Consider the following 53,533-nt stretch of genomic DNA (forward strand, 5'->3'; position numbering starts at 1 on the left):
CGATGCGAAGGGCTGGCTTTCGAGAACAGGAGGAGCTGCTCTGTGGACAGGCCATCGTGCAGGGGGAAACCCCCAGTGGGTGGCAAAGTCAGTTTAGTGGCTCCGGACTAACCGGCAGAGAGCCAAGCACAGCACCCATGTGAGCCTCAAGGAAGGCGGGCAAGCGTCGGACATGTCACCGTTGTACAAATATATGGATTCGGTGAAACCAGCAGGGCTGGATAGCAAAACCAGATAGAGAATAGAGACATTACAGGAAAATAAAACTACAAAGCAATATTGGACATGAACAGATAGGCAGACATTCTTAACAAAAGCTTAGCAAATTGAATCCAACAAGATTTCTTAAAAAGAATAACTCATCGTAACCAAGTGGTGTTTATTCCAGGGATGCAAGTTTTGTTTACATTTGAAAATCAACCAATGTAAATTACTATATTCATAGAGCAAAGTGAAAACCCATATGATTACCTCAAAAATGCAAAAAAAAAAAAAAAAAAAAGTGGCTGGCAAATCTAACATCCGTTCCTAATAAAAATTCAGCAAACCAAGCATGGAGGGCAAGTTCCTCAACGTGATAAAGGGCGTACATGAAATTACCACCACACTTCACATCATACTTAAATGGCAAAAGACGGAATGTTTTCCCTCTCGATGAGGAAAAAGGAAAGATACCCACTGTCGCCACTTCTGTTCAGCATTGTGCTGGAGGGTCTACTCGGCGTGACAGGGCAAGAGAAAGAAGAGCATGCAGGTGGGAAGACGAGAAGTGGAACTGTCTACTTTCTCCCTAGACAGCACGATGCCCTGGGGAGAAACTCCTACAGAACCTACACAAAAGCCAGTGAGTTCAGCAAGGTCGGAGAACATAACAACATCCTAATACCAGTCACGTTCCTATACCCTAGCGGTGGACATGCAGACCCTGCAGTTAAAGTACAGTAGCACCTACGATCACTCAAGCGCACACCGAGGTGTGAGTGTAACAGAATGCGTATAGGACATGCATGTTGAATAGCATACAGGGTGCTTTCACTGCCCTAAAAATCCCCTGTGCTCTGCCTACCCATCCCCCTGCCCCTTTGCCCCCTGGCAGCTGCCGATCCTCTTACTGTCTCCATAGTTCTGCCTTCTCCAGAGTGTCATAGGGGTGGCATCATGCGGCCTTTTCTGATTGGCTTCTTTCACTTAGTTAAATGCATTTCAGGTTCCTCTGTGTCTTTTCATGGTTTGATAGCTGATTTCAGTTAGTGCTGAATCATATTCCATTGTCTGCGTGGGACACCGTTTATTTATCCGTCACCTGCTGAAGGACATCTTGGTTGCTTCCAAGTTTCGGCAACTATGAATACAGCTGCTGTAAACATCCGTGTGCAGGCTTTTGTGTGGCCGTGAGTTTTCAGCTCCTTTGGGTAGGTACCAAGGAGTGTGCTCCTGGAGCGTATGGTAAGCGGATGCTTAGTTTTGTAAGAAGTAATCAAACCATCTTCCAAAGTGGCTGCACCATTCTGAATTCCCACTGGCGTGAACGAGAGCTCCTGTCATTCCACATCCTCAGCCCCATCTGGTGTTGTCAGCGTTGTATGCTTTGGGCAGTCTACGAGATGTGCTTGACGGCCTTTTGAAGACTCAGTTACTGTGCCAGCTAGGTGGCAACCCCGCGCAGGTCAGGGCGGGGGCGATGTCTCCCGGGACACGGTCTGGGCCCCGCAACCAGTGGTGCTCTCGCTCCAGGATTGCTGGATCTGGAATCAAGGGGTGCGAATGGGGTGGCCCCTCTCCCTATTACCTCTCCTGATGCCCCGCAGAATCTGTGCTTCCTGTTCTGTGACTCTCGGTTCTAGAGGGCTCAGTCCCAAGGGGAAGAGAGCTTCCTTGCGGGGACGCAGTGAGGCTTCCTGGGGCCGTCGGTGGAGGCTGTGGCCTGGCCACTTGGGACTCTTCAGGACCAAAGCAGGGGTGGCAGGGCCCGACTGTCCGGGGTGAGGAGCCGGAGAACCAGGTCCTCTTCGTCCTCTAAGCCGGTGGACAGCCACAGCGATGCCCTCGGGCCCGACGGCTGAGGCTCAGACCCTGCACAAGCAAAGGTTTGGGTCACCCACCAGGCCACAAACCCCCAGCAGCTGCTCGGGGGCCCAGGGAGCGTGGACGGGGTCATGGAGGAGGGTCGTTGTCGGTACCAGCGCCGCGGCTGCCACCAGGAGTGAGGGCTGTGACAGCCGCGCCTCGTCCTGCTTCTGATGCAAACGTGCCTGCGTGTTTACCCACCGCCCGCTTTTGTTTTCTCCTCCTTGCTCGTCCCTTGCTCGCAGGATGTGACGGGAATGGCCGGCCTTATTCCCATGGTCTGCAGGACCGGGCAGCCTGCCCAGAAGTGACGGGAGGTCCGGTCCCCTCTCCTGGGGGAGGGGACAGTGGCGATGGGGGCGTCGTGTTGGGTGGGAGGTGAGTTTGTGCCGGTCTTCCTTTGGGAATTTGGCTCAAAGGGCGGCTGTAAGCAAGGCATGGAGGCGCGCGGGGGGCCGAGATGATGGGCGGGGGGCGGCTAGCCGGGCCCCTTTTCTTAGAAGGCCCTCTGCTGCGTGTTCGCGGTTGAGGGGGTCAGCAGAGACAGTTCTGCACGAGATCTGGAGACCAGAAGGGAAGCAACAGCCGCACCGATATTTCAACTCGGAGGGTCGATCTGGGGTCACGCGTGTGGCAGTCGCCTTGTTGGGGGTAGTGTCCCCACTGGCCACGCCGCCTCCCGGGATCCGCTCAGCCTCCCTCGGGCCAGGTGTGCCTCTAACCTGTATGACAAAGAGTGCCAGCTTCTCACGCCGGCTGTCCGCACCGTCCAGGCTGGAGGTAGAGAGAAACACGTGAGAGGGGCTAGTCCATCCTCGTGGGGCCCGGCCTGGCCTCACCTCGCCCTCCACACCCTCCCCTCTGCCCGTCCTTCCCGTCCAGCTCTGGCCGCAGCAGCTCCCACAGCCGGGGCTAAGCCTGCAGACCAAGCCCTGATGCGTCCCCCCATCCCTGTCTTCCTCTTCTCTCCCTCCCGCTCCTCTTCTCTCTGTCTCTCTCTGACCCAGATAACGAAGAGATGGTGAAACCCATGGCACCGGCGTCTGTAAACCATTTGCTGCGCATCTTGTTATTGCTGTGATTTGTGAGTTTTGTTCGCTCCTTAAGGAGTAAAAGAATCGGAGAAAACTTTGTTAGAGATGTGATTTCAATCAGTGGCTTAGGAGAATTCGATTAAATACCTTTGTGACCGATTTCTAAATATTTGGAAAAATTGTTCAGTATTTAATTTGGTGTTTAAGTGTTTGATATTGTGTTTAAATATCTCTAAAACTATTGTTTAATAGATTTATAGGACTGAGAAATAGGACATTGAACAAAATATGAGTTTCCTTCTGCTTGCTCGAAAGTTCCTCAGCTATTAAAGTATTGGTTAATCACACACACACACGCACATGCACACGCACGCACAGAAGGAAAGACAAACCAAAGGAAAGTTTAAGGCAACTGCTTTTGAACTTCCAAGGAAATTAACGTGAGTTTGAGCTCGCGGGGTCAAGAGATGAACACTCCAGTGACGAGGGGCAGGGCAGCAGGAGTCAGAGGCCAGCAGAGGCAGGGAAGGGCCGAGTCTTCAGTTAAAACTGCAAAATCACAACACAGTAAAAGCAGCAAGTGGTGGACCCAGTGCTGGAGAGAATCGGGTCCGAATGCTCAGCAGGGTGGAGGGATTCCAGGACTGGCCTAGAAAAAGACACGATGCAGCAGGACGCCAGAGCCAGGGATGCACAGGGCCGTCCCGACGGGGGTGATGGCGTGGCTGAGAAAAGCAGCAGCAGAGGGACCTGAGGCTGCTGCCCGGGGCTCCTCTCCCTTCCTCTGCCCTCCTCCTCCCTCCCCATTCCTCGTTTTCTAAACAAAAGGAAAGCGTTCCTTTACTACTTGATTACACGGGTGGGGATCTTTTCTGAAAACCGAGAGCGCGCCACCACAGATGAAAGGATGCACATTGTCCAGGGAGAGAAGCGTGACCGCGGCCGGTTCGCCTTCCAGACTTGATCTGCTTTCTTTTCGTTCCTGACACGTGTGTGCGTGTGTGCCAGTGTGTGCGTATGTGTGTGCGTATCCGTGTGCATGTGTGTGCGCGGGAGCTGGGGCTTATCCCTGGGAGCTGCCAGCCCAGCACTTGGTCTCCCTGTGCGTCTGGGTGTTGCTCACGGTCAAAGTCACAAGTGCAAACAGCTGTGCCTGCAGCGCTGCCATCGGACAGCATGCCCCCGTCCCCCAGATGCCTCCCTCGTGCTGCCCCTTAGAGGCTCCCCACCCCACCCTGTCTGCAACCTGCCCCCTCCAGCATGTCCCTCAGGGGGTCCTGCGGCCAGTGGCCTTGGTCTGGGGCCTCTCTCACTGGATGCACTTCCCTCCTCCCCGTGGCTGGGCCACGATCCACCCCCGTGTTGACTGAAGGGCACCTGGGTGGTTTCCTGGTGTAGGCAACTGTGAATAAATCACTCTAAGTACTTGGGTTCTCATCCCCTTGGGGTGACATTGCCCTCACTGATGATGCGTGCTTTGGGGTGAATGTCTAGCGGGGGGTGGCCGGCTTGTGTGGAATTTAATGACAAGTTACTGATTGGAAACCCGCAGTTCTTCTCCAGGGAGGTGACACCTTCCCTCCCCGCCACCCCGCATCCTCGCCAGCACTTGCTACAGTCAGTTTTCTGACCCTTTACGTAAAGGGACAGGCTGGGGTGGTGTCCACAGTGGCTGAATTCCTCTTCTTTTTCTCTGGCAGACCCTGATACCCTGATTTGCTGCCTTGCAGCCAGAGGTGGCCGTGTGCCAACCTGGCCAATGAGGTCAAACCAGACATTTAAAAGGGGAACAGAGGCTCTGTCGCTCCTGCTGGCTTCCTCCTGTAACAGTGAGGTGATGACGTGATGGCTGCAGGGGCAGCCTTCTTGCAAACATGAGGACAAGCATCATGAGCTGAGGTTGGCAGAGCACGGGGGACCCTCAGTGACATTGCAAGCTGCTCCAGCCACCAGGGCTGCCTGCCCCACCCTCGTGTGAAGCTCGAAGATGGAAAAAGTCTCTGTGCTTCCTTGGTGACCCTCCACCTGAACACCAGCAACATGGGTACAGGAAAAGTGGGCCAGAAACACCATTAAGAACAGTTGTCTCCAGATGGCGGCATTTGGGAGATCTTGATCTTCTTGGTACACCTCTTTCATATCCCACATTCTGGGAACACACAGGACCCCACAAATCTCCAGGGAGCCCACATTCTCTGGAAAGTAGAAGTTAGAGACTTTTGAACAACGTGAAAAATGTAAATGATGCTTTTTTTAATATAAATATATTTATATATTTTTATTTTTGGCCGCGTTGGGTCTTCGTTGCTGCGTGCGGGCTTTCTCTAGTTGCGGCGAGCAGGGGCTACTCTTCGTTGCGGTGCGCAGGCTTCTCATTGCAGTGGCTTCTCTTGTTGCGGAGCACGGGCTCTAGGGCTCTAGAGCGCAGGCTCAGTAGTTGTGGCTCGCGGGTTTCGTTGCTCCACGGCACGTGGGATCTTCCTGGACCGGGGCTCAAACCCGTATTCCCTGAATTGGCAGGTGGATTCTTTTTTTTTTTTTTTGCGGTTCGTGGGACTCTCACTGCTGTGGCCTCTCCCGTTGTGGGGCACAGGTTCTGGATGCGCAGGCTTAGTGGCCATGGCTCACGGGCCCAGCCACTCTGTGGCATGTGGGATCCTCCCGGACCGGGGCACGAACCTGTGTCCCCTGCATCGGCAGGCGGACTCTCAACCACTACGCCACCAGGGAAACCCTGCAGGCGGATTCTTAACCACTGAACCACCAGGGAAGTCCTAAATGATGCTTTTGATGAATACTTGATGCCTTTGGGAATTGCCCAGATTATAAGAAGTGAAGAAAAGATACAAGAATGTATAGAATCCCAATTTTGTAAAAGAAAAACAGAGGGAAAAAAAGATTAAGGGAAAAGATACAGGTGGCTGCCCGTGGTGACCGCTGGGTGGAAAGTGTGGGTGGTGTTGGAGGGCCTCCCCTTTCCTAAATATCTGGTGGGAAGCAGGCGTCAGAGCCATCCCAAGACAGGAGCTCCCATCCCCACCCTGAGGGGCCTCCCCAACCCTTGCTCAGGCCCCTTCAAGGGCACAGCCAGTTGGTCCCCGTCGCCGTGCCCTCACCCTGCTGTCTCCCTGGCCCTGGACCTGCTGGTGCGGGGGTGGGGAGGGTCCGGCCCCTGGGGTGTGATCCTCCCTTGGAGGCTGGTTTCAGCCTCCACGACGGTTGCCTCTGCGGAGCTGGATGGGATACGGGGCCCTGCCAGGCACCGCGGCCCTCGAGGCCTCCAGCGGGAGGGAGTCCTCATGCCAGGTTTCCGGAGAGCCAAGCGCTGCACGGCGCACCTGATTGCGTGTGAGTGACTTTGGCTAAACGGGGTCCCGGGTTGGAGCCGTCAGGGCTGGTCCTGGAGGAGAGCAGGGGTAGCCGGCAGCGTGAGGACAGAGCTGCGGGCGCTGCGGGAGGATATTCTGTGGAGCAGATAAAGCAGGGCTGGGGGAGGATGCAGACGTCCCAGCTGTACTCAAGGGACGGAGGATTTTAAAACTTGGGCATATTTTCCCCGACGTTTTGGGAAAACTGCTTGGACAGCAGCCTGCAGGCCGGAGGGACTCACGCATTTTGGAGCCGGGCACAGTGCCCAGCCCTGCTCGGCGTCTATCCTGCAGGATTCGGGATTTCCTCTTTGGCAGGACCTCGCCGTAGGGCGGTCTTCCCCGAGGTCAGGCTAGCGCGGTGGGTTCTCCGTAGACGAGTGGCCACCCTCCTGGCCTCGCCTGGCCCGACGCCTTTCTGAGACGGCAGTGATGGCGGCGTCCCCTCGCGGGACCCCCGCTTTGCGGCACTCGCCCCTGGTTTGTCGTGCGCTCAGACGGGAAACCAGACAATAAGTTACTGACTCTCCAGCCCACAGGGGTAGAGCCTGTCCTGCCCGAGGGATGTTTTCTGGCTGTCTGGGCTCACGGCGGGCGATGGGTGCACAAACTTGCTGAGAAGCTAAATGCTGGCACAAGGGCCACCAGGTTGGGGCCAGTCACTGGTGGCCCTTAAGTTCAAGGGCAAGGCCCACACCTCTGTCTTCTCCTCCCAGCAGCAGCCACTTCCCTGACCCGAAGGCACCGCATCTGCTGGTCCAGCCCCTGCCACTTATTCCACCCGGCAAGGCGCCTGGGCCACGAGCTCCGCCTCACCACACGCTCGTGACCAGCCTGGTGCTCCTTTTAAGGCCCGAGTCGGCGGCCGGGACTTTTGGGTGCCTGCGGACCCTGCCGGTACCTTTGTCGACCGCCTGACCCACCCCCACCTGGCCCCACGTCTCTGTCATCCCCTGACCGTGCGCTTCTCTGTCCTTCCCTTGGTGGCCTCGGGCTTCCTGCTCGACATCGGGTCCTGTGCTGGAACCATCCCGGGAACGGGGTGCATCCGGCAGGGGTCTTCAGGCCAAAGGGCACCGCTGCCCACACCACGCCGACTGCCAAGAAGCGGGAGCTGAGGCATCCCTCTCCAGACCCGACTTTCCAACGCGATGCCACACGAGACAGAAAATCTTCTGTAGATGTTTATTCTACTTCAAGTAACAAAGCTATGAAGTTCCATGTTTTAATGTACAGTGATATAATACTTTGCAATATAAAATACAATTTACAGAAATTTCTATCAAGTAAACCTAAAGAAACACACTCGATTTTTTACACTGGTTGTATTTAAATTAGAAAAATTTTGTTTTACACGTAAAAAAACCTTCACATCTCGTTAGATGTTGGAACTCGTCTCCACTTTAACTTAACCTACTGACAGGGTCTCTAACACCAATCACTCCAAATTGCTAAGTTCTCGATGTTCTCATAACTTAAACGTTTGTGCTAGAAAGTGAAAAATCTGTAGTGATGTACAATGGAACAGACTCCAAAGAACAAATGAAATTCTCTAATTTTATATTTGCAAAAGTAAGTTTATGAAAATATAAAAAAATTATCAAAGTTTCTTTGTACAGTCAAATAAATTAGCAAGTTTTTTCTCTCTTTCGCACTTCAGAAGTACTTGGAAAATATACATGACGAGAAGCAGTATACTGTGTCTCACAGTGAAAAGCTTTCTAGTTTGCAGTTCTTAAGCTAGTATCACTATTTTCATCTCAGGCTTTACACAAATATTGTTCCATTTCAATGACAAACGTTGAGATTTGTCACCTGACAAGTACCACAGTGCGGAGCAGCTCGTGCACGTTTCCCGGGACAGAGAACGAACCGAACCGCTCAGATGGTAAAGTTCAACAAACAAAACGTTCCTGATTATCCAAATCAAAGAAACCTACTCCCTCCACCCGCCCTGCCTTTTAAAGTACACTTAACTGCTTTCTTTTCTCACTTTCTTTAGGCTGGTAAAATTTAAACCTTTTAAAATAAATTGTTATTTAAAATTCCACAATTTCTATTCAGATGTTGCTTTTAATCATGTTTGGGGGTGGGGGGAACATGTAAGGCGATACCTAAACACTGAGCAAAACCAAGAAATGTGTTTTTGTTTCCTGGTTGAAATTTGTAATTCAAATTTCTTCATGACAAGAGAAAGATGCACCTGTAAGTCTGGTGTTTCTCAACATTCCAGAGACGAGCTGACACAGCCATGCACAGAAACACGCGGCCACCTGCCCCGAACCCTGTGAAGTCAGCTTCTGGAAACAGGTATCACAGATGAGATGTCAGGAAAGGTATGGCTCTGAGGTCCACTAAACTCCCTTAAAATTTACAATAGTCAAGTTATGAGAAAAGATAACTTTATAATCTGAAAAAGCAATATGCTTTTGTAGGTACTTTCCCATTTCAGTACATTAAATGGAAATGTTAAAGAGTTCTTAGTTTTTTGTTTTTATTTAAAAAGCGTCAGAATTGTAAAGGTGTGAAATTTTGTAAGAAACCATCACACACAAAACTACAGTAATTTCTCAAGTCCAGAAGGTTCTGTCCTGTGCGTCAGCTCCCAGCTCTTTCCAAGACCACCTGCTTAGCAAGTGAGCGCGGCTTCACGGGAGGCCCTAGGTCTGGGCGGCGGGGGCGGTGGCCCGCGGGGCCTCAGCCTTGGGGTCCCGGGGTCGCTCCGGGCTCCGACTGCGGTCCCTGCGGCGCTCCCGCTCGCGGGCCTTGTCGCGGTCGCGGTCCCTGCTGCGGGACCTCTCCCGGTCACGTCTGCGGTCGCGGTCGCGGTTGCGGCTCCGCTCTCGGGCCCGGTCCCACTCGCGCCCCTTGTCCCTGCCCGCATTGCGCTCGCGGCCCCGGTCCCACTCGCGGCCAGTGTCCTTGTCGCGGTGTCGGTCCCACTCGCGGCCTCGGTCCCAGTCCCGCTCGCGGCTCCAGGTCCGGCCGCGTTCCCGCTCCCAGGGCTTCCCACGCTCCCGCTCGCGCCGCCGGTCCTCGAGGGCCCGGCCCGGGCGGCTGTCAGGCGGCGGGGCCTCGGGCTCCTCTGGGGCCTTGTCCCGGGGCCGCCCCTCGAAGCCTGGTCCTCTGTACTCGTGGCCCCTGCCCTCGCGGAATTCGGCCTCGGGGCCTGGGGCTGGCGCGGCGGGTGGCGCGGGCGGGTGGCTGGGCAGCTCCAGCAACGGCCGGGGCGCCGGCTTGGGTCCGGGGGTGGCCGGGCCCTGGAAGTGGAAGCGTGGAGGCGCCGACTCGCTCTTCTCGGGGAAGGGAGTGCCCCCCCGGGGTCCCCCAAAGGGCAAAGGCGCCGGTGCCCTCTGGCCGGTGAACCTGGGCGGCGAGTGGACCCTCTGCTCTTCGAACTGCTGAGGCTGCATCCCCCTGGGTCCCGGCACAAATCCAGGACCTTGGCCCCTGGGGCCTTCAAACTGCCCAGGGTGCGGCCCCCTTGGGCCCACAAAGTGGCCGGTGGGGGGGCCTCTCTGACCTCCGAACTGAGAGGGAGGAGGGCCACCTCGGGGTCCTTTAAACTGCGACAGCAGAGGCCTCCTCTGGCCCCCGAACTGGAAAGGCGCGGCACCCCTGTTTCCCAGGAACGGGGCCTGCTCGGGCCCCTCGCACTGGCCAGGGGGGCCCGAGGCCTCACCGTACGGGGCCTCCGGGAACTCCCTCTTCTCCCCGGGGGGGTCCTTGCGGTCTTCAAATGGAGGCGGCCCTGCTCCCCTGGGCCCGCCCAGGTGGGAGGGGGACGGGCCCCTCCCGTCCCCGTAGGGAGGTGGCCCGTGTGGCCCTGAGAACAAGGAAGGGATCGGCCCCTTTTGGGGCCCGAATCTGGCTGGTGGAGGCCCCCCTCTCGGCCCGTCGCTATTAGAATTCTCTTCTGAGAACGGAGGGACTGGCCCCCGTGGGCCTGTGAAATTGGGGCCGTGAAGGCCCGACATCCCGAAAGCGCGCGGTGCAGGCTCCCGCTGGCCTTGGAACTGGGGCAGCGGCCCCCCTTTCTGTGCTGCGGTGGGGAACGTGCCGGCCCCCTCACCTGGCCTGGGCTGTGGCTCTCTGTCTCCTTCGGTTTCAGCTGCCAGGGAGGCACTTTTTTCGGGAAACTGAGCATTTCTCTGATCCTCGTACTGGCAAGAGCCCAGAGGTTTTTCCTGAGAGGTGTACACTGGACCCGAGAAAGGATCCCTTCCTCCGGGAGGGTGGAAGGTCTGGCCCTCGTGCTGCGAAGGGAAGAGGGCCTGGAAGGAGGCGCCCGGCGGCGTGGGCAGCAGCACCTTCCGGGCAGGCCTGGCCGTGCCGTCCCCGCCGGCCGCGCCCTCAGGCCCCGGGCTTTCCGTGGGCTCGCGCAGGGGGCCGTCCTGCTTGGCCGGCAGTGGGGCCTCTTCGCCCGGAGCCCACGGTGGAGGGACTGACTCTGGCTCCTCCGGGGCTGGCAGTGGCCCCAGGCCGGCAGCGGCCCCTCCGGGCGCTTCTCTGGCCGGCGGGGGCCTCGGGGCGGCCTCGCTCTCGTTGCCCTCCGTGGCCAGCCGCCGGGCCTGCCGCGGGTCCCGGCTCAGCCGCGCCTCGGCGCTCGGGCCCGGGGCCTGGCTGCCAGCGGGGGGCGCGGCCGGCTTGGCCGCGGCCTGCGGCTCCTGCGGCAGGAGCGCGGGCTTGGGCGGCGGCGACATGAGCGCGTCCGACACGGAGAAGTGGGCCATGGAGGCCCCGACGGCCGCCCTCTGCTGCCTGAGCGCCTCCTCCTGCTCCTCCACCTGCCTCTGCTGCTCCTCGATCTGCTTGGTGAGCTCCTCTATCATCTGCTGCTGCTCGGCCAGGGAGGGCGCCGGCAGGCCAGGCCCGCCGTGCGCGTCCGCGCACATTCTGGTGGGTAGGTCGTCGACGGTCACTTTGGCTTCTTCTAGGATCGTCTCGTCCTCCGGGTCATAGGCCACCTCCTCCCGCTCAGCTGCCTCCGCGGCCTTGTCCGCGTCCTGGCGTCTCCCGCGGTCTCCGAGCTGAGTGTCCAAGGCTCTCTCAGGACCGTACTCTTCCTCGGGGTCATACGGCCTGTCGTCTTCCTCCTCCTCCAGAGGTCTGTCTTTTGAGAACTGACCAAACTGCTGGACAATTGGGTCCAGCAGAGGCGCCGCCGGCAGCCCGCCGCCAGCTTTGGCTCTCGAGTCCTGGTGGGGGGCTGGGGCCGACTCGGCAGGCTCTTTGGTGGGGGGGTCAAATGCCTTCTTCTTCCCAAAGAGAGTCTGCAGGATATGTTCTAGGGGCGAAGCTGTTTTTGAAGAAGAGGAAGTGACAGAGGAAGCGGCCACCGCAACCGTCACTGACGCGGGTGATGCTGTGACAGTGTTCGTGGCTCCCGGCTTGAGCGACGACAGTATCTGTAACATGGAAGACGAGGCCGGCGCACCTGGTGCTTCTGGAGGAGGGGGTGGCGGTGGGGGAGACCCCGGGGGTGTGGTGCTGACAGCCGCGTCCCCCGGGCACAGCGGGTACTTGGGGGGCTTCTTCTCAGGGAGCAGGGCTGCTGGCACCCTGGGGTGGACGGGATCCATTTCTTCTTGTGTCTGAATACGGGGCCGCTTCTCCTCTGTCTTGTCTAATTCGCCAGCATTCGAAGGCCGCTTTATTTTTTGGCAGATTACTAACCCCAGGATTATGTTTGGACGCGGTGACTCAAGACCTAAAAAGCAAAACAGTTGTGCAAGTTTTAGAATCGAATTGTCGCTTTTGTCCTTCAGGGGTCAACTCTGGGCGTGAAGGGCGGCGGCGGGGGGGGGGGTGGGGGGGTGGGGGGTGGGGGTGGCTTCCAGAAGGAGGAGGAGGAGATTCTGTGGCAAAACAGAACCAAGTGTTTGCAGACCGGCTGCAAAAGACGCAGACTGCTCCGCGCACCTGCCCAGCCTGACGGGCCCACAAACCACAACACCAAGGGCCCCATGCACACGTGCATTCGCCCAGTGCTAAAATTATTACAGATTTTCAATGATACACAACGCTAGGGTAGAGGCGCGCTGGGGGAGGTGGGGAAGGCCAGCACGCACACACTCCAGGCCGTTCACCTACTGGGAGTGAAGCCTGTATGTACCAGGATGTTTTCTAAACAAACTCTTAGCTGTGTTCCTTTATCTGCCTCTTCCTACAAATCAGGAAGGCAGCACCCCCTTTCGACTTTAACTTATGAGCTGCAATATGTAAATTAAGCTATTCATACTAAAATTAAAGGTTCAATTAAGGACCAGTTCTACAACTCAATTATAATGATCAACAAAATTACACTGATCGATATAGCACACGCCATTCGATAAGTTCATGAGTCACTGGTGTCAAAATTACAATTGATGGGAAAAGTGATGCTGACCAAAATGCCTAAAACAAATGTTCTTGAAGGTTTAGAAAGACATTCAGTGACCAGTAACTTCTCAAAAGCTACCGAACGCTCAGGTCTCTGTCAACACAGGACGTGCGGCTTAAAGTCCAAAGGTGTTCAGGACAGGGGCAACAAAGGACAGACCACGTGGAGAACACGCTGGGAATTTCAGAACATTGCACAGTTCTTAAAAAATAATTATTTCTTAACAAATTCTTGGTCCACACATTCTGGACTGTGGTGTACTGGACCAGGGATGCTACTGTTTCTGTACGGCCCCTCCACCCTCACAGTAATAACAAACCCGGAATACCAACAGGGGAACAGAGAAGCCCAAGTCACAGATCAGTAAGTTAGGGAGAAACGATAAACACGGGACCAAAATTTTGCTTCAACAGCATACTTAAAATTAATCAAATCGTATAAACTCAATTTACACATAAATCACTATTGTGTAGAAGACATTCATGCTATATATTTTTTGTTGACTCACTAAAAAAGAAAATCAGCACTGTTTTTCCTATTCTTTCTGTGATTTTAAGTTGATCACAGATCAAACAGCTGTCTCTGGACACCCACTGTGTAGTTCTGAGCGCCTGTCACCCTTCCTAAATTCCAACAGAGACGGGGTGACATGCCGAGCACGAGGGTGGCGGATGTCCCGTCCCGCCCCCGAGGAGGAGGAAGACCTGGCATGCCAGAGGGAGCTGGGCTGGCCCAGCATCCGCATGGATCGGCGAGGTACTGCTGGCCCCCTCCCCACTGTGCTCAGCGCCTCGTTTCACAGGCTGACATTCAAGGGCTGAGGTGCCCATGAAGACACCCACTCATGATAAGAGGAATGGCTTCCAGAATGTCCTCTGCCTGCCCTTCTAATGACAGTGGTGACTCAGGGGAAGGAGGAGCTGGGCAAAGGAGGGCGTGGAGACAGGAAGGCCAGGCCCACTGCACTGAGCATGGCATCCAGATGGTTCTGCTCAGATGTGGAAGATATTCTATCAAGTTCGCTTTCTAATCAAAATGAATTATTTTAACTTAAAATAGTAAATCTCTCACTCACTGTAACAGCCACTTACTGAATAATTTACAGCTCACTAATATCCAGTCTGGGGCACAGTCAATAGCTCAACTGGCTCTCGTGGCCCTTTCTGGACCGACTGTCACCGACACTGCCCCAGAGCTGGCAGAACAGGTCCCCAGCCGAGCCACAAGCTGGAGCGCTGGCCAGCCCCGTGAGCAGAAGCAGCAGAGGAATGTGCTCGGCCCACGCGGGCGGGGGCGGGGAGGGCTGGGGAGCCCTGGCCGGGGGCGTCCTCTCAGCAGCCCAGGGCCCACGACTGTCCTCATTGTCCTCAGTGCAGATGGGCTATGCTACCTCTGAAGAGCTAAACCTCTAAGGTGCCAACACCAGGGCTTGCAGCATGAATCGCGTTTCAGGTCAAAGACGCTGTGTGTGGAGGCTAAGTCACTGCGTTACATCCAGGGAGATGGGGTCCTGTCCTCGGGAGGTGTGCCAGCCCTACAACTTGCAACAGCTTTATATGCTTCCTAACAAAAATGATATACCCCAGACTTGGCAAAATTCTCTAGACTCTACCCTTTGTGGTCACAGCCATCACAGGTGAGGTTAGGATTAAATTACTTAACATTTACATTTGTTTCAAAAACAGTAAACTCCCTGCAGACCAGCATCTAACTAAGCAGCTAGTATTTTTAAATGCTTTCAGCCCTCCAACTACTTCATCTACACACACCCATAAGCGATCTAATAAAGCTCCAGAGTTGGAGGAGTGTTAGTTTTGCATTTCCCCACTAATCTTCCCCAGGATTTTACATTTAAATTGGGCTGTGTTTGAAGCAGTCAAATCTTATCTGCTTCACCTGTGCATGTTATGGCTGCATGGAGACTTGAAATGTAACTAGCACCGTGGAGATAACTTACTCGTGGAAGAATATGATTCACTGTGCTACCGGGGCCTCGGCAGTGACCGTTAGGGAGGTGAGGGCACGTCTGGTTCCACCCCGCTCCACACCCTCATGACAGGCGCCTGGCAAGGGCACGCTGGACACAGTCAAAGGGCTACTACCACTGGGACGGTGGCAGGGACAGCTTTCCCCCGAAGGCCCCATTTTCTGCCTGGGGCCCCTGTGGGTGCGCCCACTGTTGAGTGTGACCCCTGGAGAGGAAAGGGCGCCCCGAGAAGGCGCAGCAGCAGTGAGCACGCTGGCCGCGTGCAGAGACAGGGCTCCCGTCGGGGGCCCGGGGCGCCCCCCCGGCTCTGCACAGGGCCTCTGTCCCACGGTTACAAGCGGGGTGCTTACTTACCGACCTCCCTTTGAGGGTAGTGGTGAGGCTTATGACTCATCAGGTAGATGAGAACTAGGTGGGAGGCCACTGAACTATCATTTCCAGACAAGGGGTACTGGTCAGACTGAGCACCGGGGTGTCGGCACCCCTGCCCGACCCCCTCCAAATTGCAGGAGCAAACGTGTCCACGATGTCCCGTGTGGATGAAACAAGCCTTCTTAGCTGCATCTAGGTCCCCGAGTCTTCACGGTGAAAGGGTCAGCCCCAGACCACCCGTACAAAGAGAGAAGTTGACAAACCCAGGGACGAGGGACAGCTGAAAAGGTGTGTGTGGATTTCCTGAGCCAAGACCCAAACCACGATCTGTGTCCAGGTGTGTCAGCAACAGGGCCGCGGGGGAAGCAGCCCCCATGCACCTTGGACGTGGCACAGCGGGGGACGAGGTTTAGTTTTAATTAATAAACCAGCTCAAAGCTGCCCAACTATCAAATGAGGCTTTTACCCCTAAATCTACCTGGCATGCTCCACTATTCAGTATTTACAGTGAACACCTTCTTATGGTCTGAGTCCGACAAGACAAAACGTCCACACCTGCGGGAACAGAAACTGCTGGAGTTAGCAGCAACCGTCCTCAAAGAGGACTTGGGCAGAGACCCAGCAAATACAGGGAGAAGCAGCTGCCCGCCCGCCACACTCAGCTCCCATGCAGACTTCGCCCGCTCCCACTCTTGGGTCCCTAAGACCTGTGCAAAGCCAGGGCTCCACGTCCCAGTGAGGAGAGCGTCATCCATCCGTCCGCCCGCCCGTGTCCAGGCGCCCCCAGCGCAGCACCGCCACCCGCACAGCCGGAAGCACACTGGCGTCGGCTGAGGCAAAGCAAGGTGGAGACAGTCCTCCGTCACAGTGCATCTGGATGGGCACCAAGAGCTACCAAACGGTTCAAATTCAGACAAACAATGACCAGTTTCCATGAAATATTTTTATTGATTTCAAAGGAGAGAGAAGCACTTTCCATTCAGCACGATTTTGCCTTTGATACAACATCTGTACACAGCTACGCAGGCAGACACGCAGAAACTGAAGACGTGCTTTTACCTGACAATATTGCAAGTCACGGAAACGGTCTGCTAATTTAGGAAGCAGTTAAGAGTGAGGACAGAAGGCAGACACCACGGATGGAGCCAGCCTAAGAGAACGGCCCTCTCCCTGCAATGCCTCGGAGGGCAGGTCCCTGTCCTCTGCTCAGGGTGGTCCACACCTTAGATGCCCGAGGGCCCTCGACAGGCGCCCTCCACCCCCTCGGGAGGGCCAGGCGCCCTGGCCTAGGCCCAGCGTCCCATCTGACTGGTCTTCCTTCCGTGAATAAAGCCCCTAGACGCGCGGACCAGCTGAGACCCGAGTCCCCCATGGGTGGAGCCCCGTCAGTGTGCGTGGGACTGAGCTGAGCCATGTCCACAGTGGAAGGACTGTCCGCTGGCTCAGACTTACATGGGCCTCCCAGCCGTCCTCCAGGCTGTGTGACGTGGTGACGGCCTGGCGCCTCTGGGACAAGTCGAGGGAGCCCGGGAGGACAAAACGCCCTGGAGGCAGATTGGGCTCAGATGGGCTCTGTTGCCGTGCAGGGACTGGGCTGTGGGTTCTGCGTGGAGACCACCCCACGTCCACCGTCCAAGCGCGGGGTGGAGAGGACGCTGACCACGAGCAGGCCACGCAGGCCTCTCCGGCTCTGCACGTGGGTTCAACACCGCGTGTCCTCGCCTGCTTCTCCAGTGAGCCAAACTGTCAAAATCTATGGGGCTCCCAAGTCCAGAGACGGACGTGCCCAGTCAGGCGCTCTCCACTCCCACAGACCTGCCCTCCCCCTCCCAGAGGCCCGCCCGCTGGCGGGCTGCCCGAAGTGGGAGGCCTGTGCCCCACGGAGGCCTTGGGATAGAGATGCGGCCAGGGCGGACCCTGACTCCATGCTTACTGGCCCTGCGACCTCAGGCAACGACAACCCTGGGCAGTGAGGGCACTCCCAGCTGCGGGGCTGACGTGGGGGGTCAAGGGTGCTCCCTTCAGGTTGTGGGGCCAGCGCTGCCGGGCAGCATGTGCTCAAGCCCACTGGCTGCTCCATCGAGGGACACGGCAGCCCCTCAGACTGGACCTGTGCCGTCAAAGGATGCTGTGCAGAGACAGGAGGAACACCCCCGGCCCACCTTCCAAACACTCATGCACACACAACACGCACATGATGCACACACCACGAGCCTGGGACACGAGCCTGGGACACACGGACGTCTGTACCCAGGGAGCACCAAGTCACGATGCTAACGTGCCAAGCAGCTCAGGTAGGTAACGTGGCCTGGGGCCAAGGGAGTCTGGCTGATGTGCAAGTGTACAGAACACACACAGACGTTAATATCAAACAAAGGTATCAGGAGAATTAAAAACATATATACTAAATTAAACAAGCTGAGATTTAGAAGCCCTTCGATTAAAAAAAAAGTCTTTAAAAGTTTATGGTAAAATTTCCCATACAATCACGTTTCCAAAACCCCTCTTACTACTTTATTTTAATGAAACACTCGTTCTCTATTGTGGATGAAAACCTGCAGGCTTTTGAGCATCCCCTTCAGGAAGTGACAGCCTTGGGAATGCAGGTGGAGGAGTAATGTCCACTCCGCTGGTCATCAAGTGTGGTCACTTAGCAGATGAAGTGAGCGCCCTGCCCAGCCTTCCTTGTCCCCGTGTCACCCCGGAACACCCAGCACGGCCCCCTCCCTCTGCCAGCCGGGCCCCAACCCAGCACTGCACCACCTCCCGCCGCGGCTCCAACTGGGGGTTTCCTCGGTGGCCCCCGCGCCCCTGCCTCCTCACCACGCCTGACCTCATCCACCTCTGCCCCCCTCAGGGTCTGTCTGTGGCCCCAAACCCGGCAGCCCCCTGCTCGTGTGACAAGGTGCACTGGGACGGAGTCAGGCAAAACCCCACTGCGGGCTCTGCAGGTGGAGCCGTGAGAGGGGCTCCAACATGGCTGAAACAGGGCTTCGTCACCTCCCAGGTCCCGCTGCTACAGACGCGCAGAGTGTGCGTGTCACAGGATCTATGCTCACACTAGGCCCCGCACAGGCTTCCGCCCTTGTGACTGACCGGAGGCTCCTCACGGTATCGGGGAGTCGGCTTCACCACCGTCACCGCTGAGTCAGGAACACGGCATCCAGGGAGCCGGCCGGCACCCCAGGAGCTGCCCGCCAAGAACCTCGGCCACAGCCCTCCCTGCTGCCCGTCAGGTGGCACCGCTTTAGCGCGAGGAGTGGGACAGCCCCCTGGAGAGCTTGGCTTCTAATGTGTTTGACACTGAGACAGTTTCGTGTGTTGTGTCAGGGGACACGAGCCCTGCGGTCACGGGGACCGACCAGGACGCTGGGCCCAGCCACAGAGCCACCGGGGTGCGTAAGTGCCTGGCTGTGGCAGAGGCGCTGGCCATGGACACGGAGGCGCCAGGCGCGGGCGTAGCTACCGCCTGTAGGAGCAAGTGCTTCAGGAGTGCTGACCGCAGGTTACACTCAGCATCTTTTAGGCTTAGCCGTTTTGGGGGGCGCCACGGCCAAGGAGACACTCCCATTTAGGCGAGACTTAAGTCCCGTCAACTTCTCAGGGTTAAGAGGAGTTGGGTCCCCAGAGACCACGTCCCCCTTGGAATCACCTTTAGCTCCCTTGAGAAGCCTGAACTTTCTTTCTGGTCAGCCTGTAAGTAATTCTTTAGAAGCAGCACTTTCTAAGGAATGAGTGAACAGAACGTGGTCTGCCAAAGACAAGAATTTGAGCAGATTTCAAAGTGACTATTTCTAGAACCAGTTCCTGTCTCAACGCTATTTCTCATTTCTCCTCAAAACGAATGCCTGCAGCGAAGAGGCTCGGCCTGACGCCTGCAAGGAGGCAAGCCCGCAGGCCGGGCCCAGGCCCCACCCTCCCGGCACTGCCTAGCCCCTGCCGCCAACACCCTGCTCACGCCAGGTGGGTGGGCTCCGGACGGGTTTGTCCCTCTTCACGGGACTTTTCGAAGACAATTCACACCTTCCTCAGGGGACTTCAGGTGCCACCCTCCACTATCCAGGAAGCCCCACAGCTCGACGCTGCTTCACCCCTGCTCCCAAGTTCCGCTGCCAAAGGCCGGGTCTGGGTGAGGCATGCAGCTCGCTGGGACAGACTCTGCAGGGCGTGTGGGGGACGTGTGGGCGGAAGGCTGGGGCCTACCTGGTCCCTCAAAGGGCAGGAGTTTGGAGGGGACGGGGTCCGTGGCGCTCAGCGGGATCAGGTAGAGGTCCTTGACGTGCCTGCTGTTGTTTGCCACGACGCCGAAGCGGCCGCGGCTACTGAAATAGGAGTACAGAGAGATGTAGGCCACCTCCTCCTCCTCCGTCGCGGGGTGGAAGCGGATCAGACACAGCTCCTGCAACAAACAGAGGGCGGGGAGCATTGACCTGCGGCCACTCGGAAAGGCAGCCGCTTCACCTTGCACCTAAGCCCCAAAAGCAGGAGGGAAGCGAGGAGAGAAGCGACCAGCTCTAATTCTGACTGTCACAGCCCTGCTGCCCAACACATCAGAACAATAAGCTGCTGAAGAGGACACAGGCCCGAGTCTCAGGACTGCTAGGTTTGATCTTGGTTTCAGAGGACCTGCTTTAAAACTACTTAGTCCCACTGTCCTCAACACAGAGCCCACCTCCTGGGGCTCTCGTACTGATGGGGTACTCTATGTGCAGGGCCAGTCTGGGGCAGTGTCTGACACAGAGCTAAGTGACCACTAAGCGTGTGATGAGCTGCCCGCAGCTCCGAAATGGGAGGGCTGAACTAGAACAGGGTCGTAACCCTTCTGTGACCCCAGTGAAAACCAGAGCCCCTCCCCCAAAGAGCACTGCACACGCAGACACACAGCTGCGTCCGCATCTCAGGGGTTCACAGACTCCAGCCCAGCCGCCTGCCCCCACCGCCACTCCATCAGTTCAGACAAGAAGGGACAAAGCATCTGTATTTCTAACTCTGAACCGCACATGCGCTTTCACAAAGCTTCCACCGTCGTGCTACTCAGACACCCCTTCGCAGGTTAGCCAGCTATCAACTTCAACGTCCACCTGCAAATACCTCACGAACTAGAGGCATTTCAAGTATTAACGCGCAAGACGAGACGTCAGAGAAAGAGCCGTGTGTCAACAAACCCCTTCTTCCTTGGGTGCAGAGGTCAGACTGTGGGCAGGTACCTTAGACACTGAAGATCTGAGTTTGCCGACGTAATCCCAGACTGTCTTCGGGGCAATCCGTCCGCCGATGTGAATTGTGTCGGGCAGGTCCTAAGTGAAATGAACTCTGATTCAATAGCCGGTGGAACCGTGGCGGTCACAGAGAGACAGACCCCAAACTACCCGAGATTCACAACTAAGACAACTGCAACTATCCCAAACAAAGCGGCAATAACTGTGTCAAATGTTGCTTAGTTGACTAACATCCGGGATTATGAGTGACCAAACCCAAGGGTGGTAGGAGGATAAGCTTCTGCTAAATAGGATGACATTTAGCAAAGTGTGTTACTGCTGTCTTTTATGAACATACACAGGTAGTGAAGATCCAGGTATGTCTCAGAAGTGACTGAGCACTCTTTGTTACGTCTGAAACGCTAGGGCTGTTGTGTTCATTTTGAAACATAAAGACCTGTCACGTGTGCCCCTCCACACCAAGGCAGGTCACGCGTGTCTGGCCACACCTGCAGTGGGCACATGCACACTCAGGTTTTGCACAAGCTCTAGCGGAATAGAGGGAGAAGGAAGACAAGCTTCAGCTTTTTCAGAAAAGAGGGAGGGTCTGATTTCTCATTTGAATTTTCGCCACTGTCCAAACTGCGTAGCCTGCTGACTCGGCCTGGCAACACCTATTTTGCCTTCAGAGGTGCTTGTGCGTCCAGACACTCAGCAGGAAGGTGGTCACACACCTGACTCCAGCGCGGGATCAGAGTGCCTGTGGAAAACGCGCGCATGCACACGCACACACATACTTCTCACCCTCCTGGTTCTAACCTCACTGAGATAATCAAAACATCCAGAGACAGGATACGCCTTAGTGACAAACTTCGCTACACTCTGCATGTTAATAAATCCTTTCCAAATGGTGCTGAGTCGAGACAAAAAGAGGGTGGTATCTCCTTCTGGAGGGGACCGGGACTCTGAAATGCTGTAAAACAAAACCACAGAAAATACGTGAATCTTTCTCTCTGCCCAAAGAATCCCCTATATACATATATATATATATATATATATATATATATATATATATATATATATTAACGTGTTTATAAAAGCAAAGTGAATTCCTGCAAGTTTTGATAGCTTACTTTTTCAAATTAATTACCTTAATCATAATGATATGAACACATTCTGGTCAAAGAAATATAAACTATATAGACAATAAACTGGATGGCTGTAAATTCAAATTCCAGTTTTCAAGAACCATATTTCTAAGGTGATAATTAGTCATCCTAAAACTGAAGCTTTAAAAAAACGCCTTTTTAAAATAGAAAATTGATGAGAGTTGTATATCTGGGTGGATTTCAGAGCCGAAGGACTGAATCACTCATTACTGCTCCTTCTGTTCATCTGAAAGAGAGGCCACAGCTCAGCTGCTCAGACCACACACGGGGGCCGCACCTGATGCTTGGCGACGGCGGGACCGACAGGAGGTATCTGGGCTCGGGCGACGTGGACGGCTTGGCCAGGATGGACTTGGGCACTGTCACGGAGGTCGGCACAGGCTTCGGGACATCCTGTCGGGGCTCCGCTGGATGGACGCTGTCTGGGCGGGCTGCCGAGGGAGCCGTGCCCGTGCTCGGCCCGCCTGGTGCAGTCCTGGGGTCTCGGCCGGACACCGTGACTGTGGTGAGCACTGCGCCGCCACCAGGGGCCGGGCAGGGGGCACCTTCCAGGGCAGAGGGCTCGGGGTGGCCGTCCTCTGTAGGCACCGGCAGGGACTTTCCCTCCAAATGGGCGCGAGCAGGGCTTTCCAGGTCTGGCTCCGAGGCGTTTTCAGGCAGAGTTTCTGGGGCCGCATCATCGGCTGAGCTGAGAGCGGGCTCAGAGGCAGAGCTGTCACGCTTGGACTTTGAGTCCTCCTTCTTGGCAGAAGTTGACCACTTTTGTCTTTGCGGAGCTGGCTCATCTTCCGACGATGGAACCTGACCTGGAGAACAGAAGGCAGGCCTTCGTGAGAAGTCCCACACGCTCGAGAGCAAAGCCTGCCCCTGGGTGGACAGACGATCACTGCTTTAAATCAACAACACTATACAGGTAGGGGCTCACTTCCTAAGCTTGAAGAAACGATTCTAGCCTTTCCACTGTGTAACTTGGTTTGAATGCAGCTGTCCTGAGAAGGGTCTCCCCAGTCTCCCCCCGGATCTGCTCACCTGTGCAGATCTTACAGTTCAGGTCAAAGAGGTGCGCGCGGTGCTGCCCGGTCGTGTCCTGCAGCATGCCGCCGACAAGGCCGAGCAGCGGTGCCGCGCTCCGCTCGGGGGCCGCCCGCGCCGATTCTTGCTGTTCCTAAAGCACAAGAAGCAGAGGAGGTCATGTCTTTCCCACCCCCTCTCCAAATGAGCAGCGCCCAGGGAAAACACATCTCACGTGATCAAGAACCACTGAAAAAAGAGGAAAAGGACTACTGAATACAAGTCCTCGAGAAGCAATACAACTACACACACTTGTGTCTGCTCAGTGTCTTGCCCAGTAATTCAGGCACCTAACAACGTCTGGAACGGGATCACCTTAGTCAATTCTCGTGAGCACTGGAAATCCTAAACGCTTACATCAGAATCTGATACTGGCGGAGAATCTTCCATATCGGGAATAGTTTCCTGTTTAACGGTCGGCTTCTTAGTCTCATTATGCAATTTAGTTCTGGACTCCATCACCTAAGATGAAAAAGACAAACAAACATGAAGCCTCAGCCCTTCTTTCCCAAGGGGACTCTCTCATGCCAACAGGCTATTAATTCACTCTGGGGTGGGGTGGGGGGGCATTGGTGTCAGGCTTCTGGCACCCGCAGCTCCTCTCCCATCGGCACTCACAGGCTTTGACGATCTCTCTTTCCACATGGAAAGCTCTTTGGACACAAGTTCTTCTGGCTTCATTCTCACAAGTTTTGCCAAAGAGATTTCTTCACGCAGAACACGATGGAAGAGCCCCTGTAAACAAACATTTCTTATTCACTCGTTCAAAACCCTCTAAGATACTAGAGAAGATGTGGAGGTGGGCAGCAAGGCAAGCCCCTGCCCCGCGGCAGGACGAGGGCCCGGAGCATCCCATCGATGCTCGGAGAACAAGGGCCCCGAGGTCGGGCAGCTGGTCTCGAGTATCCCACCGCACTGACCCTGCTACAAAGACCACTTCACAGAAAACACAATCGACTGAAGAAGGTACAGTGTTAGGGACAAAGGTAGAAGAAATCCCTTCTGCCAGGGGGTTAACACGCGAAATGGAAAGTCAAGAGTATGTGCCCTGCTTCTAAACACAGGTAAGAGGTCAAGAGGCCGATCCAGACAGCGTGGGCCCCGCAGGCAACAGGCGCGCAGGTGGCAAGCACCTCAGCAGGCGAGCGCCTGGCCCCACGGGAACAGCGTGCCACTCACCCACAGCCGCAGGGGGACCCAGTGCCCTAACCCAGGCCTGGGCAGCACCTGGCCAGGACTGCCCCCACTCCTGACGGTCGGACACGCACCTGGTTCTTGGGGTCCTTGAGGTTGAACATGAGGCTGCGGTACTTGCTCTTGTACCGATTGTCTGTGACTCGGAACAAGTTAAACATCTCCTTCTCGATGTGCAGTGCAATTTTTCCTACTTCATTTTCTGTCATGATTAAGTCATCGCTGTCAGTGACTCTAGATGGAGTGAGGAAAGACCCACGGTAACTGCTGCACTTACCATGCCATGTGGGATCTCAGCTCCCCAACCAGGGATGGGACCCCGGCGCCCCCTGCGGTGGAAGCACGGAGTCTTAACCACTGGACCGCCAGGGAAGTCCCACATGTGACATTTTTCTTAAACAGCGGGGCCATCGTGAAACCACCACGCTTTACGGGGAAAACGTTCCACTTTAACAGATAAGAAACAAAGTGGAACAGCCCACCTTTTCCACAAGATCTCCTTCAAGGAGCGTCGTATGTTTTGCCGAATCTGAGAATTTGGCTGTGACGAGGCGGGGCCCGCGGGGCCCAGGCGTCCCGGGGCTGGAGCGGCCGGGGGAGCCGAGGTGGCCCCAGGCTTCCTGATGGCGCCCACCGAAGCAGCGGAGCTGGGGAACTTTCTGGAAGCAGATGTGGCAGCAACAGGTGCCAGCCTTGCCTGCTTGGCCGAGGGAGCGCTGCCCGACGGGGAGGGGGCAGCCGAGAGCCACGGCCTCTTGGGGATGGTGCCCTTGAACCCCGGTGGCGACTTTTTGATGGCTGGTTTGGCTGCTGCTGCATTTGCAAAAGGAGGGGACTTCTTTGGAAGGAGACTTCTGGGCGAGGGTTGCCTGCTGCCCCCCGAGGAGCCTGGAGGAGCCACCTTCTTCGGCACCGCCGCCACCGCCGCCACCGCTGCCTTGGCCTCCGTGCGTCTGTCCTCCTTCACGGCTGAAAAGAGAGGGGCCGCTTAGTGAGGCAGGGGTGCAGGGGACCCCACACAGCATGTGCACCCTAAACCAGCAAAGCTAATAACCAGGCATCACTGTGAGACAGATTTAAATAGAATTTTTAAAGTAACTGTTAAATTCAGAAAAGGAGTGTAAAAAGGGCTACCAGCAACATTTATAATAGTGAATATACTTTGTTTCAGAAAGAAATGCTTTATTATTAAAACTTTTACTTCAACCGATAAACCAGTAAGCTATCAAAGGCTTGATTTAAACCGTTAGCCTAGCTTGGAACTCGAAGGGCCGATTTCGCTGTATGAAGAGAAGGCACAGATTTCGAAGACCACTCGCATGGACGGTCCCAGTGCAGTGTTTGGTGAACAGGAGCTTAGAAACTCTTTCCAGGGTGGATCAGACACATTCTCTCCGAATGCATATCCAAGCCCCACCTCGGGGGCCCTTGGGGCACTGGAAGGACTAGCAAGAGTCCACCCTGGGGTTAGGGGCTCACAGGTGTTCATCGTCCTCTTGGACAAAAGTCAACTGGACATGGTTAATAAATCTATAGAATGTTGGCAGAAAACTGCAACTTGGGGGGAGACCAATTACTTTTACACTAGGAGCTGGCTGGCAGGAACGCCACCTGCTGTCATTCACGTTCCCATTCACACCCCTCTAGCTGCAGCTCGCTATTGGGTAAGACAGTAGGTTAGCACTTTTAATGCAAACAAGGATTACAGCCGAAAGCTAAAATGAGAATCTTTATGCCAGTACTTCGCATGGATCGATTCCACTTAATCCTGTATCAGACCATCAGAATTACAGTCAGAGGCAAGCAAAGAGGTTCATCCTAAGACCAGTCTCTCGGTCTTAGGGGCGTGCGGCCCAGCAGACGTACATGGGCAGCCGTGACGGAGAGCAGGGGCGTGTTCCCAGATGGCCCCGCTCAGGCCCACCGTCCAGAACCTCTGGGACCCAGGGCAGAACGGTGGCGGGGGGGGCAGGCAGGTCCAGGGAGCAAGCCAGGAGAGCACAGGGACACCACCTAGGGCCACGTCACACAGGACCGACGGAGAAGCCGCCTCCCCAGGCGCAGGCTTTTCTCAAACTACCCACAGCGCAATGAGCCCACAGATGCTAAACGGGAGACTTCGAGATGCTCTAGCAGCCTTCCGATTTTACGCAGGGGTTGAAGACCCACCAATGCCAGTCAGCTGCCGGTGCTTCTTGCAACTGTCCTAGTGAAGCAGGGAGAAAATCTGAAGACCGGGGACAGAGGTGAGATCCTGTCTACAAATAAGGCCTGACCCCACAAGAGCCCCCAAGGCGTTCACAGCCTACACCCTGCGTGACCATCCTGGCGAAGGGCCAGAGCGCTGCCCTCAGGACTGCCTTCCTCTGGCACTGGTCAGGCCAGTTCAGCCGCAGGTGTTAAAAGCCCAGGCACCGCAAGATTTTTCCATTTCACAGTACAGGTGAAATTACCTAATTTTACAAAGTTTGCCACAGCGCTACACACATCCAAAACTTAGAACCGTGTTAGAAGTACTTCACTGTCATCAGGCAACAACCCTGACTGCAAATCTCCTATTTTCATCTCACAGAGCACTCCCCCCCCGACCTTATGTCCCCTTGTCCACGGTGTCCCAATCACTGGCCCCACGTGTGCCGGCACCCCCGGACTATGCTGTCCAGGCTTTCCCAAGACCACCCGCTCCCCGCTGAGCAGCACGCTTGTGCTCTACATCCACCCTGCTGGCTGTCACCCGTGTCCCGTCAGCAAGTCACAGCTGTCTAACAAAGTAGGAACTGGGGACGTCATAGGAACTAAGAACTACGTTTCTACGTATATTATTCATCAGCTCAAATCCATATTCCTAAGGCACTACCATACCTCAGTACATGGAAACTTATCTTTACCAGCTCAGCCTCTGCTAACAGGGTCCACAGCACCTAATCTGGGCTGGAGGGTGGGGGAACTGCTAGAGCTTAAGTTAAATGAAATGGACAGAGGCCCCTCTCCTTGGGGGAAGGAACAAGAGTGGAGTGGAGCAGGATGCGGCGCCAGCTGTGACTGCCAGCAGGGGAAGAAGGAACAAACCCGTCAGGATTAAAATCGCGCCCTAAAACCAGCTCACTCACTGACTTTACACAAACTTTGCTGAGATTACTTTAGTAGCACACTTTTAAGCAACTCTAAAAAGCTGGCCTAAGGTGCTTCCAGAATTCTCAATGAGGCACCCATGATGGGGCCCCAAACAAATCTTATCATGTGACATTTACACTGTTTCAAGTGACAATTCCTGTTGACTTCGAACACATTCACTCCCTAAGATCAACGCTTCTACTGGTCTAACCGGTGTTTTGTCTCATTCAGGGAAAACAGAAGCCAGGAGCTTATTTTTAGGACATTCACAGTACAGGGGATTAAAGTGACCTGCTATCCAAGAGTGGTAATGGTAAATGAACGTAATCTATTTAAAAAGCAGGGGATGGCTTTCCTTAACCACTGTGCTGCTCTTCTATAAAATTAGCTGCTTCTGGCTTTTAAAAGTCAACTTTCACTATCCCTCACCTGCGTCTCAGAGCGTATATAATTACATAAATAAAAAGTTGGTAAAATGTGGAAACTGGTGGACCCCAACAGCAAGTCGGCTCTATCCCTCTTCTACTTTGAGGAAAAATGCTCAAAACAGAAAACAGTTGCGTCTGGTCCCACCGTCAGCTGGATGTGGGTTAGCTGCTGCTGGAATGGCAGTACACCGTGTAGTGCCAAAGTGTCTGACAGCGACAGAAGCATTACTCCTGAGTAGAGCTAAAATCAGATTTGCAAATTCTTCATCCAAATTCCCTTTTAACTGTATTATGTGTATACATTCACAGAAGAGCAGGCATAACCAACCGACCACGAAGCACCAGTTCTAGAACAGGACAGCAGCCCACCCCACCATGGCAGAGTGGCTCCAGCAGTCAGAGGCCCCCAGTGCTGCCAGCTCGAGGCAGGGTGACCACCTGCCCAAGTGCCGGACAGAGACGGCCTCCTGGGAGTGTACACCCAGTCTGGGCCATCCCGGGGGCTGCCTATGGAGAAAAGAGTGGCCCAAGTTCCAGGCCAGGTGCTGTCTCGGGGAGCAGATACAGGAGGAAAGGCTGGCCGGTGGCCAGGCCACCGCCCCAGATGACGTCGTTTCTGCTGGGTCTGGCCATTGGTTTATACTGGAAACGAGTTGTTTGTGGTGAAGCCCGGTAGGAACCAGGCAGGCCGGTGCGCTCAGGGACCAGCAACAATCTAATTGGCTAACTTCCCAATAAGCATGAAACTGGGGGCCTTGCCACCCAAGGTGGGCCGTGGTGCTATGGCATCGCTGGCCACTGGGTGGCACTGGTGAGCCTTGGTGGGGACAGGAGGAAACGGGAGTGGAAGCTGTGTTACTCCGAGCAGCCAGTGCTGTGCAGCAGGACGAGGAACCAGCGCTGGGCAGGAGCCGAGTCGCACCGCACAGCACAGCATCGCGCGGCCCCTGCCCAGTCACAGCTCAGTGACAGCAGTTGCCGGGGTGGCCCCTCACAGGGACCAGTGAGAAACGCTGACGGACGGTCACTGCTTTATACCTTTTGTCCTGCCCCAAAGAGGTGCCAATTTATCCTAAAAATCCCCAGATATGAGGCTTTCAGTCACACTGACACGGTGGGGGGTGGGGGGGAGACACTACTCAGAATGACTGGCTGTAAAAACGCCAAAGGAATCGAAGAGCTTCTGATGTGACCAGGCGCCAAGCAAGCCCACGTGGTGCAGGTCGGAGCGTCCCCTCCCCCCCCATTCCCACAGGGCCCCAGATCCACCCAGGCTCAGTGGTGAGGCCGAGGCAGCTACCGCCACAAGGCCCGGGTAACGTAACGGGACCAGCCAGGGCTCAGAGGACACAGTGGACCAGCGGCAAGGGTTGGGGGGAGTGGACTCTGCTCACTGTGACATCAGCTCTATTTTCAGCTCAGCCTGACACGTGTACGAAGACGTTTCTCATTTCAACTTTGTTTCTTGGCTGTCAAGACTTTTCCTAGTGTGAAAATTCAAGTAGCAAGAGAGAACCATTTTACTTTTGTGCCTTTGCTTAAATATTTTGCAGTGAATTATTCCTGTAGAAGTTATGCTTACACAGAAACAGAGAATCGCCACCCAAGACTTGGGAGGCCTGATCTCCATCTCTGGGGCCCTCACGCCAGCTGCCCTCCATCGCTAGGGGTCCGTATGTGGGTCCACAGCCAAACTGCCATGATCTGGGGCTACACGAAGCTTGTCCAGATTGACTTTTTTCTTACAGATGTGCAGTATTTGAGCGACTTACACCTCAAGAGAGGTGCACAGAACTGGCCATAACAAGCTTGCAAAAAACCAAGTACACCTCCGGAGGCAAACGGACCCTTCCTTGTTTTCAGAGTTGCACAGATTTTGAAAACCAAAACCCAATTCATGTTGGACTGGTAATATATGAAAAAAATGGTCACATCATCCCTCAGCATGAACCACGAGAAGGAAGCGGGGCCGAGGCTGTGTGTGAGGCAGGCGTTCCACTCTCCCGTCTACGCCAACTGGACTGGCGGGGACTGGCCGCCAGACCTGACACTCAGCTGGAAGTAGAGCTGCTGCTTTCCCTCACCTCCAAAACCCGCCAACAGGCACTTTCACCACTTTGACAAGGTTCAACTTTAACCGTTACCTGTGCCTGCAACATCTGCTACTTCGAGCAGCATGATGGGGCCGAGGGTGTGTTAAGACTCTGGGGCACACAGCCCGCGGCACCTGCTGACCCCGGCGGGTTAAGCGGCCGTTACCTTTGTGCTCGTCTTGCTGACGCCTCCACGTGCACGGCAACGCCCCGACCTTCGTTGACAGAAATCAAAGTGGAAACCCTTCTTATCGATCTTCCAGGTTTACTTCTTTAACTTTCAGAAGGTAAGACTATGACTAGGTGCACGGTGATGTGCAACACGCAAAAACTCAAAACCATTACTTTACAGCTTCCAGTATACCTGAGACTCCTGCACCGTGTGGGAGGGCTCACAGCTGCATCTTCAGAAAGATCCCTTGGGACTCGATGCCACCTAAGGGACTCTGCCGCGGGACCGTCTGTGAACAGTGCCACAGGAGATGCAGAGCCCCAGAGGCCACACAAAGGCCAAAGGGCAGGTGAGGTGAGCAGGATCAATCCTGCTAGAAACTTCTACCCCGCTCCCCCGCTAAAGCACATGAACTAAGGGGGGCAGCCAGGATACATCTGAGGGTCTCTGTCAGAAAAAGTACATGTACATGCGAAACCTTCCCTGCACTAATTTTCTGAACAGTTGGCTATTAAAAAAAAAAAAAAAACCTGTAAAAACTAAAACACTTAAAAATACGAGAGAATGCCAATGACCAAGAAAATTCCAGCTATTTGGATAACTTTAAAAACAGCTGTCAAGGTAAATCCTTATCAGGACAAGTTTTGGTTCTCTCTCCAAATGGGGGGAGGAAACTGGTGAGATGTACAAGGCTGCTTTGTCCCCACCCACATTTTTTTGCCACTGAAGATCTGGAAGAGACAAACAGCTCGTGCAGCTGATAAAACATGCCTCTCCCACCGTTCCATTCCTACCAAACACCCCTTGGTCCCAGGCACCCCCCCATCTATGTCACCATGGGGACTTGTCTTCTCTTACTACCTGTGAAGCGTGCTCCCAGAACTCACACCACCAATCCCTGTGAAACCCGTGCCCCCAGATCCACTTCGCCACAGCACAGGGACCGGGCATGTGGCGCTCGGGGACGACGGGGCAGCGCTGGCATCGGGGCAGGATGCTAACACATCACTGGACCTGGGTGCACAGGTTCTGCCAGGGGTCCCCATTTCAATCCTCAAAGCTACATGAAACTGCAGAAATCTGATTTTCCAGTCAAAATTTGTTCAGGTCCCCGTAGTTTTAAGTCATCTCGGAGCCATTTAGGGAGCCCCAAACATGGGGACATGTGCCTATGCCTATCACAATTCCACTTCCAAACCCTAACCAACCAGGGCCACTTTAGAAGAACATCTTCAGCCCTCTTTGTGCCTGTGCCTGGACAGTAACGAGAGGCGATGAAGAGGAAATGAAGAGCCACCATGAGGAGGACTACGAGACACAGGGACCTGGGGGGAAATAAAATGGCAACTGTTTCCGTAAGTTACACAGTTTTTGTTTTCAGAAACTCTGAAAAACAAACAAACAAAAAACTCATCAGAGAACAAGTGCGTGTTAATCCCATCACCCTGAGGACCTGAAGATCTACTGACTGTCCCACGAGAGAAGCAGGTCAGAGCCTCTGTGTAGCAAGGTCTTACCCATGATGCTCATGAAGGGCTGCCCTGAACCCACAACCCAAGGCCAGTGCCAATGGCCTGGGAGAAGTGGGGTGGGGGGCAGAGTACCTCCAGGGGCCGCACATTGGCTGCCCAAGGATCTACCCAAGACTTGACCTGAATTCAGGTCAACATGGAAAACGCCCCCTCCTAAGAGCTGTCCCAGCATCGCCTGCACCCAGAAAAATATCACGCTCTGCAGCCAGGGAGGCGGGTGGGGGCCCTGGTGGGGATGCAGGGTTCTGCTGAGTGTGTGCGAGGGGCCCCCTCCCATTGTGCCTGTGTGTGGGGCCCCGGGGAAGGTCCACAGCCACTGCCACCGTCAAGTAATGGTTTGGGGAAGAGGCAGCTGCTACTCACCGAGGCTGAAGTCGGGTGTTTACCAGCGACCTTTTACACTCCTCCCAATCATCTTTTGGGAAGATGACATTTCTGGGATAACAGAGAATGATCAGAAGCAACTAGCTCAAAAGCATGTCCCTTATGCAGGCTAGAAGCTGTGGCTGTCCATCCACGTAGTTCTGAGACGTAAATGTGCTGGGAAGGTGCTCAGTGAGGAGGTGATGTGCAGGGGAGGGGGGTGGGGCAGAGGAAAGAGAAACCCGGCCTGTGAGCAGAACCACCACCTCCTTGCGGCCGGCCTCCCCGCCCCTCCACCCCAATCTTCCCTCAAAAACCAGGAAGTCAGAACTGGGGGTAAGTAAGCACCCACTCCTCCCCCAAACCCCGCCAACTTTCCTTTCTCACTGTGCGCCCTACATCTGACTCCACACTCGGAGCCTGGGGGCAGTCTCCCAATTCTGGTCGACAGAGATGGAAATCAACTGAATTGAAATCAATCACCCAGGGTTTTGTGGCTACACCTCGGTTTTCCTTTTATTCTGTCACATGCCTATAACCAACTGAGAACATTTAGCACAGGATTCCAACATGACTGCTCCCCACCCATTCACAGCTGGGCGATGCTTATATTTAGGTCCATTCGTAACCCCTGTAGAGGCGCTACTGTGTAGAGGCGCTATAATTTGATGGATATTTGCGACACGTTGTCAGCATGAAGTTCTTGGTTCAAACAACCTGAGGTGTATTGAGACTCATTTTAATACAGCAACTGGTTAATTCTGTATTTAACCACTCACTCCAAAAATCCAAAAATAAATAAACAAATAAATATGTATATATACATATACACACACAGTATTGCTTTGCAGTTTACTTGCAACTCCATTTCTTAGGTCTTGGGTCATTTACATTCTCAAAATGCATCTAGTTATGCAGTTTTCTAACCACACTACATCCACGAGGCCTTCCCTCAGGTCACTGGCCTAAACAGCCGGCTGAGAGGAGGAAGCAGCACATGGCTATAATCCTGGAATTTAGGGCCATTTAACCTCTTGTGCTTTTAAAAAAAGTTGCAAGAGTATATAAAAGATAGCATAAATAAAAACTGAATACAAAATGACCTTAATCATAGAATAAGAATAAGATGTGCCCCAGAGCAATTTAAATTTCTAAAGTTTAATTTTGGAGAATGAACTGAAAAGAAGAAGAGAAAAGATTCAAGCTGCATGATCTCATCTGGGATTGCAAAGGTCTGTCTGAACTTGAAGCCTGGGGTGGGATGACCCAGCAGTGCACGCCAAGACTCCTGGTCTGGGTGCTGCTCAGAGTGGAGAGACATTGTGCTCACTTACCTTCAAGCACAGGAAGCAGGGTAAACAGCCTTCAAGACTGGCATGTGTGTTTATGTTGTGTGTAGTATGTGAATTGGACATAAAAAAAATCCCGGTTCGGTCAAAAATAATATAACTCCTGAAAATCATGCTTCAGTTGAGAATCAGCTACAGCACTACTGTGCTAATAGTAATAGGTTCCCATGATATACAAAGAAGTGAGGGTCACGTGTGCTGGGAGCAAACTGTGTGGCAAGGTCCCCGCGTGGAGAGCCCACGGCGGTGACAGCGCTGTGGTGAACACCTGGATGACGGAGGACCTTGAGTGCCGGGCAACGCACCCCCTTGTCAGATTCTGCTGAAGATACTACATATACTTACCAGAGCCTGATAATAAAGAAAAGCGATTAAAGACAATCGTCAGGTGAGACATTCAGCAACGGGGCTGGTACAGCTTTTTGGAAACACGGACAGGAAGTCCCGACAGACTAAGGATGGGCACACGGGGCTCAGGAGGCCTCCTGGACTTGGGCAAGGGCTTTGACCTCTGCAGGTGCAGCAGAAAACACGGCTAGAACTCCTAGCTCTGGACAGGCCCGAGTGCACGGCCGTCCAGAAAGACCGGGAAGGGTCCAGAGCTCCCCCCGGGTGATACATACATTTATACAACAGTGGCGGCCAGGGGGCAGCAGTCTTTTCTGGCTTTACTGCATTGTAATTGTGGTCGCTGGCCCAGGACGGCGTGCTGCTCTCACAGGGCGGCTCCTTAGCGAGGACCTCACTCCTTGGAGGCACCACGGCCACCTTCTTCGCTGTGTTCTCCTTCTTGTCTGGAGCCGGTCTCTTGTGCACAGAAGAGATTTTAATGCCTGCCTGGATAATCAGTAAAGCCCCAATCATTAACGAGGTCAGAAATTAACCTTTGCTCATTTCACTTGGCAGTGAGGGTCCCGACTCAATCAGCTCCTGGGCCATCCTAAGCCCAATACACTGCATCTGCTCAGCAGAGGGCTTGGCTACTCCCCCACATCCAGCAGGCCCGCATCAACATCCGAGCGATGAGAAGGTCCCTGACAGAATAACCCGTCATCCTACCATCCTGATGAGGCGTTAGGCCGCCAGGATAACCGAGGGGCCATGGAGTCAGGCAGTGAAGCAAGGCGGAGAGCACGGCGGGCCGGGGCCCCGTGTGAGAACGCGCCCAAGCAGCACTGACAGGCAGGAGCTGCAGACACAACAGCACGTGGAGAAAGGACAGGCGTACAAACGACATCCCTGTACCCCACCAGGCACTCAGTGCGGCACGCCCAGAACCCACTGGCCACCTCGCTGCCTGCGCTTCAAGTCCCCGCACAGACTCCAGCAGGGACTGCTCTCCTCCCAGCGGGGCTGGCGTGTGGGTGGAGAGCTATTCCACGCAGCAGCCGGTTCCCACGTTTCTATCAGTTACTCCCTCGGCTAGATGCGGAGAAGGAAAACATGAGAACACGTGCCTATTTGTGATTCCGACGAGAACACTGGTGGGCAAGGCGGAGGGCAGTGTGAAGGTGCCTGCATCCCGTCCGGGCCTGTGTGCCCGACACTCTCCAAATCAACCCACCGAGCCTGTAACCTCCAGACGCTTTTGGTTTCAACTACACAAATGGTTGGTCTCAGTCAACTTACCTGAACGCTACATTTCTGAAGAATGATTTTTTCCGGCTTTGTCTTGGGTTTCTCTTTAGGTTTTGGTTTCTGCTCTTTCCCTGCGCTCAGGAAGCGCATGGTGGCTGCGGCGTGTTTCAGGATACACTCGCTGCTGCAGTAGACAGAGTCGGGCTGCGCCACGCTCGAGCACCCGGGGCCAATGCATCTGGCGGCACCAGGTGCCTCTACGACCTGCAGGATCAGACGTGGCTTCAGTGTACTCCCCCACTTCGGTGGGTATGGCACTTTGTAACATAACTATTTATGGTACCGAGATGACTGCTTTTAATCGTGTATGAAAAATTATGAATAAAAATGTACCTTTGTTTATTCAAGACACACAACTCTACCTCCCCTGAGTAAGGCCCTCAAGTTCTTAACTGCCCTGCAGGCCACGCAGAAAGGCAGAACTGTAAGCGGACCCCGGCACTCACGCTGCGCACTTCTGAACACAATGGGATTTCACACCACAAGTAGGTTCCCTTATCGGGCAAATGGGCAGGGATTTTACCAACGAATTAAGATCCCAAGTGAGAGGATTCTGCGTTAGTCCAAAGGGTCCAACTTCATCAACTGAAAACCCTTAAAAGAGGAACTGAGCCTCCAGAAGATAGAGATTCCACTGCTGCCTCTGCTGAGAGGGCGCCCATGCCTAGGCTCCGCGGGCAAGGTTGTGAGACGACACCCAGGACACCCAATTAAACGTGGGTCTCAGAAACAACAGATGACTTTTTGGTATTACCAGGCCACAAAATTGCCCGGGACATATTTTTCATGCTAAATCAAGTCAGAGCTTTTGGAAGTGGATCTTTCCCCAGCCGAGCCTCTGATACCTCAGCCCCCACCGACACCTGGAGGGCAGTCTTGTAAGACCCAGAGCAGAGGGGGCCCAGCTAAGCCAGGCCTGGATTTCTGAGCTAATAAATGTGTGTTGTTTAAGCTGCTGAACAAGTCTGTGGCTGCCTGCCGTGCAGTAGGAACCTGGTTCACTACAAGGGCTGAACACAGCTGTCCATTATCACTAGAGCATGTTTTGATGGTAGAGACTAATAACGTACATGAACATACTCCTCAAATGTACTGGAGCAAAATCTTAAATCTCAAATTATGCACCAATTGTTTTTCCTTCACAGAATCCAACTTTTACTCAGAGAAATACTTAAGTTTATGTGTAGTCTCAAACACATCAGCAATCACAGGACATTTCCTATGGACTTCCATTTCCATTCATTCTTCTTCCTTACCAGTTATCATCATACTTCCACTCGATGCCTCCTCATACGCCCATGACAGGTAAAATGTAAACGGTCCAGCCCTCGAGGCTACCTCAGTGCAAGGGGGAGACGGCAGGGAGCTAGGACACGGCCACCGCAAAGTCGTCTGTATGCCCAACACTGGCTAGAGAACGGGCTGTGGGCTGCATGGGCCCCCAATTCAAGGAAGGCCTGGGGTGAAAACATGCTCTGAGTAGGACGATCATGAGCGCCTGAGACAGCTCTCAAGATGCACGGAAACCATGACAAAGAATCACGGCCCCTGGGCAGGCGACACGAGTGATCAGAGCTGGGAAAGGAGAAAATAGAGCTGCACAAGCACCGGTGAGTGGGAGAACACCGTAACAGAGGGCGTGCTAGCCGCAGCTGTCTTGTCAGCCTGGGGAGCCGTGCGGTCACTACCGCTGGCCTTGGCATCTTGCTGCAAGGCAGGGACAAGACCACTGGTTCTCTTAAGGCGGTGACGGGTAATATAGGTGCACACGTGCCCCCGTGACTCAAAAATAATTTTGTTTGTTCACATATGTACTTCAAACTCAGGATCCATTCATGAGAAAATTTAAGGGAAGACTTTAAAAAGTGAGTCCACTTATGGAAAATGTGAAGTCAGTAATAACGAAATAGGAGATAGATATGATTAACAAACATAGAGAAAGAACAGATAGGCCTGCCAGCCTTGAGAAGGTGCATGGACCTGGGAGCTCGCAGAGCTCAGCCCCGCGCCCAATGCCACTCCTGGGAAAAGCTAACTTATCTCAGGAGACAAACGCTTCTGTCTTGATGTTTCTGCCAACGGCAGTTGAGACCTCCACGGTCACCTCTACCGCTCACCTCGGGAGACAGGTACTTACGGGCTGGAATATCTTGAGTTTTTTCTTGCCACTTGGGTTTGCAGCTTTCTCAATTCTACCCTTGATTCCTTGGTCTTCACTCGATTTCTGCTCCACAGTTCCTATACTTGTACAGTCCGTGCCGTCGGCATCTGCAGGTCTCGACCTCGAGTCCTGCGTGCCTGTGGTCTCGGAGCTGGGCTCGTCCTGCACTTGCAGGATGGTGCAGTTTGGGCAGATGTAATCCTCCCCGTTCCTTTCCAAGAGCCTCCCTCGAGCCTCAGAAATGCCCACACAGTCGCCATGAAACCATTCTTCACATCGGTCACAGCAAATCATAAACCTGGAATGATAAAATAAGGAACGGATTATTAGTAGTATTAGGAATGGAAAGTGAGAGACCAACTCAATTTTAAACACAAGTCAAATTTCAACATTCTATTATGAAAAAAAAAATATTACAGAAATGTGGAGAGAACAGAATCAACAGCATCCACGTGCCCTTCTCTATTTCACTAACATTCACTCAGACTTGCTTCACCTTTTCTCTGAGGGGAGCACTCTGCCCTGGACACCACACTTCCTGTCCACAGGAGGGCAGCCACGCCTTTACCCCGCCCCGCCTCCAGGAGATGCCCCAAAGTCCACACCACAGCCCAGGCGCAGCCGGTCTGGAGCAGCGTCACCCAGCGAGCTCTCTGGGACAGCAGATCCCCTCTGGTCCAGGCCGCCCTGTCCTTGGCTGGTGGGACCGAGGCAGCCAATGTCCCACGCCAGCCCCCACCTTGGTGGAGGGTGTGGCTCTTGGCAGTGCCCACCCATGCCGTGTTTTTGTTTTTTGACAATGACTTGTTCGTCTTTCCCAAGAGAACAAGTCCCTCATTCAGGCCACCCTGGGACTCTAAACTAAGACGAATGGAAAACCCTCCCTGGCCCTTTCCACAGCTCAGGCCCCCCGGAAGCGTGGGCGGCCGCTCCATCCTCCCACGACCCACCTGTTGTTGTGAGGCTGGCGGCACAGGCAGTACAGGGCATTGGGGTCGTACACCTCACATTCGGGCTTGTGTCGGACTGCGTCTCCGGGTTCCTCTGCGTTCCCCCCTGGGGCCGCCCTCCCTTCCAGCTGGCTCTCTCTGTCCATTTTCGCCGCCTGGGATGCAGCCCCCAGGTCGGCCTCCGGCTCCTGCGCGACGGGCCGCGAACCCTCCATCGCATCGCCTGCCTCAACGTCCATGGTCTCCACCGGGTCCTCCTCCCGATGCTTCTTCCTCAGGCGGTTCTGGATGCCTCTTGGGGGCCTGTCGGTGGGCTCCTGCTCGCGCTTTCTCCGCAGGCGATTCTGGAGTTCTTTCAAAGTCAACCCGTCACTGTCGCTATCGGAGGTGTCATCCTCGTCGCCACCCCCTCTGGCCTTTGCCGAGGAGGCCGTTCGCTCCTTAGCACCCGTGGAGCCAGACCTGGGAGCGCTCTTCCCGTCCGAGGTGCTCTCCACGCTCCCCTCGGAGGCACTCTCCGCATCTGTCACTGGACAGGACGCCGGCTCCGCTGAGTCCTCTAGGGACACGGGGGTGCCCCTCCGGCCCCGGCGCCGTACCGTGGTCAGGAACTCCTCCACCCGCTCAGTACGCTTTGGCTGCCTTCCGCTGCGACGCAGCGACGGGCTCTGCTGCTGCCGGGGCAGCGGCTCCAGGGCATCCACCTCCGCATCCCCGGCGCCCTCGCGCTTGGCGATGGTGGTCCTCCGGAACCCCCACGTCTTCCTGAACTCTTTGCTGGTGGGCTTGATGGCCTTGGGCGCGTCCTCACCACTCGGGTCACCCTTCTCCTCCATACCTAACAGGGAAATGCAACCAAACCACACCTGGCGTCAGCCAGGGCCGCGGTCCAGGCCCAGGACCGGCATCCACCAGCCACGAGAGCGCACGAGAAGGGGCACCACCCGCACGAGGAAACCCAGACACAGTGAATCGCAACAATTCTCCACCTACAAAAACCGAAGGCGTTTCCTAAAGTGCGCTGAGAGGATTCAAGGGGATTCTTGAAGAAAAGTGTAACAGTTACGGAGCTAATATTCAGCAGAAAAACACAGCTAGCAAACCAAATCTGTGCATCTGTCAACTGCTGAGGACGAGGATTTGTACAAGAGGTAGCGGGGAAAGAGGAAGCGAGCAGCAGTGCTGCCAGGACAGGACAGGGTGGCGGGTGCCTCGGGCTCTCCCGCACAGAGACGCGGGGCCCACTTGGCTCTGCCCGCAGAGCTCGGTGGACAGAACGCCATGCTGGCTCTGGGCCTAGTGCGGGGAAGCCCCGAGCTGCGTGTGAGACGTCTGAGCACGTTGCTGGAGGGATGACGTGGAGATGGGGGATTCGGACCCTGTACACCCACACCCAGCCCCCGCTGAGCCCCGCCCAGATTCCCGAGCCAGGACTGTGTTGACACAAGATGGGCCCATCCAGCTCTGCGTGCAGTAGCAGACGATCGGGACACTGAGAAAATACTGAGCCACATGGCACCTGTGGTGTATACTTCTTCTCTCCTCTTTCTAACAGACTATTTAAAGGGTCGTGTTTGTGAAAACTTCACTCCTGTTTAAAATTAAAAAGCCTGGGGCTTCCCTGGTGGCGCAGAGGTTGAGAGTCCGCCTGCCGATGCAGGGGACATGGGTTCGTGCCCCGGTCTGGGAGGATCCCACATGCCGCGGAGCGGCTGGGCCCGTGAGCCATGGCCGCTGAGCCTGCGCGTCCGGAGCCTGTGCTCCGCAACGGGAGAGGCCACAACAGTGAGAGGCCCGCGTACCGCCAAAAAAAAAAAAAAAAAAAAATTAAAAAGCCTGAAAAAGATAGTATATACCTTGAGAATTTTTTCCCAAGCTGCGCAGGCTTCAATTACATTTAAATGCTAACGATGACTCAGGTTTTATGCCATGTTCCATCCCAGCGGGGGGGGGGGGGACTAGTGCAGAATGAAAACCTTCGAACAGAAAATACACAAAATTAAAAATCACACGTAACTGAACTCTCTTTTTGGTTCCCACTAAGCATGGTCACCTCCCATTTCCATGTCCAGGTCTGCAGCTCCCCCACCCTGGGCCTAGGCCCACACTCTCCCAGGCCACTTGGAAGCTTGCAGGAGTAGCTGTGACATCAGCACCTGTGCCACCAAGGACCACGGCACTGTCCTGGTCAGCCAAGTCTTTCGGCAGGAAGGACTCTCCTCTACAAAACACAGTTCTCACCAGAAAGAATATACAACGTCATCGTAAATGCACTAAAGAAACCACCCATGTAAAAATAAAGCAGTGCTCTGAATCAGATTCTTAACACACAATTAGACACTCTTCAAGAAATCTTGGGCTAAAGCTTAAACCATTTCAAACAAATACTAATGTCACATCAGTTTCTTTACATATAATGCCGCTTTTGAAATAGAAAACATGACATCAAAACTTAAAATTGTGTTGCTGGCGTTTAACACTATTGCCACGTTACCTGCCCCACACGGAAGCTTGGGCGCTTCTTCCGACTTCCTAAAAACAACGAAAACCTGGCCGATGCAACTGCGGGGTCCAAGGGAAGCGCCAAGCCCCGAAACACTGCTACTGCCGGTCACTATTCACAGATTACAATGCAGATTATCTCGAGACTGTCACCACGGAGTAAGCTCCTAAAAGAAAACAACAAAACAGTTTAAAGATTTAAAGCAACTATAACTAAAATCATGTTTAAGGAAAAAAAGGCATGAAGCTTTCCAAACAATCTCTTATTTGAATGTACATTACATGACCCACAAAGACACTGGGCGAGTCGACAAACAAAATCCACAAAACAAAGTCCCCTGCTTCCTTAAGGACTTTTAAAGAAGGGAAGATACTTTGACTACACTCTGAAAGCAGGGGGCTGGACAGGCCTTGGCTGGCGCACTGGTGGGGAGGAAGCTGGTGGGCAGAGAGCAGAGGCCTCAGTGGGAAGGAGGGTTTCCAAGCTGATCATTGGCACCAGCTGCTTTCCAATTGCAATCTTACTTTTGAGATGGACCCAGGTCAATAAAAACCCAGACAGAGAGAATGGAACAAAAGATGAACAAAAAGATTACACGTGAAAGTCATTATTTAGAAATTCTTTTCTTTTTAAATCTATTTATTTAATTTTTGGCTGCGTTGGTCTTTGTTGCTGCGCGTCGGTTTTCTCTAGTTGCAGCGAGCGGGGGCTACTCTTCATTGTGGTGTGTGGGCTTCTCATTGCGGGGGCTTCTCTTGTTGTGCAGCGCAGGCTCTAGGAGCACGGGCTTCAGTAGTTGTGGCACGTGGGCTCAGTAGTTGTGGCTCGTGGGCTCTAGAGCGCAGGCTCAGTAGTTGTCGCCCATGGGCTTAGTTGCTCCACTGCATGTGGGATCTTAAGTTCCCTGACCAGGGATCAAACTCGTGTCCCCTGCCTTGGCAGGTGGATTCTTAACCACTGTGTCACCAGGGAAGCCCTAGAACACTATACCTATGTCATCCTTTTAGTTAAAAATCTAAGGAAGATTTCAGAGGACTAATGTTATGATTATTGAACATCACCGGAGTACAGCTCATCTATGTGTATTTACATATTTAAAGAACATTTCTCCTCCTGTGCCCTCATTCAATCACGATACCTAGTTTGCTCCACAAACGTGTCTGTTTCTAGGTAGGTCCTTGGTGTTAACATTTTAACACATTTTGCATTCTAGATCCAGGACTCCCTGCCCGCAACTCTCCTCTTCCTCACCTCACACCAACTGCCTCCCCTGTAACTGGGGTCTCCTTGGTGACCTCAGAGCAAACATTCCGTCCCCACCTCCTTTTAAAGAGATAGCGACCATCTCACTCTGGTCACCCCCGCCCCCCACATGGCCACCACCTCTCTCACATGTGGTCAACCCATCTCAAAATGAGAAACTTCTCAGGAGAAACTGTTCACAACAGTGAATATTTATAAAAGCAAAGAAATTACGATGTTCTCAGGAATTAAAAAGTTTTTAAAATTTATGTTAATCTGAACCCACCCCCAGAAAAAACCCATGCCTCTGGATTTGAGTTCTGAATAATCAGAAAAGGAAAATCCAGTTATTTCTGTTAAGTGGAATGAAGTACTTTATTCAGAATAAATCATATCATTTTAGATAATCTGGTTCATTTTGGTTCATTCTTTTTTATTTTACATTCCCAAGATCGCTTTCATAATTTCTTCCCAGAAATTCTAGTGTAAAATTTCAGGTCACGAAACAAAAACAAACCCCTATGATCAAGGCAAAAGTTAAAAAAGAAAAGTTGTGTTATGTTCCTAACACAACTTAAAATGTGGGTCCACACACAACAGCAGGTCACCAAACGGTGGTCACAACGTACTAGTAACAACTTTTCCCCAGAGGAGAAGAACGGTGGGCGGGCATCCCTGAAACTGCTGGGAAAAAGAAAACCTGGAGGCGAACATGATGCACTGATAGTTTTATATCTTTACATTTCTAAGTGCAAATGTCCTCTCAGCTGAAAACGGCTCCATTTCCTAAGCAGACCTATGAATACCAACACGAAACCTTAGGTTCCCCCAGGCCACCCAAGGGCAGGAAGCAGCCCACCACCTCCCAGGCAGCTCTGCAACATTTTGCTGTCAAGGTCCCTTTATACCCTTAAAAACTGAGGACCCCAAAGAGCAGTTGCTCATGTGGGATATGTATTTCCAAAATTAAACCTGAGAAAGGCTTTCAGAATTGTGGATGTTCCCTGATACCACATCAAACCTCGACAGGCCGCAGTTCCATTGAAAGTAGTTGTGACACGAATCTGCAACCACAGCCATGAATGCTCCACACCTTCCTGTGTCGTAACGCACTCTGAAAACATCTTCTGCCTATATGCACGGTGGCCAGTTGGACACATGCAGAGTCCACACGCTGACACATTTCATTAGACGACATAAGACGCATCTGTTAATGTTAGCGCCCATCTCCTGAAATGTCTTTCATTACTGGGAAGCCAACAAGCTCAGGGTGGCAGATAAAAGCTTTTCAAAATGCTAATTTTCGTTTAACGCCGGAATTTTGTCATCAGTAACAAATATTGTCAGTTGCTTTCCTTGAGTCTCACACTGTGCATCTTCGAGAAAACGTCTGCCACACACCACCTGGAAAAATGCAGTCCATCGGCGCTGCTCTGCGGCCCCCGGCTGCGGGCACCTCTGGCCCCTCAGGGGCACTACCAGGAACCTCTGTGCCAGCAGTGCAAACGCCGACCAGGCAGGGCTGTCTCACGAGGCCGACTGTGACCCTGGACGGGGCTTCTGAGCTCTTAGCCTCCAAAGGGTTTCAAAACACACCATTTCCGGTAGCTCAAGAACACTCTGGCTACACGCCAAGCACTCACACGTATCCGCACTTCAGTGTCAGAGGAGAGGAAACATTTGCTTCCACAAAACTGTTCTAAAGCCACCACTTCGTTTTCCCTTCGGACTATCCAACCCTTGGAAAACGTTAAGCTGCCAGAAGTGATTTTCTTTAAAGCAAAACCCAAAATACGCTCCCCAAGCAAACAACGAGAGTGCTGCCCGACTCTACAACCACGTAAATCTGAAGGCTCCACTTCTACAAAGCTCGCGACAGGTAAGTAACCGCATCTTACCCATCTGAAGATGCTTAGTTCTATGGACTGGAGACTAATTTCTCTGAGATACTTTAAAATGTAATATATAACCACAATGAAGCTCCTATTTTCACAGCACAGCAAACACGAGAAAACAGTTGCGGCTTCTCAAAAACATAACACACAAGCGCACACCTGCCCTGCCCACCTAGCGGCAAAACAAGGTGATCCTCCGAATCTCACACCCCGAAACAATATTCAAAGCTAACAATTTTAATTTTGAAACAATTCTAACCTGCCGGTCACAAATTATATCCAATGCTACAACGTAACCTCATTATTTCGGACTCTGCTAACTCAATTTACGGTTCTAACAGGCTAGGCCAAAGTTCACAGTTACTGATATTTCACGTTAAGAGTCTTCCGTCTCATGACGAATCCTTTGCTGGGGATGAGGAGGGATTGAGAAGATGCTGAAAGTTCTATGAAGTACTGAAAACAGCAAGCTTTCCCAATTCAAGCCTCTTTCACAATTCCGTTTTTATTAATGGGACAGTCACTAATGAGGGCACGCCCAGGAATTTGAGAGGACATGCGACATCCTGCCGACCTGGCAGCGAGCGGTCCCTCTCCGCGACCCTACGCTCATCCTGACTCGACTGCACAAGTGGCACTGCAGTCCTTTAGGTGGCCTATCCAAAGTCTGCTGCTTTCCAAATAACACTGTCATTATTCAAATTCCACTGAAGCAAAAGGACCCACAGCACGATAAGCTTCTCAAGCGGTAACTACAGAGAGAAATCTAGGAACCACCTGCTGTTCAAAATTTCTTAGGTGTTTTTGCTTTACAGGTCTGTGCAGACAAAAAGTAAAACTTGTTGCTTAAAAGCTCACCAGGACTGGTGCCTCGGCCAAGCTCTGGTGAGGCCAGGACCCCAGCTCCCCCACTGCGGGGGGGCAGTGGGCACTCTGGTTTCTCTCTACCCACTTCCTAGTGAAAACACAGGCTTGTGACCTCGGTGGGCAGCTCTCCAAAGGCACTTCAGGAACAACCAGCAGAACCACCTGAAAGCGTCCAGGTTAAGGTGGAGGAAACTGAGGCTTTCCCTGTTCTCTACGGAACCGCTTGCTACCTTGGATGGACTCCTGCTGTGGTGTGCACGTTTGTGCCCCCGGGGCCCTCCTGAATGGGATACCTGCCCTGGAAAAGAGGCCCCAGAGCTCACCTGGTCCTGCCACCGGGACCCAACTGCCCCGGCATCCTGACCTCGGGCCTCCCGCCTTCAGAGCTGCAAGAAATCAAGTCCACTGTGTCAAAGCTCCCAGTCTGTGGTCCTTGCCACGGCAGCCCGAGTGGACTGAGGCAGCTCCCTCCTGTCTCTCAAGGAACAAGAAAACATGGCTTCAAAAGCTGGCAAGGGACTCTCTGAATCCTACACCCTGGGGGTTGGTGCTTGTAAGACAAGGCCCCCGCCAGGGTCTTAGGGATCCTCTGAACTGCACAGGCTCCTGTCCTCACCGAGTCTGCAAGATGGGGCAGGTCTGGCTAAATGCCCGGGACAACACTGGGATGGGCCCCCAAACGGGAGCCTCCTCTCTCCTTCCCCAACCAAGACAGAGGGTGTGACTGTGATGGGGGAGGGGGTAGGGTCACAGACGGGACCTGGGCACAGTAAGTCGCTCCCCAGGACAGCCAGCCCTGCTGGGCACCTCAGGGGCTGCTTCCTAGGGACCCTGATCCTCCAGCTCCACCCCCCTAACAGCCCACCCTCTCGCTTTCACATCCGCAGTGGTCTGTCTGGGCCCCGAGTGCACCCGGGCTGGCTACTCCCTTCCAGCACCCACCGGGGCACTGCTGCCAGATCCCCGTGTCACCCGTAGCACCCAGTGCAGGCCCGGCGCACCGTGTCTCGCTGCGGCAAGAGCTGTTGGTAAGGATCCGGTGAGAGGCTGTGGGTGAGGACAGCCTACGATAAAGGCAAAATGCCACCGTTCCCTCAGGCCCAAAGACCCCTGGGGCCTCCTCACCCAGAGCGCACCCCGGATGTACTCTGGGGCTCTGGTTCCCGGCGGTCCACTTTGAGGGGGACGTGTGCACTGAACCCTCTTCACTGGGGACCACAAACTAGCCAGATATTCCACGCTTTTCCCAAAAAGCAAGAACGTGGTTGAGGGCCCCCTGAAAACATTGCCTATCTTCTTAAAAGTAACCCATTTCCCCAGGTGTTAAAGTTCAGAGTCAACTGCCTTTTGAAATTCCCATTTCTCAACAACAAGAGCATTTCTAACCATGACCTAGAGCAGAGGTTCTCAAAGTGTGGCCCCCGGGCCTTTCAGGAGGGCCCCCCCAAGGTCAAACTATTTGCACAACACTAAAGGCACGGACGTGGTGGTTTCTCAGAAGCCAAATGACAGAGATAGGACGAAGGAGACAAGAGAATCCAGCTACTGTCGCTTAAGCCAGACGTTCAGGAGAGCTGCAAAACCCTAGGACAACACTACCTTGCTCATTAAATTGTTTTTGTTTTGGAACATAGCTTCCATAACGTGTTATTTATGTTATTATTTTTAAGTATATTTAAATGTCTCATTTTTAATGCCAAATATGGAAAATATCAATAGACACAATGTAAACAAAAGCCCTTTGGGGTCCTTGTTAATTTTAGGTGTAAAGGGGTCAGTCTGAGAATGGCCAACAGCACAGACTTGACACTACTGGCAACTTCAAAGGGCTGCTCTTGATGGGCCAGTGAGACTGAAGGGCCGTGACAGTGATGCTCCAGGAGGCTGCTCTCCCAGACCCTCCCCACCTCTCCTCAGATGACTGAGAAGGCACCAATTATGAAACTGCGGCATTCAGAGGGACGGCCACCTAAGTCCAAAGAGAAAATGGCTGGAGAAAAAAACCAAAGGCCTGCTGCTGTCTCACAAGTACCTGCTTCATGAGTGGAGCTGCATCTCATGCCACAGGCCAAGGGGCAAAAATAATGCTTGGAGACCTTGGAAATGCAAAAGTCAAGAATTCAACTGTATACTTGAGCTGGAATCTTCTTTTCTTTCTCTGAGATTAGAAGAGGCCAATGTCTAGCTTTGGGGGGCGGTGGGGAAGGTCCAAGCTTAAATAAAGCAGTTATTAAATAAAAACAGGATTTTCTGTACTGATTTTTACAGATCCATGCAGGGCTCAACTTGAGGCAACTTCTCCGACTCCTGCCACCGCTGCCCGGGTCGGGAAAGTGCAGAAGAAAGCCACCTTACTACTAAAAACACAAATACTGTTTAAATTACAATCTAACAAACCTAAAGAATCAATGGCTAGCCCTGACCTAGCCCTGTCTCCATGGGGCACTGGGGGCATTTCAGGGGGACCACTCCTTGTGCCGGCTCAGCATCCCCAGTCCTGACCACACCCACACACTAACAACTAGGGTTAAGTCCTCTGATAAGCAGATAGGGGGCTGGGAGGCTCAAGGGGCAGCACCACGGAAGAAGGCAGGCTTCACACCAGGGTGTCCCTGCCTTCAACCCCAACTGCAAACCTAACAGCTAGGTGTGCTGCCCAGGGAAATGGGGACAACTGTGAAACTCCATCGTGTCAAGTGCCAGTCAGAGTATGATAAATAGCCTGTGTCATTTATAAGGGTGCTCCCAGCATGCCTTTTTTCTTTTTTTTTTTAAAACTAAGGGACACAAACCAATGTCCATCACCAGGAGACCAGTTTGAGAAAAACCTAGAAACAGCCACATGATGCAATTCTTTAAGACTGTAATTAAAGGATGATGAACTCTACAGCCCCTGCCATGGAAAGATCCCCACACCCTTGAGCGAAGCCAGCAGGTAACAGTTCCCAGCACATCTTGACACCCCCCCACACCCCGCCCCAACCAAGTTCACAAACACATCCACAGCTGTAACTGGGCTTCCAAATGGTGCCATTTCTGGGGTTTCTGCTTTCTTTATATCCTTTCATATTTTATATCCTTTCTTTATATCCTAATTTTCTCTCTCTATAAACTTATCTTTGCAACCCAAACACAGTACAGCTCTCTTTACATTGGAGGGGAACCTCATTTCCCTTCCTGTAGTAAAGGTGTATTAAATACCTCTTGAGTGTCTCTATCAGCATATGAAAAAACCATAGCACTCAAGAGAGAAACATCTGCTTTACAAATTACAAACAAGATAATCACACCTACTAAGTAGGTTTTACAATCATGGCTACAGCAATTCTTATTAAAATGCGTACAATTACCTATTCAACTTCACGTAACAACTTACCCTCAAAATTAGAGGTGACCTTTGAACAATGCAGGAACTGGACTCCCATCCAATTCCTGTGTATAACTTACACTTGGCCTCCGTATACAGCAGACCAGTACCGTAGTATCTACTACCGGAAAAAGTCCCTGTGTTAAGTGCACCCGGACCGTTCAAACCCATGTTGTTCAAGGGTCAACTATACTACTCAAAAAATAAAATGAAGAGAACAGTATGGAGGTTCTTTTAAAAACTAGAGTTGCCATATGATCCAGCAATCCCACGCCTGGGCATGTATCTGGAGAAAACTCTAATTTGAAAAGATACATGCACCTCAATGTTTACTGCAGCACTATTCACAATAGCCAAGACGTGGAAGCAATCTAAATGTCCACTGATGGATGCAATGGATAAAGAAGATGTGGTTAATGTATACATCAAAACATTACTCAGCTATAAAAAAGAATGAAACACCATTTGCAGCAACGTAGATGGACCCAGAGATTATTATACTAAATGAAATCAGAGAAAGACGAATATATATCACTTATATGTGGAATCTAAAAAAATTGACATAAATGAACTTACTTATTACAAAACAGAAATAGACTCAGGCGTAGAAAACAAAGTTCATCCCACTGCCCACATGCTCAGGCAGGGGGATAAATTAGAGTTTGGAATTAAAAAAAAAAAAAAAAAAAAGGCCTAAGCAAGAGACTCCAGGAAGTGTGGGCACTTAAGATCAAGGGAGCTCAATGTAGACCATTAGGCCTCCTCCTTCCCAAATAGTACATGTCCATTAGCTGTTAATCACAGAGCCTTTGCAGTGGAATTAACACACATCATTTGATGCCGGCCTTAAAGACAGTAACATTAGGTTTCCACTGTACCTGACGCCACCATTTAAGTAAGAAGAAATGCAAAAGGGACTGTTTAAGGAACGTTTTTCTTAAAGAACTTCCCGAAGCCACCAGGTGTATGAGAAATCAGGCCTCTACTGGACACAGTGCCAACTGCAGGGACCCAAGGACAACAGTGAACTGACCTGTAAACATTCAATCTTCGCTCTGTAAGAGCCAAATGGAAGTCACTTGGTAGCTTGCAACACGTGTATAAAAAAGGTAAAACACGTCATGTTAACAGAAATAAAAAACAATCAGTACCTGGAACATCTGGAAAACACACACGAAAAAGACCCAGTCCGCGGGCTGCCAGGGAAAGAGCTCCGAGCCAATAAGGCACCCTGTGGTCAGTCACGGAGAGACTTCCAGTGTCAACAGCAGGACCCACAATTCCACCGCCAAAAAGAAAACGGGAGCCAAGTCCCCACTCCAAACCCTCCCCACCTCACCAAGAAGATAAACCCCACCCACACGAAGGGCCACCTGAAGCACTGGGAGTCGCCCCGTGTCCAGGTTCCAGTGACACATTTCCTCAACAAGCCATGGTGATGCTCACACACGCATACATGCTGGGAGGTGCACTGTTCGCCAGAAAGAAATGGTGACCCCCATAACAGCAGACCATCAGGGGAGGAGCCAACTGCCCAACTTTTAATTCTGCCCTTTCTTATCAGAGCATAACTCGCTTCGCCTGGAACAGCCTGAATTTAATCGAATACTAATAGAAGACAGTTCTCGGTGGAAAATCAGAAGGAAATTAAAGATACACCTTATTCCTAAACTCACTGTTAACCTAAGTCTGCAAAAACACGGGCAGCTAGGAAACAGAAGGTGCTCAGGAAATGCATTAGGCAGAACGCTTCACAACAGGGTTGGGGCTGGGCCTCCCCAGGCGACCCCTGAGACGCCTCTGCCGTGTTAAGATGGGAAAGCAGAGGACTAGACGTGGAGACGTGTATGTTCAACACATGCCACCCTCAAGTGCCAACAAGGGGCCCCAGGCTCCAGGGACATGGCTGCCGACCCTCACAGGTCCCCATTACACACGTCTCCAGGGTTGGGAAGGCCACCTTTCTGGTCCCTGCTACAACCAAGGTGCTTGGCACGCAGGATGCAATAAATATTTGTTGAATACAACGAGAAATCGTTCTAAAGGTCACAGATCTTATTTCCTTAAAATCCATGGCTAAGATATGGGGATATGTGCATGTGTATAGCTGATTCACTTTGTTATAGAGCAGAAACTAACAAACCATTGTAAAGCAACTATACTCCAATAAAGATGTTGAAAACAAAAAATCCACGGCTAAAACACCTTTCTTGGAAACATGAAGCCAGGGGCTACGTAGCTCTGGGGAAATCATGGAACATTTGTCTGGGGTTGGCCCAACGGCCCGGTTAGAACCCAGCTCTGCGATCTTGGGCAAGCTCCTTAAAGGTGCTTTGGCTTCTTGGAGGTTAGAACAGGTACAGAAGCATCCTACTCGCTGAGACGAATTAGCACACATCAACTGCCCAGAACAGGGTCAACCTTGGTGGAATGCCCACTGTGAGCTGTTGTTGGTGCCAACTGGAGGCTCAGCTTCCCGCTTACCAAGCTATGGGTAATGAGCTTATGTGAGCACACTGAAAAGATCTTAATATCCGCCCTTCCCTCCTGCAAAATACCCTAGTGCATGAGGTTCAAATCTCATTCCACCAATGTGCAAATTATATGGATATTATCTAAGACCAAAACATGAATTAAAGAGTATCTTCAACTTAGCTCAGGTGCTGTCGTTCTAAGGTCCTAACTCTTAAGCTCATTGATTGAAGTGCTGGATTCAGAGCAGAAAACCTGCCCTGACCTCCAGGGTTTCCCAACCTGGCGGGGGAGCAACCGAGGGGGAAAGAAAAGAGAGCAAATGAGGGCGTGGGATCTGAGCCCCAAAGACGTGAGCCAGAAAGGGCACGGCCGGGCACACCTCCGGTGGAAGGTGAACGTTGCTCCTTTCTACTCTGAGGTTGACCAGAGGATAAGATAAAACACAAATTTGTGTCCTACATCAAATCGACACGTCACACAATAAAAGCTAAAAATCCGTATTTTACGGCTAGGCACACACTCAATAAAAGAGCGAAACCGATTTTCTGAAGGCCTTTTTTGCTTCCTATAGCATCAAATATCACGCAACTATCGCAATGTTATTCTTTACGAGAATAGTCGACCAGAAACCAAAACCATCAAGCGAAAAGAACCACACTTAAAAAAAAACAAACCAGAATGAAACTTCATCTCCTTTAAGGTGTCCAGAGCAACTAGACACTTGTTTAAAAAAAAAAAAAAAAAAACGGAGGGGGGGGGATTCAATCCTACGTTACACAGTTACTTGAAACAGAATCACTTCCTCCACGCACCAGCAGCGAGACCAGGAACTTCTAGGAAAAAGCATCGCCCTCCTCCAGCGCTGCCGCTGGTGGTGGTGGTGGTGGGGGGGGGGGGGGGGTCACCGGGCGGCGTCCTGCTCGCGCACCTCTCAGGCCGTCCACACCGTAACCCAGCCCCGAGGACACGCCCGCGGCGGGCGGACCGGGCCGGGCCCCGCGGAGTGGGCCCTGCCCGGCAGTCCCGGCGCCCCCCTCCCCCCTCCCCTCCCCCTCCCCGCGGCCGCCGCCATCTTCTCAGCTCGACAGAGCGCGGCTGGACGCGAGCCCTGCGGCGCCGGGCGGGCCGGGCTCGGGCGCCGCCACCCCCGCCCGTCCCTATGCGGCCTCGCAGCGGCCGACCCTCCGCCCGGCGCACCGGCCGCCACTCACTGTGCGGGCCGCAGGCCTCCAGGATTCCGCAGCCATTTACTCCGAGAGCCTCAGAGTGGGCGGGCGGGGTCGACGCCGGCCACCGAGATGCGGGGGGTAGAGGGGCCGCCCGCACTCTGAGCGGAGGGAAGACGCCGGCCACCGAAACGCGGCGGGTAGAGGAGCCGGCCGCGCCCCGAGCAGCGCCCCCGCGCGGCTGGCGGAGGAAGGAGCCAGACCCAGGCCCCGCCCCTGCCCTGCGCCGCGCGGTTCCCGAGCCATAGGGCCAAAGCTGGGAGCAGAGGCGGCGTGGCTCCAGTCGGCTGGCCACCCCGGGCCCCAGAAGGGGCCAGGAAGAGGATGGAGGAGCAAGGCGCATCGCTCCTTTCCCACCTGACTGCGTTCCCAGCTTCTCTGGGACTCGAGCCCGCTCCCCACGGGGCCAAAGAGCTCAGTGCCCGGGTCGCCCCCGCCTACCCAACCGGGCACACCTGCCCACGAGGGCTGCAGGGCACTTGCCCATCCCCAAATACTCAACAAACGGACTTCAGAGGGGAAACATCTGCTACCTTGGGACACTGGACAATGGCCCCCGAGGACAGCAACTCCCCGGACGAGGGCCTTTGTCCCCATCGCTGCCGCTACAGCTCCCTGCTTCCACATTCCTTAGTAGAAGGAACCGCTGGGCAAAAAGCAGAAAAGTGCCCTGTGTGCAGTAAAGCTCCACCCGAGACTCTACAGAGGACTGCCAGGTGCTTCCGTGAGAACCAGGGGCCTGGGAGCAGGTGTGCTTCTAAATAAACATCTCTGAAGATCACACGGCCTGCCAGGTTCTCAGACTGTCCGTTTTCTTCAAAGGAATCCAACACAGCTTGTTTCTGTTGATGTGATTCCATTAGGACTGCTTCCATGGACTTGCAAGTATGAATTCTGCACTCTTAACATCTTGATTGTCTTCAGGTTTGCTCCAGATGGGTGTATGAGAAGTTCATAAACCAGACAGAGTTGAAACTGGCTTGAGCCAGCAGTGTGATCTTGGGTAAGCTGTGTGTAAAATGGGACTCATGCTGGGGTGCAGGGGAAGCTCACAGAAGGCCTCCCTGCAAAGGGCTCCCTAAATGGGAGTCGGAACGGGGAAACCCCACCCAGCCTCTTTAGCTGAAAATCTTTACATGAAGCAAACCCAGCAGCAATGTCTTTCTACAAGGTGAGGTTTTAACTGGCTTGCAGCTTCAGGCGGGTGCTGGGACGCACGAAAGACACTGAGGACCGGGATGCCAGTGGAACAGGAGAAAGCTCCAGGTGGAAAGCCCAGTGGACAGAAGGGAGGCCCAGAGGGGAAGCCCCGCCTGTATCACTGCAGTACTGGGGGGCTCAGGAGGGCTGTCGGGCAGCAGAGGAAAGGAAACTGCGCCCCCACCAGCCCTGCAACTGCGCCTCCCTTTCTGATCTCCCAGCAGGAGCTGGCCCTGACCATGAGCCTCCAGGCTCAGGGGCACCTGCCACCTGTGGGAGGAGTCAGGCCCTCGCCCTCCCACCTCTTCAGGTAACTCCAGTTCACCTCTTGTCACTCCTCAAGGGAGGTGCTCTTCCCTGGTGGAAAAAAAAAAAAAAAGGCATTTCTGGAACTGCAGTTTGGATACTTTTTAGTTGAAGTCTGCTAGCTGAGGAATACCTTTTCCTAACAAAGTTATACCCAGAGGAACAAACAGATTAAAAAGGAGTCTACAGTTGTCTCAGATTCTTTCCTAAATACCCCAAATACACAAAGAAAAATCCCAAAGTTCAGGGGACTGACAAGTAGCTCAGACGGCAGGAGGTAGCAGGAAGCTAAATAGGCTTCCAGGACTCAAGGGGGTTTCAGTCTTTGAGAAAACGTATGATTGGTGCATGCCCAACGTGTGTGGACACCAGGTCCTGCCACCAATACCCACGGGCAATTCGGAGGAAATTTATAAAAGCAGAAAAGCACATCCGGAAGAGTGAGCGATCCTTTTAAAAGACTGCTTCCTGGTGTCCAGCCTCTTCTCATCCCCGAGTTAAAGCCCGCGGGCACGCAGGGTCCCGAGCACAGCACCCCTCTGCTTGCAGCCAAGTGCAACCCCGAGAGACAAGGCAAGGGGCGTCTGGGCCCTTCCCAAGGACAACTTAAAACCAGGCAAGGTGACAGCCAAGCAGCTTTATTGCTACTCTCATTTGGAATTCAAAGGCAAGCAAGCCAGCACCCTCCCAGCAGGCAGGCAGAGAAGGGGCTGGGTAGTCAAGGTCTAGGGTGGGGCCACTGCCTGGCCCTGGCCAAGGTCCCCAGTGAACCTGGACCCAAACTCAGACCCAGGCCTGGGGCAGAGGAGA

At 53.4% G+C, this 53,533-nt stretch overlaps 1 protein-coding gene across 1 annotated transcript; it reads right to left on the bottom strand.

Moving 5' to 3' along the window:
• Positions 1-8,965: 8,965 nt before the first annotated feature.
• Positions 8,966-38,478, bottom strand: DIDO1 (death inducer-obliterator 1; the record flags this gene model as incomplete). The annotated part of the gene is made up of 14 exons (XM_079719988.1): positions 8,966-12,179; positions 19,414-19,609; positions 20,418-20,507; positions 21,228-21,381; positions 21,855-22,383; positions 22,607-22,742; positions 23,006-23,110; positions 23,267-23,383; positions 23,917-24,076; positions 24,325-24,811; positions 33,517-33,730; positions 34,523-34,735; positions 36,669-36,990; positions 37,643-38,478. The coding sequence occupies 14 exons, from the start codon at positions 38,476-38,478 to the stop codon at positions 9,130-9,132; spliced, it is 6,609 nt and encodes a 2,202-aa protein (XP_079576114.1). The 3' UTR covers positions 8,966-9,129.
• Positions 38,479-53,533: the final 15,055 nt, after the last annotated feature.

The sequence above is a fragment of the Hyperoodon ampullatus genome, assembly GCF_949752795.1.
Source record: "Hyperoodon ampullatus genome assembly, chromosome: 14".
NCBI lineage: Eukaryota > Metazoa > Chordata > Mammalia > Artiodactyla > Ziphiidae > Hyperoodon > Hyperoodon ampullatus.